At 39.2% G+C, this 72,089-nt stretch overlaps 1 protein-coding gene and 2 pseudogenes across 1 annotated transcript in view; all 3 read left to right on the forward strand.

Moving 5' to 3' along the window:
- Window positions 1–868, forward strand: part of Fpr3 (formyl peptide receptor 3) — a 9,066-nt gene extending 8,198 nt beyond the window's left edge. Inside the window, 1 exon segment of the mRNA NM_001408716.1 lies at window positions 1–868. This exon segment is cut by the window's left edge and continues 343 nt beyond it. Coding sequence (NP_001395645.1) covers window positions 1–724 — 724 coding nt within the window. The 3' untranslated portion in view covers window positions 725–868.
- Window positions 869–10,818: 9,950 nt separating this feature from the next.
- On the forward strand, window positions 10,819–57,520 carry LOC148007182 (formyl peptide receptor-related sequence 4-like; annotated as a pseudogene).
- Vom1r-ps4 (vomeronasal 1 receptor pseudogene 4) lies at window positions 48,378–49,236 on the forward strand (annotated as a pseudogene).
- Window positions 57,521–72,089: the final 14,569 nt, after the last annotated feature.

The raw sequence follows: 72,089 nt of genomic DNA on the forward strand, positions 1-72,089 counted from the left end.
AAGTATCTTCCTGATTACTTTAATTGCCTTGGACCGCTGTATTTGTGTCGTGCATCCAGTCTGGGCTCAGAACCACCGCACTGTGAGCCTGGCTAGGAAGGTGGTTATTGGACCCTGGATTTTTGGTCTGATTCTCAGTTTGCACATTTTTATTTTCATAAGTACATATAGAGTTTCTGGAGGGGATGTGTACTGTGTATACTACTTTCCATCCTGGGGTAACACTGATGAGGAAATGTTGAACACAGTTTTCATTTTTACAACTGCTCTAGGGATCATCAAGTTCATTATTATCTTCATAATACCCATGTCCATTGTTTCCATCTGCTATGGACTCATTGCTGTCAAGATCCAGAGAAGAGCCCTTGTTAATTCTAGCCGTGCTTCACGAGTCCTAAAGGCAGTTGTGGCTTCCTTCTTTATCTGTTGGTTTCCCTTTCAACTGGTTGCCCTTTTAAGCCTAGTGTGGTTTAAAGAGAGATTGTTAAATGATGAGTATAAAATTATTGACATGTTGATTATGCCAACCAACTCATTGGCCTTCTTCAATAGTTGCCTCAATCCAATACTCTATGTTTTCATGGGCCAGGACTTCCGAAAGAGACTGATTCATTCCCTGCCTTCCAGTTTGGAGAGAGCCCTAAGTGAGGACTCTGGTCAAACCAATAATACTGGCACCAATTCTGCTTTACCTTCTGCAAACATTGAGATGATGTCAACATGAAGATAGGGATGACAGATGCTTTTTTTCCCACCTCAGTTGCATTCCAATTTTGTCTTAGCTTATGTTGTGAAAATAGATTATTTTTAACCTGAAATATAATCTTCTTTGTCTTCTGAATCTGGGAAAAGAAATAAAGGACAATATTAATATTGTTGTTCTTTTGGGTGCTTTTTTTTTAAATCTTTATTAACTTGAGTATTTCTTATTTACATTTCCATTGTTATTCCCTTTCCAGGTTTCCTGGCCAATAACCCCCTAGCCCATCCCCTCTCCCCTTCTATATTGATATTCCCCTTCCCATCCTCCCCCCATTACCACCCTCCCCAACAACAATCCCATTCACTGGGGGTTCAGTCTTGGCAGGACCCAGGGCTTCCCCTTCCACTGGTGCTCTTACTAGGCTATTCATTGCTACCTATGAGGTTGGCATCCAGGATCAGTCCATGTATAGTCTTTGGGTAGTGGCTTAGTCCCTGGAAGCCCTGGTTGCTTGGCATTGTTGTTCATAAGGAGACTTGAGCCCCTACAAGCTCTTCCAGTATTTTCTCTGATTCCTTCAACGGGGGTCCCGTTCTCAGTTCAGTGGTTTGCTGCTGGCATTTGCCTATGTATTTGCTGTATTCTGGCTGTGTCTCTCAGGAGAGATCAACATCCGGTTCCTGTCAGCCTGCACTTATTTGCTTCATCCATCTTATCTAATTTGGTGGCTGTATAAGTATGGGCCACATGTGGGGCAGGCTCTGAATGGGTGTTCCTTCTGCCTCGTTTTAAACTTTGCCTCCCTATTCCCTGCCAAGTGTATTCATGTTGCCCTTTTAAAGAAGGAGTGAAGCATTCACATTTTGGCCATCCCTCTTGAGTTTCATGTGTTCATGCATATAGGGCAATTCAGGCATTTGGGCTAATAGCCACTTATCAATGAGTCCATACCATGTGTGTTTTTCTGTGATTGGGTTACCTCACACAGGATGATATTTTCCAGTTCCAACCATTGGCCTATGAATTTCATAAAGTCATTGTTTTTGATAGCTGAGTAATATTCCATTGTGTAGATGTACCACATTTCCTGTATCCATTCCTCTATTGAAGGGCAACTGGGTTCTTTCCAGCTTCTGGCTATTATAAATAAGGCTGCTATGAACATAGTGGAGCACGTGTCTTTTTTATATGTTGGGGCATCTTTTGGGTATACGCCCAAGAGAGGTATAGCTGGATCCTCAGGCAGTTCAATGTCCAATTTTCTGAGGAACCTCCAGATTGATTTCCAGAATGGTTGTACCAGTCTGCAACCCCACCAACAATGGAGGAGTGTTCCTCTTTCTCTGCATCCTCGCCAGCATTTGCTGTCACCTGAGTTTTTGATCTTAGCCATTCTCACTGGTGTGAGGTGAAATCTCAGGGTTGTTTTGATTTGCATTTCCCTTATGACTAAAGATGTTGAACATTTCTTTAGGTGTTTCTCAGCCATTCGGCATTCCTCAACTGTGAATTCTTTGTTTCGCTCTGAAACCCATTTTTTTTTTATTAACTTGAGTATTTCTTATATACATTTCAAGTGTTATTCCCTTTCCCAGTTTCTGGGCAAACATCCCCCTCCCCCCTCCCCTTCCTTCTGGGTGTGCCCCTCCCAACCTCCCCCCATTGTCGCCCTCCCCCCCACAGTCTAGTTCACTGGGGGTTCAGTCTTAGCAGGACCCAGGGCTTCCCCTTCCACTGGTGCTCTTACTAGGATATTCATTGCTACCTATGAGGTTAGAGTTCAGGGTCAGTCCATGTATAGTCTTCAGGTAGTGGCTTAGTCCCTGGAAGCTCTGGTTGCTTGGCATTGTTGTACATATGGGGTCTCGAGCCACTTCAAGCTCTTCCAGTTCTTTCTCTGATTCCTTCAACGGAGGTCCTATTCTCAGTTCAGTGGTTTGCTGCTGGCATTCACCTCTGTATTTGCTGTATTCTGGCTGTGTCTCTCAGGAGCGATCTACATCCGGCTCCTGTCGGTCTGCACTTCTTTGCTTCATCCATCTTGTCTAATTGGGTGGCTGTATATGTATGGGCCACATGTGGGGCAGGCTCTGAATGGGTGTTCCTTCTGCCTCTGTTTTAATCTTTGCCTCTCTCTTCCCTGCCAAGGGTATTCTTGTTCCCCTTTTAAAGAAGGAGTGAAACATTCACATTTTGGTCATCTGTGTTGAGTTTCATTTGTTCTAGGCATCTAGGGTAATTCAAGCATTTGGGCTAATAGCCACTTATCAATGAGTGCATACCATGTATGTCTTTCTGTGATTGGGTTAGCTCACTCAGGATGATATTTTTCCAGTTCCAACCATTGGCCTACGATTTTCATAAAGTCATTGTTTTTGATAGCTGAGTAATATTCCATTGTGTAGATGTACCACAATTTCTGTATCCATTCCTCTGTTGAAGGGCATCTGGGTTCTTTCCAGCTTCTGGCTATTATAAATAAGGCTGCGATGAACATAGTGGAGCACGTGTCTTTTTTATATGTTGGGGCATCTTTTGGGTATACGCCCAAGAGAGGTATAGCTGGATCCTCAGGCAGTTCAATGTCCAATTTTCTGAGGAACCTCCAGATTGATTTCCAGAATGGTTGTACCAGTCTGCAACCCCACCAACAATGGAGGAGTGTTCCTCTTTCTCTGCATCCTCGCCAGCATTTGCTGTCACCTGAGTTTTTGATCTTAGCCATTCTCACTGGTGTGAGGTGAAATCTCAGGGTTGTTTTGATTTGCATTTCCCTTATGACTAAAGATGTTGAACATTTCTTTAGGTGTTTCTCAGCCATTCGGCATTCCTCAGCTGTGAATTGTTTGTTTAGCTCTGAACCCCATTTTTTAATAGGGTTATTTGTCTCCCTGCGGTCTCACTTCTTGAGTTCTTTGTATATTTTGGATATAAGGTCTCTATCTGTTGTAGGACTGATAAAGATCTTTTCCCAATCTGTTGGTTGCTGTTTTGTCCTAACCACAGTGTCCTTTGCCTTACAGAAGCTTTGCAGTTTTATGAGATCCCATTTGTCAATTCTTGATCTTAGAGCATAAGCCATTGGTGTTTTGTTCAGGAAATTTTTTCCAGTGCTCATGTGTGAAACCCATTTTTTAATAGGGTTATTTGTCTCCCTGCAGTCTAACTTCTTGAATTCTTTGTATATTTTGGATATAAACCCTCTATCAGTTGGAGGATTGGTAAAGATCTTTTCCCAATCTGTTGGTTGTCATTTTGTCCTAACCACAGTGTCCTTTGCCTTACAGAAGTTTTCAGTTTTATGAGATCTCATTTGTCGATTCTTGATCTTAGAGCATAAGCCATTGGTGTTTTGTTCAGGAAATTTTCTCCAGTGCCCATTTGTTCGAGGTGCTTCCCCACTTTTTCTTTTATTAGTTTGAGTATATGTGGTTTGATGTGGAGATCCTTGATCCACTTGGACTTAAGCTTTACACAGGGTGATAAGAATGGATCGATCTGCATTCTTCTACATGTTGATCCCAAGTTGAACCAGCACCATTTGCTGAAAATGCTATCTTTTTTCCATTGGATGGTTTTGGCTCCTTTGTCAAAAATCAAGTGACCATAGGTGTGTGGGTTCATTTCTGGGTCTTCAATTCTATTCCACTTGTCTATCTGTCTGTCTCTGTACCAATACCATGCAGTTTTTATCTCTATTGCTCTGTAATACTGATCGAGTTCAGGGATAGTGATTCCCCCAAAAGTCCTTTTATTGTTGAGGATAGTTTTAGCTATCCTGGGTTTTTTGTTATTCCAGATGAATTTGCAAATTGTTTTGTCTACCTCTTTGAAGAATTGGATTGGCATTTTGATGGGGATTGCATTGAATCTGTAGATCGCTTTTGGCAAAATGGCCATTTTTACTATATAAATCCTGCCAATCCATGAGCATGGGAGATCTTTCCATCTTCTGAGGTCTTCTTAAATTTCTTTCTTCAGAGGCTTGAAGTTCTTATTGTACAGATCTTTTACTTGCTTGGTGAAAGTCACACCGAGGTACTTTATATTATTTGGGACTATTCTGAAGGGTGTTGTTTCCCTAATTTCTTTCTTGGCTTGTTTCTCTTTTTGTAGAGGAAGGCTACTGTTTTATTTGAGTTAATTTTATATCCAGACATTTTTCTGAAGTTGTTTAACAGTTTTAGTAGTTCTCTGGTGGAACTTTTGGGATCACTTAAATATACTATCGTATCATCTGCAAATAGTGATATTTTGACTTCTTCTTTTCCAATTTGTATCCCCTTGATCTCCTTTTGTTGTCTGATTGCTCTGGCTAGAACTTCAAGAACTATATTGAATAAGTAGGGAGAGAGTGGGCAGCCTTGCTAGTCCCTGATTTTAGTGGGATTGCTTCAAGTTTCTCTCCATTTAGTTTAATGTTAGTAACTGGTCTGCTGTATAGGGCTTTTACTATGTTTTGGTATGGGCCTTGAATTCCTATTCTTTCCGGGACTTTTATCATGAAGGGGTGTTGAATTTTGTCAAATGCTTTCTCAGCGTCTAATGAAATGATCATGTGGTTTTGTTCTTTCAGTTTCTTTATATAATGGATCAGGTTGATGGTTTTCTGTATATTAAAGCATCCCTGCATGTCTGGGATGAAGCCTACTTGATCATGGTGGATGATTGCTTTGATGTGCTCCTGGTTTCCCAAAAATTAATTGAGTATTTTCGCGTCGATATTCATAAGGGAATTTGGTCTGAAGTTCTCTTTCTTTGTTGGGTCTTTGTGTGGTTTAGGTATAAGAGTAATTGTGGCTTCATAGAAGGAATTTGGTCATACTCCATCTGTTTCAATTTTGTGGAATAGTTTGGATAGTATTGGTATGAGGTCTTCTATGAGGGTCTGAAAGAATTCTGCCCTGAACCCCTCCGGACCTGGGCTCTTTTTGGTTGGGAGACCTTTAATGACTGCTTCTATATTTTTAGGAGTTTTGGATTGTTTAAATGGTTTATCTGTTCCTGATTTAACTTTGGTACCAGGTATCTGTCCAGGAAATTGTCCATTTCCTGCAGATTTTCTAGTTTTGTTGAATATAGGCTTTTGTAGTAGGATCTGATGATTTTTTGCATTTCCTCTGTTTCTGTAGTTATGTCTGCCTTTTCGTTACTGATTTTGTTAATTTGTACACACTCTTTTTGTCCTCTCATTAGTTTGGCTAAGGATTCATCTATCTTGTTGATTTTCTCAAAGAACCAACTTTTGGTTCTGTTGATTTTTTTCTATGGTCCTTTTTGTTTCTACTTGGTTGATTTCAGCTCTGAGTTTGATTATTTCCTGCCTTCTACTCCTCCTGGGTGTATTTGCTTCTTTTTGTTCTAGAGATTTTAGGTGCGCTGCCAAGCTGGTGACATATACTCTCTCCTGTTTCTTTCTGCAGGCACTCAGAGCTATGAGTTTTCCTCTTAGCACAGCTTTCATTGTGTCCCATAAGTTTGGGTATGTTATACCTTCATTTTCATTAAATTCTAAGAAGTCTTTAATTTCTTTCTTTATTTCTTCCTTTACCAGGTCATCACTGAGTAGAGCATTATTCAACTTCCGGCATTCTTCCCTTATTGTTACTGAAGACCAGCTTTAGCCCGTCGTGGTCTGATAGGACGCATGGGATTATTTCTATCTTTCTGTATCTGTTAAGGCCTGTTTTATGACCAATTATATGGCCAATTTTGGAGAAAGGACCATGAAGTGGTGAGAAGAAGGTATATCCTTTTGCTTTAGGATAGAATGTTCTATAAATATCTGTTAAGTCCATTTTGTTCATGACTTCTTTTAGTCCATCTATGTCTCTGTTTAATATCTGTTTCCACGACCTGTCTATTGATGAGAGTGTGGTGTTGAAATATCCTACTATTATTGTGTGAGTTGCAAAGTGTGTTTTGAGCTTTAGTAAGGTTTCTTTTACGTATGTAGGTGCCCTTGTATTTTGAGCATAGTTATTTAGGATTGAGAGTACATCTTGGTGGATTTTTCCTTTGATGAATATGAAGTGTTCTTCCTTATCTTTTTTGATGACTTTTAGTTGAAAATTCATCTTCTTTCATATTAGAATGGCTACTCCAGCTTGCTTCCTGAGACCATTTGCTTGGAAAGTTGGTTTCTAGTCTTTCAATATGAGGTAGTGTCAGTCTTTGTCTTTGAGGTATGCTTCCTGTAGGCAGCAGAATGCAGGGTCCTCATTGCATATACAGTTTGTTAATCTTTGTCTTTTTATTGGGGAGTTGAGACCACTGATGTTGAGAGATATTAAGGAATAGTGATTATTGCTTCCTGTTATATACGTATTTGGATGTGAGTTTATGTTTGTGTGCTTTTCTTCTCTTTGTTTTGTTGCTAAGACGATTAGTTTCTGGCTTTTTCTAGGGTGTTGGTTGCCTCCTTATGTTGGGCTTTACCATTTATTATCCTTTATAGGGCTGGATTTCTAGAAAGATATTGTGTAAATTTTGTTTTGTCATGGAATATCTTGGTTTCTCCATCTATGTTAATTGAGAGTTTTGCAGGATTCAGTAACCTGGGATGGCATTTGAGTTTTCTTAGAGTCTGTATGAATCTTTCCAGGATCTTCTGATTTTCAAAGTCTCTTGTGAGAAGTCTTGTGTGATTCTGATAGGTCTGCCTTTATTTGTTACTTGACCCTTTTCCCTTACTTCTTTTAATATTCTTTCTTTGTTTTGTGCATTTGGTGTTTTGACTATTATGTGACGGGAGGAGTTCCTTTTCTGGTCCAATCTATTTGGAGTTCTGTAGGTTTCTTTTATGTTTATGACCATCTCTTTCCTGAGGTTAGGGAAGTTTTCTTCTACGATTTTGTTGAAGATTTTTACTGGTCTTTTGAGCTGGGGGTCTTCACTCTCTTCTATACCTATTATCCTTAGGTTTGATCTTATCATTGAGTCCTGGATTTCATGTTTGTTTTGGACCAGTAGCTTTTTCCATTTGACATTATGTTTGACAGTTGTTTTGATGATTTCTATGGAATAATCTGCTCCCTACGTTCTCTCCTCTATGTCTTGTATTCTGTTGGTGATGCTTGTATTTACGGCTCCTTGTCACTTCTTTTGGTTTTCTATATCCAGGGTTGTTTCCCTGTGTTTCTTCTTCATTGCTTCTATTTCCATTTTTAATTCCTTCAACTGTTTGATTGTGTTTTCCTGGATTTCTTTCAGGGATTTTTGTTGTTCCTCTCTATATGCTTCTACTTGTTTATTTATGTTTTCCTGCATTTCTCTAAGGGAGTTCTTCATGTCTTTCTTGAAGTCCTCCATCATCATGTTCAAATATGATTTTAAATCTAGATCTTGCTTTTCTGGTGTGTTTGGATATTCAGTGTTTGCTTTGGTGGGAGAATTGGGCACCGATGATACCATGTAGTCTTGATTTCTGTTGATTGGGTTCCTGGTCTTGCCTCTTGCCATCTGATTGTCTGTGGTGTTACTTTGTTCTGCTATTTCTGACAGCGGTTAGACTGTCCTATAGGCCTGTGTGTCAGGAGTGCTGTAGGCCTGTTTTCTTGTTTCTTTTGGCCAGTTATGGGAACATAGTGTTCCTCTTTTCGGCGTGTAGTCTTTCCTGTCTACTGGTTTTCAGCTGTTGCTGTGGGTCTGTGTTCTGAATCGACCAGGCAGGTCACTTGGAGCAGAAAAGTTGGTTTTACCTGTGGTCCCTGCTTTTTAATACGAAGACTATATAACCAGAGTAAAACTAATGTAGGTAAAACTTACGAAACAATGGTTTCATGAAAGGAAAAGAGTAATGCACATTTGTAGTATTTAAATAAGATAGTAAACATTAAAGTTAAAATTATTCTATTTCAGGGGTTGGAGATTTAGCTCAGTGTGCATAGCAAGCACAAGGCCCTGAGTTTGGTCCTCAGCTCCAAAAAAAAAAAAAAAAAAAAAAAAAAAAAAGACGATGATGTCCTACTCTGTATCTCTGGCTGGCCTCCAGCTACAGGCAGTTCTCTGGAAAATGGATGGAACTGGAAAATATCATCCTGAGTGAGGTAACCCACTCACAGAAGAACACACATGGTATGCACTCATTGATAAATGGCTATTAGCCCAAATGCTTGAATTACCCTAGATGCACAGAACACATGAAACTCAAGAAGAATGACCAAAATGCGAATGGTTCAATACTCCTTTAAAAGGGGAAAAAGAATACCCTTGGCAGGGAATAGGGAGGCAAGGTTTAGAAGGAACACCCATTCAGAGCCTGCCCGACATGTGGCCCATACATATATAGCCACCGAACTACATAAGATGGATGAAGCAAAGAAGTGCAGGCTGACAGGAACTGGATGTAGATCTCTCCTGAGAGACACACCCAGAACACAGCAAATACATAGGCGAATGCCAGCAGCAAACCACTGAACTGAGAATGGGATCTCTGTTGAAGGAATCAGAGAAAAGACTGGAAGAGCTTGAATGGGCTCAAGACCCCATATGAACAACAATCCCAAGCAACCAGAGCTTCCAGGGACTAAGCCAATACCCAAAGACTATACATGGACTGACCCTGGACTCTGACCTCATAGGTAGCAATGAATATCCTAGTAAGAGCACCAGTGGAAGGGGAAGCCCTTGGTCCTGCCAAGAGTTAACTCCCAGTGAATGTGATTGTTGGGGGGGAGAATGGTAATGGGGTGAGGATGGGGAGGGGAAGCTCATATAGAATGGGAGGGTAAGGGTTATGGGGCTGTTGGCTTGGAAACCGGAAAGTGGAATAACAATCGAAATGTAAATAAGAAATACTCAAGTTAATAATGATAAAAAACAATATGAATTAGAGATTTTTAATTGTTGAAATACAATATGGGAAAGTAGCTAGATCTATAAAAATAATTTTAAAAGCAATAGAAGATGAAACAGCAGCACAGAGATGAACAAATATAGAAACAGGGCTTTTCTCCCAACCTTGGCTGAAGGTGGTATCTAAGGAGCTTCTGCCCTGGGACAGCCAGGATCTAAGACCTTGGTGACTTTGGGGAGCCAGACTTGTAGAAGACATGCTGAGCTTGCGATGTACCTCTACAGAAGGAGAGAGGGAAGGCAGAGGGGAGGGGAAAGAGAAGAAGGGGAGAAGGGGAAAGGAGACTGGAGGGGAGGAGAGGGGAAGGGAGTAGAATGGAGGGGAAAGGGATAGTAACAAGAAGAGGGGGGGAAGGGAGAGGAAGGGAGGGGAAAGGAGAGGAAGGGAGTGGAGAGGGAGGGGAAGGAAGGACCCTTGTTCCATGCCTTCACATGTAGACTTAGCTAGAATCCAGGCCCTCAGAATCTGGAAAATGTAGCTCACAAGGAAATAGGTTAGGGGACAGAGAATAAACCATGACCACATGGGTGGAGAGAGCATTTACTTCACGTAGAAGGACACTGTGGTATTTAAAGACAAGATCTGAGAAAAGATCGCACAAGTTGAAGCACACCTGAAAATACTAATCATATGAATTTCCTGTTGTTGCTGTAAGAAATACAGCTTAACACAGCACAGATTTCCACAATAGTTTTGGAGGTTAGAAGTTTAAAATTCATATCACTAACCTAAAGTCAGGGTCTCCCAAGCTGACTCCTTCTATAAGCTTCAGAAGAGTGTGGTTGTTAATTTTGAAACCTTCAGCTTCTTGAGGTCACCTGCACTTTTGGTTATAACCCCTTCCACTAACCATTCCAGTGTCAGGCATCTATTGTTGGATCTCCTCCAGTTATGACCTTCTACCTCCTGATATAAGAACTCATCTTAATTACACTGATCACATTGAGATAAGTTATGCTAATCTCCACTTCAAGATAATGCATGCCATCCCAACTGGAAGGCACCCTTTGCCATGTAAGGTTGCATATTCTCAATGTTTCCACATTAGGACATGAGCATCTTTGGGATGTAATTATTCAGCGTGTCAACCCTTGGGGTGGAGTCCATTGTACAGGATGTTTGGAACTGGAGGCAAGCAACAATTTACAGTGTGTTCTGAGATCCAATTTGTAAGACAGGATGCTATACTTTACATGAGCATGGAAGGATTGAGAGTGTCCTGGATTCTTATTCTAAGAGGTAGGTATGCAGAGCAAGCATGTCCTGGAATCTGAGTTTGACTGGCTTTGTCCAAGCTCAGCAGCAGAATCCAGGTGAAGGCTACGGTGCTCCCACTTGCTGCATGTTTCGTGTCTCTTTATCAGTCACAGAGCTTCAACCACTTAGTCTGAAAAGATGCAAGAAGTAAGAATTCTACTGAATTCCATCCAAACTCCTAGAAATGGTTGGGTCTACCTGATGCAAACAATAAGAAATGAATCTAAAATTCAATTGGATGCAAAAGAAAGTTTAGCCTGGACAATAGTTTGAAAATTCCAGGTCGTCGGATGAAAGAATAATGTGTAACTATAAATCAGGAGCACCCATCTGATGGACATGGGTTTGGATTTCTTCATTGGCATGGATGCTATCAGGAAAAGCTTTCAGCATGATGCAGAAAGAATTCCTTTGGAAGTGACTCATCCCCCAGACCTGCATCCTGGCTCCAGCTCTCTGAATAATAAGCCATTTTAGGCTTCCTGAGATAAAGGTCCTGTTGTGGCCATTGTGAATTCAGAAACCTCAACCTGCCTAAAATATGAAGTAATTAAAAACCTGAATGTAGAGATTATGAAGTCTTGAAAGCACAACATTATGATTTATGTTAAGTGTAAGAACATGTAATAGATGCTTAAGACTAAAAATACTTACATCATAAAGAATTTCTTATATGAGAAAGTTAGCATTATGTTCAAGACATATATTTGGATTTGGGCTTGTCATTTAAAAAAGACATGAGGACAATGGACTTAGCTTATAATCAATGTGATACCTTTTTAAAGAACTTAACAAATTTTAATTCATTATATTTATAAAAGTCTTTAAATAGTTGAGGGGAAGTATTATTTCTTCTCGTTATAGCCTGCCTATTTGGCCTCTGAAGCTTAGGTAGATGCCTAGAGTGTTCAAAGTGAATAGGTAAAATACCAAAGTGTTTTGTCTACTTTATGTAACTTCCTGGATGGAAAAACAGTCTAATAAATTTTTAAATCAAACTACAAAAAATATTATTCTATTTCAGGATTGAGAAAATGATTCAAAGTTTAGTTAAAAGTTTCTGCATTCTTAGAGTATCTGGGTTTAGTCCAAACTATAGGCGTTACTCAAATTACAATCGCTAGTACGTCCATCTCTAGAGGACTCAATATCAACGGACTCAGTAAGTGTTTATACTCAAATGCACTTACTGCCCAACACAAAGAAATAACTATATATGAAATAAGACATTAAAATTATTTTATCATTGACGAGTAAGTTTTTGCTGAGCATGTCTATAATCTTAACATTTGGCAGTCAGAAGTTGGAGATCCTAATTCAAAATGAGTCCCCAAATCAAAGTGTTATTATTTTCAGGAAAACAAATGTAACTGGAGATAGTCACAACAAATTAATTGAATGAAGCACACCTATTAAATGTCATCATTAAATTACGCTCCTGAAATTTTATATAGAAACACAGAATCGTGTGTGTGTGTGTGTGTGTGTGTGTGTGTGTGTGTGTGTGTGTGTAGGTATTTAAGTAAGCATGTCTAGGGAGACAGAGGAGATTAAAGGAGTTAGATTAAGTGAGAAAGCAAGGCAAGTGTGCTTGAACTGGAAACAGGCAATCAATGTACACATGTACATTATTTCAAATCCAAAATAAATGAAATTATAGCATAGACAAGATAAAGGACTAAAGAAAACAAAGGTGGTAAAAAATATTTGACCGTGTTTCCAGATCTTTGGTTTAGCTAGCCACTGTGCACATCACTTAGAATCTTTTCACAGTCCTCTGAGATAAGCAGCTGCCACCTTGGAGAGTTTAGCATATCCATCTTACATAGGAGCATCCCAGCTGGGTTTGTTGGTGGTTCACAGACCTAATAGAGGAGCAGAGTAAGATACATGATTCTCATTTGAGTATTCAGTCTCTCCTACTGTGTAGCACCTCTTCACATGGCCTGAGGAATACTAGAATATACATAGGCTGAGAAAAACTGGAATATGGGCCTTATCTGTGGAGCAGTGGGTATTCTTCAGCCATACTGAGTGAGCCTATTTAAGTGAGATTGAGGAAAGAGCAATTGTAAGCCTGTATGGAACCCATCATCTGTTTCATGAAGAAGTTTAATTGTTTCTCCAAAGTGAGAGTCAAGCACTGGGTTTGTCTTTGGAGTCTGAAGTGTAGATCAAGAAATTGCTTATTTTGACCCGCCATGCCATAATTTTAGTAACAATGCTAAAACCAAGGCTGAAAGATGGGACTCTCCACTATTTCGTACTAGAATGAAATATTAAGTCAGCATAATGGAACTACTTAGTAAAGACTTCCAAAATTCAAAAAATAAGGAGATTTTAAGCATCTGTTTGATAGTGAGGAAGGTTCAATATGAATGAAAAATTAAGAATTTTTGTTTAAGCATTCATGTGTGAGTGTGTGTGTATGTGTGTGTGTGTTTCTGTGTATGTATGTGTGTGCCCACACATGTGTGTGTGCCCTTTACCCCCTCTATCTCTGCACATGTTTCTTCCCCACATTTTCTTCCCTTTTTTATTATTTTAAATTATAACATAGTCATATAATTTACTACTTTACTTTCCTCTGTTCAAACCATTCCATATACTCCTTGATCTTTTTCAAATCCATGGCCTCTTTTTAAAATTTATTGTTGAAATATATATATATATATATATATGCATATATATATATTTGAAATTTATTGTTGAAAATATATATTTCAATTACTTGCTACTGCAAATACAGCATGAATAAACATGTATGAGTGGGTATGTTTACTAGTCTATGGCATCATTTATTTACATGATCACAAGTGGAATACTTATATATAAGTATTTTAAAAAACATAGGTATGTTAAACATGAGTCCCTTTTCTTTCCTCTTGTTTGGATTCAGACTACTTTAATAAAGAGAATGCATTCATGTAGAAGAAGAAGTTCTCCAGACTTGAATTTAGTAAGATATGGAGGTATCAAACATACAAAACACAGCCTCTGCCATGGCTGGCTCCAGAGTCTTTTAATTTGTTTTGCAATACGGGTTACTATTTGGCCTCTTGTGGTTGTCCTGACACCAAGCAAGAAAATAAGTCAGTCTTGATGCTTAGGTCTATGACTTTATGGAGATATATTAGAAATATTTTTTTCAGCTCTTTCAGTCCTTTCTCTGATTCCTTCAACGGGGGTCCCGTTCTCAGTTCAGTGGTTTGCTGCGGGAATTCGCCTATGTTTTTGCTGTATTCTGGCTGTGTCCCTCAGGGCTTGAGACCCCATATGAACAACAATGCCAACCAACTAGAACTTTCAGGGACTAAGCCACTACCCAAAGATTATACATGGACTGACCCTGGGCTCCAACTGCATAGGTGGCAATGAATAGCCTAGTAAGGACACCAGTGGAAGAGGAAGTCCTTGGTCCTGCCAAGGCTGGACCCCCAGTGAACGGGATTCTTGGGGGGAGGGCAGTAATAGTGGGAGGAGGGGGAGGGGGAATACCGATAGAGAAGGGGAGGGGGAAGGGTTAGGGGATGTTGGCCTGGAAACCTGGAAAGGGAATAACATTTGAAATGTAAATAAGAAATACCCAATTTAATAAAGATGGAAAAAAATAAAAAAATAAATAAAACATTAAAATGGAAAAAAAGAATTTTTTTTCTTTAGTGTCCCCTGCTGAACTTCTAAATGCAGCAGTACAATAAAATGCGACTGATATGACCAGTAAACCCTTATCACTTCAGAAGGTAACATTTGGGGTTGGCTTATCATTTCAATCACCCAAAGATAAGCATCAGTCTTTTTAAAGACAGACTGCCCTGGGAACTCATCATCTTGACTTACTACTGGGCTCCTCCTATACACCAAGATCTACTGTTTCTTGAATATCTCCATATTCCACCAAAATTATTGTTTCTCAGTAATTGTGTCCCAAGCTAGGTCTGTCCAACAGCTCTAAGTTCCAAAACTTGATGGCAGAGAGTTGGTCTGCTAGGAGCACTCTTCTTCCAAATCCCATAGCCCCCAGGTAAGACCAACTTTCTCTCTATTGACTGTCCAAGGAGAGACACAGGAAGAGTGTACGGGCACTGGAGTCACAGGACAGCCTAGGACAGGACAATTCAATGCTGTATCTCTGCCCAGAGCTGGGGCTGGCCTCATAACTCTTGGACTCAAAACTTTCCCTCAGAGAGTTGTTCTCCCAGGAGCCTTCTCACTCCTAAGATCACAGATTCACAGGCCCAGAGGAGGGACAAGCTCCACTAAGAGACAGCAAGAACAACTAACATCAGAGATAAACAGATGGTGAGAGGGAAATGCAAGAACCTAAGCATCAGAAACCAAGACTACTTGGCATCTTCAGAACCCAGTTCTCCCACCATAGAAAATGCTGGCTATCCCAATGCACAATAAAAGCAAGATTAGGACTTTAAATCACATCTCATGATGATGATAGAGGACTTTAAAAAGGTCATAAATAACTTCCTTAAAGAAACACAAGATCCGCAGCTCCCTGATCCCAAACCCCATGGGAGAGAGAGCTCACTGCCCAGACAGATGGGCACTCCTGAGACTGCAGGGCAACAGAGACGCCAGTACTGCCCACCCTTGACCACATCCCTGGCCCAAGAGGAAACTGTACAGGGCCTCTGGATACAGGAAGATAAGGGCTCTCAACGCTGAGGTCCAGACACGGCTCGAATCTGAAGGCACCGGTCAAATAGCTCCCTGCACCCAAATCCCATGGGAGCGAGAGCTAGACCTTCAGAAGGGCAGACACACCTGGGAAGCCAGAGGAGACTGGTCTCTGCCCACATTTTTTTAATCTTTATTAACTTGAGTATTTCTTATTTACATTTCGATTGTTATTCCATTTCCTGCTTTCCGGGCCAACATCCCCCTAGCCCCTCCCCCTTCCCTTCTATATGAGTGTTCCCCTGCCGATCCTCCCCCCATTACCGGCCTCCCCACAACAATCACATTCACTGGGGGTTCAGTCTTGGCAGGACCAAGGGCTTCCCCTTCCACTGGTGATCTTACTAGGCTATTCATTGCTACCTATGAGTTTGGAGCCCAGGGTCAGTTCATGTATAGTCTTTGGGTACTGGCTTAGTCCCTGGAAGCTCTGGTTGCTTGGCATTGTTGTTCATATAGGGTCTCAAGCCCCTTCAAGCTCTTCCAGTTCTTTCTCTGATTCCTTCAATGGGGGTCCTGTTCTCAGTTCAGTGGTTTGCTGCTGGCATTTGTGTGGGGAGCGGGTGTAGCGTCAATCTCAAGATGGTGCCCGGGACTGCTGCTGAGAAAGTAAGCCATGCCCCATAGTGAGTGCTGCGCAGCCACACCATGACGATAGATCAGGTCATGTGACATGGACCTAAGAAGGAGGTTACGAAGTCTGGATGGAGGAGGCGGAGTTGAGGGAGGATATAAGGGAGTGTGCTGGGGGCTGGGAGAAGGAAGGGAAGAAAGAGAGATTGCTGCTTGCATGCAGAAAGAAAGGTTCCTGAATAACCTGCTTTGAGAAGAACGTCGTGGTGTTGCTCCTTTCTGTGGGACTGAGATGGAGGCACAAGTGGTGGCTCATACGGGGAAATTCGTTCAGAACTCATCGCAGTCACGGTGGCTAGCTGGTAAATTCCCAGGCAAGTGGGACAAGTTAAGTTCTTGGATTGAGACAGTAAGGTTCCCGGTTTTGGGGCAAGTTGCACCAAGCGCAAAAACAGTTAGAAGTGTTGTCAGCCACAGTAGATGATTGGGCTATTGTGAGGTGCAGTTTTCAAGGTAACATTGATAATCATTTTCCCAAGGATCCAATATTGCAATTGATTACAGCTCATCCTGTGATTTTTCCTCATATTACTTCTAAACATCCCTTAACGGACGATCTGCTCATTTTTACAGATGGTTCCAAGACGGGTTGTGGAGCATATGTAGTTGCAGGAGCAGCACCAGTTACTATACAATTTCCCTCTGCATCACCCCAAATTATTGAGTTACAAATTGTGATTAAGGTGTTTGCATTATTTCCAGGCCCTTTTAATTTGATCTCTGGTAGCCAATATGTTGTTAATATGTTACAATGTTTGGAGGTGGTGGGCAAAGTTAATTTAAAATCTACCATTGGAAAATTGGTTCTATCATTACAAGACTTAATTATGCATAGGTCTTCACCTTTTTTTGCACAACATATCCGTGCTCATACCAGGTTGCCTGGACCCCTAGCTGAGAGGAATGATATTGTAGATAAAGCCTCAAGGGCATGCATGGCCTTTTTCATTGCTTCACCTGTTGCATTGGCTCAAGATTTTCATTCATATTTTCATGTTAATTCAAAGACCCTGTCATCCCGCTTTAATATTTCTCGAGCTGAGATAAGGGATATTGTTAAAATGTGCCAAACATGTGCCCCATTATTGCCTCAGACTGGAGTGGGAGTCAATCCATGCGGGTTGTGCCCTTTACACCTATGGCAAATGGATGTTACCCACTTTCCAGAATTTGGAAAGTTAAAATATCTTCATGTTTCCATTGATACAGCTTCTGGAGTTGTTTTTGCCTCCCTACATACAGGAGAGAAGGCACATCACGTGATTGCACATTGCTTTGAAGCTTGGAGTGCCTGGGGGCAGCCTAAAGAATTGAAAACTGATAATGGGCCGGCTTATACTTCTGCCTCTTTTGTGTCCTTTTGTAAAATGATGGGTGTTCGATTGACCCATGGATTACCCTATAACCCTCAGGGTCAGAGCATTATTGAACGAGCCCATTGCACCCTAAAAGAATGTTTAATTAAACAAAAGGGATGAATTGCCTCCACTGGCTCCATCCCTAGGGAAAGATTAGCCATTGCTTTCTTTACCTTGAATTTTTTAAATGAAGATAAGCAGAGTCGGGTTGCAGCCAAGCGTCACGTCAACCCTGATGTTTCTCCTAAGGGCATGGTGATGTGGAAGGATGCTTTAACTGGTTGTTAGAAGGGCCTTGACCCAGTGTTGGTCTGGGCGAGAGGGTCTGTTTGTGTGTTTCCCCAGGATCATCGACAGCAGCTGTGGGCCCCGGAGAGGCTGACCAGAGTGGTCCAAGATGAACGAAAGGAGGATACTATGGATGTTCCTAGTGTTGCCGATGCTTCCTTTGGTGATGGCTGAAGACCTACACTGAGGACTTTTATCTGTATTTCTCAAACCCCTGCCATTGACACATTCGGCACAAGTGTTTCCCCAGTTTTTCTCTTCTAATGCTTCGTTACTGTTACCCTTTTTGCCATGGGATGGAGAAATAGTGCCTGTCAATGATTCATTGCAGCTTCAGCTGAAATGATAATCAATCAGCTGCATGGTTTGACATGCTTATCAATAGTTTTACCAAAGCTAATGACACATGGATTTGAGGGGTGTCGTCTGCCAGTATTTCCAAAGGCAATGATACCATGCCTTCCCAACCTAGATGGGCTCCCTTTTGCAAGGGTATCCATGAGTCACTTCTGCCATGGACTGGGTGTCAGGCTAGAAAGGCAACATGAGCTGTAAAGAAGTATTTTACCTTTTCTCCTTATATTAGCACAGCCCATAATGGCTCATTTTCAGGGTGTAATTGGACCTATCAGAATCCTGCTAAGGCAGTAGCTAGTAATCCTTTCAATGTGTGGTTGTTATGTGGAGTGAATGGTATTTACACAGATATCTCTCCTCTGAGCATGTTAGTGGGAGGGGGTTGGGGTAATGTAAGCTTTCATTGGAATGGATCTGTAGGGTTTGAAACCTCTGTTTCTCAACTTGCTTATGGGCTTAATGTTTCCTTTAAGGCTACGCCTGTCTGTATGTGGCCTCCTTTTGTGTTTATTGTACTGGTTCAGGAGCTTAGACAATCTATCGCCCATGTCAACTCCACACGTGTGGATGTATCTTTAGCTGGAGGACTGGCCAATTGGATCACCACAGCTGCCTCTCGGCTAAAAGAATGGGCAGGACTCGCTGGACTCGCCCTGTGCCTGATTCTTATGAGTGTCCTGGCCTTGTGGTACATTTGCCATATGTGGTTTCATCAACGCAGAACTCAAGCCTTAATGATTCAGGCTTTTGCAGCAGTGGAGACAGGACAGTCTCCTTGGTATGCTAGAGAAGTAGTCCCTGGGCGTGTAACCAACCTAAGGCAGGGATCAAACCCAAACTGTTTGTCTCCCGATGACGGGTAAGGGCCATTGCTGCAAGGGGCAACCTAAGACAGGCATTCTCTCTGCCAAAAGTATAAAGAAGGGGGAGATGTGGAGAGCAGATGTAGCGGCAATCGCAAGATGGTGCCTGGGATTGCTGCCGAGTCTTATGACTAGCACCTGAAAGTAAGCCACGCCCCATCATGAGAGCTGCGCAGGCACACCATGATGATAGATCAGGGCATGTGATGTGGACCTATGAACGGAGGTTACACAGTCTGGACGGAGGAGGCAGAGTTAAGGGAGGATATAAGGGAGTGTGCTCAGGGGCTGGGAAAAGGAAGGGAAGAAAAGAGAGATTGCTGCTTGCATGCAGAAAGAAAGGTTCCAGAATAAACTGCTTTGAGAAGAATGTCGTGGTGTTGCTCCTTTCTGTGGGACGGAGACGGAGACGACACATTCACCTATGTATTTGCTGTATTCTGGGTGTGTCTCTCAGGAGAGATCTACATCTGGTTCCTGTCGGCCTTCACTTCTTTGCTTCACCCATCTTATCTAATTGGGTGGCTGTATATGTATGTTAGCCCACATTTCTGACTCTAGAGGAAAATGCCTAGCACCATCTGGGTCCCCCAGTGCACAGGGTCCCGAGGAAAGCCGGGGTAGGCCCTTCTGGTTGCTGCTCTCACAAAAAGCTGAAACATGGCTCTGAGAAATGACTCCAGGCCTGAGACCAGAGATAAGACCAACTTTTCTGCTTCAAGTGACCTGCCTGGTGGACCCAGGACACACACCCTGAGGAACAACTGAAGACCAGTAGACAGGAACCACTACACTCCTGAAAGCAGAACACTCTGTTCTCAAAACTGGCTGAAAGAGAACAGGAAAACAGGTCTATAGCACTGCTGGCACACAGGCCTATTGGACAGTCTAAGCACTGCCAGAAATAGCAGAATAAACACCAGAGACAACGTGATGGCAAGAGGCAAGCACAGGAACGCAAGCAACAGAAACCAAGATTACATGGCATCATTGGAGCTCAAATCTCCCACCAAAGCAAACACTGACTATCCAAACACACCAGAAAAACAAGATCTAGACTTAAAATCACATGTGATCATGATGATGGAGGACTTCAAGAAAGACATAAAGAACTCCCTTAGAGAAACGCAGGTAAACGCAAATAAACAAGCAGAAATCTATAGAGAGGAAATGCAAAAATCCCTGAAAGAATTACAAGATAACACAATCAAAAAGGGAAGGAATTAAAAATGGAAATAGAAGCAATAAACAAAGAACAAAGGGAGACAATCCTGGAAATAGAAAACCAAAGGAAGAGACAAGGAGCCATAGATACAAGCATCACCAACAGAATGCAAGAGATAGAAGAGAGAAACTCAGGAGTAGAAGATTTCATAGAAATCATCGAAACAACTGTCAAAGATAATGTCAAATGGAAAAAGCTACTGGTCCAAAACATACAGGAAATCCAGGACTCAATGAGAAGATCAAAGCTAAGGATAATAGGTATAGAAGAGACTGAAGATTCCAACTCAAAAAAACCTGTAAATATCTTCAACAAAATCATAAAAGAAAACTTCCCTAACGTAAAGAAAGAGATACACATAAAGATACAAGAAGTCTACAGAACTCCAAATAGATTGGACCAGAAAAGAAACTCCTCCCATCACATAATAGTCAAAACACCAAATGCACAAAACAAAGAAAGAATATTAAAAGCAGTAGGGGAAAAAGGTCAAGTAACATATAGAAGCAGACATATCAGATTTGCATCAGACTTCTCACCAGAGACTATGAAAGCCAGAAACACCTGGAAAGATGTCATACAGACCCTAAGAGAACACAGATGCCAGCCCAGGTAATGTATGCAGCAAAACTCTCAATTAACATATATGGAGAAACCAAGATATTCCATGACAAAACCAAATTTACACAATATCTTTCTACAAATACAGCCCTACAAAGGCTAATAAATGGTAAAGCCCACCACAAGTAGGCAAGGTTCACCCTAGACAATGCAAGAAATTAATTGTTTTGCAACAGAAAAGAAGACAAGCACAAACATAATCTCACGTCCAAACACGAATATAACAGGAAGCAACAATCACTATTCCTTAATACCTCTCAACATCAATGGACTCAATTCCCCTATAAAAAGACACAGATTAACAAACTGGATATGCAATGAGGACCCAACAGTTTGCTGCCTACAGGAAACATACCTCAGAGACAAAGACAGACACTACCTCAGAGTAAAAGGCTGGAAAACAACGTTCCAAGCAAATTGTCAGAAGAAGCAAGCTGGAGTAGACATTCTAATATGGAATAAAATCGATTTTCAACCAAAAGTCATCCAAAAAGATAAGGAGGGACACTTCATATTCACAATGGAAAAATCCACCAAAATTAACTCTCAGTCCTAAATATCTGTGCTCCAAATACAAGAGCACCTGCATACATAAAAGAAACCTTACTAGAGGTCATAGCACACATTGTAGCTCACACAATAATAGTAGGAGATTTCAACACCCTACGCTCATCAATGGACAGATCATGGAAACAGAAATTAAAGAGACATAGACAGACTAAGAGAAGTCATGAACCAAATGTATTTAACAGATATTTATATAACATTCTATCGTAAAACAAAAGGATATACCTTCTTCTCACCACATTGTACTTTCTCCAAAATTGGCCGTATAATCGGACATAGAACAGGCCTCAACAGATACAGAAAGATAGAAATAATCCTCTGTGTCCTATCAGACAACCACGGGCTAAAGCTGGTTTTCAATAACAATAAGGAAAGAATGCCCACATATAAATGGAAGTTGAATAATGCTCTACTCAATGAAAATCTGGTCAAGGAAGAAATAAAGAAAGAAACTAAAGACTTCTTAGAATCTAATGAAAATGAAGGTACAACATACCCAAACTTATGGGACACAATGAAAGCTGGGCTAAGAGGAATACTCATAGCTCTGTGTTCCTGCAGAAAGAAACAAGAGAGAGCATATGTCAGCAGCTTGACAGCACACCTAAAAGCTCTAGAAAAAAAGGAAGCAAATACACACAGGAGGAGTAGAAGGCAGGAAATAAACTCAGAGCTGAAATTAACCAAGTAGAAACAAAAAGGACCATAGAATGAACAGAACCAAAAGTTGGTTCTTTGAGATAATCAACAAGATAGATAAACCCTTAACCAGATTAACCAGAGGACACAGAGAGTGTGACCAAATTAACAAAATCAGAAATGAAAAGGGAGACATAACTACCAAATCAGTGGAAATTCAAAAAAATCAACAGATTTTACTATAAAAGCCTATATTCAACAAAACTTGAAAATCTGGAGGAAATGGACAATTTCTTAGACAGATACCAGTAACAGAAGTTAAATTAGGATTAAATAAACCATTTAACAACCCCATAACTCCTAAAGGAATAGAAGCACTCAATAAAAGTCTCCCAACTAAAAAAGAGACCAGGTCTGGCAGGGTTCAGTGCAGAATTCTATCAGACCTCCATAGAAGACGTCATACCAATACTATTCAAGCTATTTCATGAAATGGAAACAGATGGAGTGCTACCGAATTCCTTCTATGAAGCCACAATTACACTTCTACCTAAACCACACAAAGACCCAACTAAGAAAGAGAACTTCAGAACAATTTCCCTTACGCAAAGATACTCAATAAATTCTGCAAACCGAATCCAAGAGCATATCAAAACAATCATCCATTGTGATCATGTAGGCTTCATTCAAGGGATGCAGGGATGGTTTACTAAATGGAAAACCATCAATGTAATCCACTATATAAACAAACTGAAAGATAAAACCCACATGATCATTTCATTAGATGCTGAGAAAGCTTTTGACAAAATTCAACACCCCTTCATGATAAAAGTTCTGGAAAGAACAGGAGTTGAAGGCCCAAACATAAACGTAGTATAAGCCATAAGCAGCAAACCTATAGTTAATATTAAACTAAGTGGAGAGAAACTTGAAGCAATCCCACTAAAATCAGGGATTAGAAAAGGCTGCCCACTCTCTTCCTACTTATTCAACATAGTTCTTGAGGTCCTAGCCAGAGCAATCAGACAACGAAAGGAGATCAAAAGGATACAGATTGGAAAAGAAGAAGTAAAACATCACTATTTGCAGAAGATATGATTGTATACTTACGTGATCCCAAAAGTTCCACCAGAAAACTACTAAACCTGATAAACACCTTCAGAAAGTGGCTGCGTATAAAATTAACTCAAATAAATCAGTAGCCTTCTTCTACGCAAAAGAGAAACATTCCGAGAAAGAAATTAGGGAAATGACAACCTTCATAATAGTCCCAAATGATATAAAATACCTTGATGTGACTTTAACAAAGCAAATGAAAGATCTGTATGATAAGAACTTCAAGTCTATGAAGAAAGAAATTGAAGAAGATTTCAGAAGATGGAAAGATCCCCAATGCTCATGGATTGGCAGGATTAATATAGTAAAAATGGCCATTTTACCAAAAGTGATCTTCAGATTCAATGCAATATCTGTCAAAATTACAATCCAATTCTTCAGAGAGTTAGACAGAACAATTTACAAATTCATCTGGAATAACAAAAATTCCAGGATAGCTAAAACTATCCTCAACAATAAAAGGTCTTCTGGGGGGAATCACTATCCCTGAACTCAAGCAGTATTACAGAGCAATAGTGATAAAAACTGCATGGTAGGGGCTGGGGATTTAGCTCAGTGGTAGAGCGCTTGCCTAGGAAGCGCAAGGCCCTGGGTTCGGTCCCCAGCTCCGAAAAAAAAAAAAAAGAACCAAAAAAAAAAAAAACTGCATGGTATTGGTACAGAGACAGATAGATAGACAAGTGGAATAGAATTGAAGACCCAGAAATGAACCCACACACCTATGGTCACTTGATTTTTGACAAAGGAGCCAAAACCATCCAATGGAAAAAAGATAGCATTTTCAGCAAATGGTGCTTTTTCAACTGGAAGACAGCATGTAGAAGAATGCAGATCAATCCATTCTTATCTCCTGTACAAAGCTTAAGTCCAAGTGGATCAAGGCCCTCCATATCAAACCAGATACACTGAAACTAATAGAAGATAAAGTGGGGAAGAATCTCGAACACACGGCAGTGGAGAAAATTTCCTGAGCAAAACACCAATATCTTATGCTCTAAGATCAATAATTAACAAAAAGGAGTCTCATTAAACTACAAATCTTCTGTAAGGCAAATGACACTGTTGTTAAGGCATAATGGCAACCAATAGAGTGGGAAAAGATCTTTACCAATCCTACAACTGATAGAGGACTTATATCCAAAATATACAGAGAAGTGAAGAAGTTAGACTGCAGCGAGACAAATAGCACTATTAAAAAAAGGGGCTCAGAGATCAACAAAGAATTCACAGCTGAAGAATGCCAAATGACTGAGAAACACCTAAAGAAGTGCTTAACTTATTTAGTCATAAGGGAAATGCAAATCAAAACAACCTTGAGATTTCACCTCAAACCAGTCAGAATGGCTAAGATCAAAAAGTCAGGTGACAGTAGATGTTGTTGAGGATGCAGAGAAAGAGGAACACTTCACCATTTTGGTGGGATTGCAGACTGGTACAATCATTCTGGAAATCAGTCTGGAAGTTCCTCAGTTAATTGGACACTGAATCACCTTAGGACCCATCTATACCTCTCTTGGGCATATACCCAAAAGATGCCCCAACATATAACACAGACGTATGTTCCACTATGTTCATAGCAGCCTTATTTATAATAGCCAGAAACTGGAAAGAACCCAGATGCACTTAAACAGAGGAATGGATACAGAAAATGTGGTACATCTTCACAAGGGAATATTACTCAACTATCAAAAACAATGACTTTATGAAATTCATAGGCAAATGGATGGAACTGGAAAATATCATCCTGAGTGAGGTAACCAATCACAGGAAAACACACATGGTATGCACTCATTGATAATTAGATATTAGCCCAGTTACTCAAATTACCCCAGATGCACAGAACACATGAAACTCAAGAGGGATGACCAAAATGCGAATGTTTACTCCTTTTTTAAAAGGGGAACAAGAATACCCTTGGGAGGGAATAGAGAGGTAAAGTTTAGAACAGAGGCAGAAGGAACACCCATTCAGAGCCTGCCCCACATGTGGCCGATACATGTAAAGCCACCAAATTAGATAAGATGGATGAAGCAAAGAATTGCAGGCCGACAGGAACTGGATGTAGATCTCTCCTGAGAAACACAGCCAGAATACAGCAAATACATAGCTGAATGCCAGCAGCAAACCACTGATCTGGGAATGGGATCCCCGTTGAAGGACTGAGAGAAAGGACTGAAAGATCTTGAAGGGGCTTGAGACTGCATAAGATGAACAATGCCAACCAACTAGAACTTCCAGCGACTAAGCCACTACCCAAAGATTATACATGGACTTACCCTGGGAGCCAACCGCGTAGGTCAGAATGAATAGCCTAGTAAGATCACCAGTGTAAGAGGAAGGCCTTGGTCCTGCCAAGACTGAACCCCCAGTAAACCTGATTGTTTGGGGGAGGGCGGTAATGGGGTGAGGATGGGGAGGTGAACAACCATATAGAAGGGGAACAGGAGGGGTCAGTGGGATGTTGGCCTGGAAAGAGGGAAAGGGAGTAACAGTTGAAATGTAAATAAGAATACCGAAGTTAATAAAGATGGAGAAAAAATAGAAAAAAATATAAGAGAACACAGGTAAACAAATAGAAGTCCTTAAAATGGAAATACACAAAATCCCTTAAAATATTACAAGAAAACACAACCAAACAGGTGAAGGAATTGAATAAAGCCATCCAGGATCTAAGAATGGAAATGGAAACACTAAAGAAAAAGCACAAAGAGAGACAACCCTGAGGATAGAAAACCTAGGAAAGAGATCAGGAGTCATATATGCAAACATCCCCAACAGAATACCAGAGATAAAAGCAGAATCTCAGGGGCAGAAGATAGCATAGATATCATTGAAACCATCATCAAAGATAATGTAAAACACAAAAACCGCCTAATCCAAAACATCCAGGAATTCCAGGACACAGTGAGAAGATCAAACCTAAGGATAATAGGTGAAGAAGAGAGCAAAGATCCCCAACTTTAAAGACCAGTAAATATCTTCAACAAAATTACAGAAGAAAATTTCCCTAACCTAAAGAAAGTGATGTTCATAAATATACCAGAAGCCTACAGAACTCCAAATAGATTGGACCAGAAAAGAAATTCCTCTCATCACATAATGGTCAAAACATCAAATGCACAAATCAAAGAAAGAATATTAAAAGGTGTAGGGAAAAATGTCTAGTAACATATAAAAGCAAATATATGAGAATTACACCTGACTTCTCACCAGAGACAATGAAAGCCTGGGCAGATGTCATACAGACCCTAAGTGAACACAAATGCCAGTCCAGGCAGCTCTGTTCAGCAAAATTCTCAATTAACATCGACAGAGAAATTAAGATAGTCCATGACAAAACCAAATTTACATAATATCTTTCCACAAATCCAGCCCTACAAAGGATAATAGGTGGAAATCTCCAACACAAGAGGGAAACTACACCATAGAAAAGGCAAGAAAGTAACCTTCTTGCCACAAACCCCAAACAAGCTAGTCAAAGAAACATAATCCCACCTTTAACAAGAAAAATAAAATGAAACAATCACATTCCTTAATATGTCTTAAAACCAATGGAACCAATTTCCCCCCAAAATGACATACATTAACAGATTAGATACATAAACAGGACCCAGAATTTTCCTGCACACAGGATACATACCTTAATGACAAAGACAGACAGTACCAAAGAGTAAAGATCTGGAAAAAAATTCCAAGCAAATGACTTCAGGAAGCAAACTGGAGTAGCCATTCTAATATCAAATGAAATCAACTTTCAATCAAAAGTTATCAAGTAAGATAAGGAAGGACACTTTATATTCATCATAGGAAAAAAATCTACCAAGTGGAACCCTCAATTGTGAATATCTATCCTCCAAATGCAAGGACACTCACATTTATAAAGGAAACTTTACTAAAGCTCAAAGAGTACACTGCACGACACGCAATAATAGTAGGAGATTTCAACATACCACTCTCATCAATGAACAGATCAGGGTAACAGAAACTGAATGGTGACACAGTGAAACTAACAGAAATTATTAACCAAATGCACTTAATAGACATCTATACAACATTTCATCCTAAAAAAAAAAAAAGAATATACCTTCTTCTCAGCACCTAATGGCACCTTCTTCAAAATTGACCAAATAATTGGTTACAAAACTGGTCTCAATAGATACAAGGAGATTTGCATAATCCCATGCATCCTATCAGATCACCATCGACAAAGACTGGTCTTCAATAACAACAAAACAATCAGAAAACCCACATACACATGGAAGCTGAACAATGCTTTACTGAATGATAACTTGGTCAAGGAAGAACTAAGGAAAAAAATGAAAGACTTTTTAGAATTTAATGAAAATGACAGCATAATATGCCCAAACTTATGGAACACAATGAAAGCAGTGCTAAGATGAAAAGCCATAGCTCTGAGTGCTTCCAAAAAGAAATTGGAAAGGAAATACACTAGCATCTTGACAGTACACCTCAAAGCTCTAGAACAAAAAGGAGCATATTCACTTAAGAAGAGTAGAGGGTAAGAAATAATCAAACTCCGAGCTGAAATCAACCAAGTAGAAACAAAAAGGACTATTCAAAGAATCAACAAAACCAGGAGCTGGTTCTTTGAGAAAAATCAACAAGATACATAAACCCTTTGCCATCCTAACCAGAGTGTAGAGCAGAGAGACTGTATCCAAATCAACAAAATTAGAAATGAATAGGGGATCGCTTCTCGGCCTTTTGGCTAAGATCAAGTGTAGAAATGAATAGGGAGACATAACAACAGAAACTGAGGAAATTAAAAAATTATCAGATCCAATTACAAAAGCCTATACTCAAAAAAAAAAAAACCGGGAAAATTTAGGCGAAATGGATAATTTTCTAGACAGATCCAGGTACCACAGTTAAATCAGGATCAGATAAACCATCTAAGAAGTCCCATAACCCCCAAAATTCTCCTAACAACAACAACAACAACAACAACAACAACAACAACAACAACAAGAGCAAAAGACTAGGACCAGGTGGGTTTAGTGCAGAATTCTTTCTGAGCTTCAAAAAAGACCTAATACCAGTACTCTTTAAACAATTCCACAAAATGGAAATGGAAGGAATACTATCTAACTGGTTTTCTGAAACCATAATTATGTTTATACCTAAACCACACAAAAATCCTATAAAGAAAGAGAACTTCAGATCAATTTCCCTCATGAATATTGATGCAAAAATACTCAATAAAATTCTCACGAACCAAATCAAAGAACACATAAAAATGATCATTCACGATGATCAAGTAGGCTTCATCCCAGAGATGCAAGGATGTTCAACAAGGAACTCAAACAACCCAATCCACTATATAAACAAACTCAAGAAAATAAACCGCATGATCATTTCATTAGATGCTGAGAAAGCATTTGACAAAATTCAACACCTGTTGATGATAACAGTCTTGGAAAGATCAGGAATTCAAGGCCCATACCTAAACTTAGTAAAAGCAATATATAGTAAACCAGTAACCAAAATCAACGTAAATGGAGAGAAACTTGAAGCAATCCCACTAAAATCAGGGACTAGACAAGACTGCCCACTCTCTTCTTATCTATTCAGTACAGTACTTGAAGATTTAGCCAGAGAAATTAGAAAACAAAGAGAGGTCAAAGGGATATAAATTGGAAAGGAAGAAGTCAAAATAACACTATTTGCAGATGATATGATAGTATACTTAAGTTGCCCCCAAAATTCCACCAGAGAACTCCTATAGCTGTTAAACAACTTCAGTAAAGTGGCTGGATCTAAAATTAACTGAAACAAATCATTAGTCTTCTACTTCTGTATCCATTCCTCTGTTGAAGAAGATCTAGTTTCTTTCCAGTTTTTGGCTATTATAAGTAAGGCTGCTATGAACATAGTGGAGCATATTTGCATGTTATATGTTGGTGCATCTTTTGGGTATATGCCCAGGAGAGGTATGGCTGTGTCCTCAGGTAGTTCTATGTCCAATTTTCTGAGGAACCTCCAGACTGAATTCCAGAGTGCTTGTACCAGCTAACAACAATGGAGGAGTGTTCCTCTTTCTCCACATCCTTGCCTGCATCTGTTGTCACCTGAGCTTTTGATCTTAGCCATTCTGACTGGTGTGAGGTGGAATCTCAGGGTTCTTTTTTTTTCCATTTCCATGATGACTAAGATGTTTAACATTTCTTTAGGTACTTCTCAGCCATTCAATATTCTTCAGCTGAGAATTCTTTGTTTAGCACTGTAGCACATTTTTAATTGGGTGATTTGATTCTCTGGAGTCTAACTTCTTTTATTTTTTGTATATATTGGAAATTAGCCCTCTATCAGATGTAGGGTTGGTAAAAATCTTTTCCCAATCTGTTGGTTGAAGCTGTGTCCTATTGACAGTGTTCTTTGCCTTATAGAAGCTTTCAAATTTTATGACTTCCCATTTTTCTATTTGATCTTAGAGCATACGCCACTGGCGTTATGTTCAGGAAAATTTCTCCAGTGCTCATGTATTCGAGGCTCTTCCCCATTTTTTCTATTAGTTTGAGTACATCTGGTTTTATTTGGAGGTCCTTGATCCATTTGGACTTGAGCTTTGTACGGGGCAATAAGAATGGATTGCTTTGCATTCTGCTGCATGCTGACCTCTAGTTGAACCAACACTATTTGTTGAAAATGCTCTATTTTTTTCCAGTGGATGGTATTAGCTCCTTTGTCAAAGATCATGTGACTATAGGTGTTTGGGTTCATTTCTGGGTCTTCAATTGTGTTTCATTGATCTACCTGCTTGTCTCTGTACCAATACCATACAGTTTGTATCACTATTGTTCTGTAATACAGTTTGACGTCAGAGATGGTGATTCCCTCAGAAATTCTTTTATTGTTGAGGTTAGTTTTTGCTATCCTGTTTATTTTTGTTATTCCAAATGAATTTGCAAATTGCTCTTTTTAAGTCTGTGAAGAATTGTGTTGAAATTTTATGTGTATTTCATTGAATCTGTAGATTGATATTGGCAAAATGGCCATTTTTACTATATTAATCTTGAAAATCCATGAGCCTGGGAGATCTTTCTATCTTCTGAGATCTTCTTCAACTTCTTTCTTCAGAGACTTGAAATTCTTATTAAACAGATTTTTCACTTGCTTGGTTAAAGTCACCCCAAGTTATGTTATATTATTTGTGACTGTTGTAAAGGGTGTTGCTTTCCTAATTTCTTTCTCAGCCTCTTTATCCTTTGAGTAGAGGAAGGCTACTCATTTGTTTGAGTTAATTTTATCTTTTTAATTTTTATTTATATATATAATATATCATGTATAACTGTCAATACATTCTATAGCATACCTTCACTTTTTCATTCTTTTCTGAATAACAAGGATTAAAAATGATCAGTTACTGTAATACTCATAAATTATGTAGGTGTGGCATGGTGGGATATTAAGTAATACAAACTTCTTTATACACCTCTTTCAGAACATCTTTTCAGAGCATGTTTTATTCATTTTAGTTGATGCTTTCAAATGATTATGGCTTTCTTTACTCCTAGCGCTTCTCACAGGGAAATTCTATAGGTATGTACATATTATTATTTTAGAGCCTTTTGGTAATTTATGACTATTTGGTAACCATTATACCCTCTTCCTTATGAATGAATACATATAAGATATAGAGAGTGTGCCCTAGAGTTTCGGTACTAATGTGTTTCTTTCACCTATTACTCAGAATAACTCCTTATACGGCTTGGAGAATATACAAAATTAGACACATTGACTAAAGTATGTTTGGGATAGAGAGGGATAATTTCAATCAAAGGACTTGGTTCATTTGACTGAAAGCTAGTTGATTTTGTTCTTTTGTTTGCTTTTAAGACTATCCGTCTCATATCCTCCTGATAACCCTGTGAACTAACTAATTTGTCCAAACTCCTCCTGGAAATGATTCTTAGTTCCATCACCATTTGTAGCTCCCTCTGTCCAATAAACCGAAAGATAGCCTGTAAGGAATCTCTCTCTCTCTCTCTCTCTCTCTCTCTCTCTCTCTCTCTCTCTCTCTCTCTCTCTCTCTCCCTCCCCCCCTCTTTGCAGAATTAGAGAATGAAAAAGGGCTCTGAAACCTATATGTGTGCAAACCACTAGATTCAAACTAATTAAAGATAAACCATTTAGAGTTTGGCTTCTGTCTCCCATGTGATAACATAGTTTCTGTTGCCTTTTTTTTTTTTTTTTGTACATACTGACCTGGTACCGAGAACTGGGTGTAGATCTGTGGGGTTTAAGAAAAAACACACAGAATCTGATCATTCATGTTAAGAAAAGAGAATGCCAAATCTTTTACTTGATTCACCTAATAAATACCCCAAGTTCACTGAGTGGAAAATTCCAGGATGCACAGTGGGAAAAGCAGCTTATGCCCTCAGGATCAAAGACCAAACAAATGCCCCAAGTTCACTCGGGAGAATTCCAGTAAGCACTTTGGGACAACTGGTTAACACCCATAGGAACAAAGAAAGAGGTACAAAAGACAGGAAACGATTATCAGCCAGGAGTACCCAGGCCTGTTGCTTCAGGGCTAGGGCATAGCTTTGTTAAGAACAAAAGGCTTCTTTTTTCCTCCATCTTTACTAAATTGGGTATTTCTTATTTACATTTCAATTTCCTGGTTTCCATTTCCCGGTTTCCAGTCCAACAGCCCCCTAACCCCTTACCCTCCCCATCTATAGGGGTGTTCCCCTCCCTATCCTCCCCACATTACCACCCTCCACCAACAATCACATTCACTGGGGGTTCAGTCATGGTAGAACCAAGGGCTTCCCTTTCCACTGGTGTTCTTACTAGGCTATTCATTGCTACCTATGCAGTTGGAACCCAGGGTCAGTCCATGTGTAGTCTTTGGGTAGTGCTTAGTCTCTGGAAGCTCTGGTTGGTTGGTACTGTTGTTCATATGGGGTCTCAAGCACCTTCAAGCTCTTTCAGTCCTTTTTCTGAATCGTTCAACGGGGGTCCCATTCTCAGTTCCATGGTTTGCTGCAGACATTCACCTATGTATTTGCCGAATTCTTGTTGTGTCTCTCAGGAGACATCTACATCTGGTTCCTGTCAGCCTGTACTTCTTTGCTTATTCCGACTGGTGTGAAGTAGACTCTCAGGGTTGTTTTGATTTGCATTTCACTTATGACTAAAGATGTAGAACATTTCTTTAGGTGCTTCTCAGCCATTCGGCATTCCTCAGCTGTGAATTCCTTGTTTATCTCTGAACCCCATTTAATAATAGGGCTATTTGTCTCCATGTAGTCTAACTTCGTGAGTTCTGTGTATATTTTGGATATAAACCCTCTATCAGTTGTAGGATTGGTAAAGATCTTTTCCCAATCTGTTGGTTGTCATTTTGTCCTAGCAACAGTGTCCTTTGCTTTACAGAAGCTTTTTAGTTTTGTGAGATCCCATTTGTCGATTCTTGATCTTAGAGCATAAGCCATTGGTGTTTTGCTCAGGAAATTTGCTCCACTGTCCATGTGTTCAAGATTCTTCCCCACTTTTTATTCTATTAGTTTGAGGGTATCTGGTTTGATGTGGAGGTCCTTGATCCACTTGGACTTAAGCTTTGTACAGGGTGATAAGCATGGATCAATCTGCATTCTTCTACATGTTGACCTCCAGTTGAACCAGCACCATTTGCTGAAAATGTTATCTTTTTTCCATTGGATGGTTTTGGCTCCTTTGTCAAAAATCAAGTGACCATAGGTGTGTGGGTTCATTTCTGGGTCTTCAATTCTATTCCACTGGTCTATCTGCCTCTCTTGTACCAATAGCATACAGTTTTTATCACGATTGTTTTGTAATACTGCTTGAGTACAGGGATACTGATTCCTTTTATTGTTGACGATATCTTTAGCTATCCTGGGATTTTTGTTATTCCAGATGAACTTGCAAATTGTTCTTTATAACTCTATGAAGAATTGGATTGGAATTTTGATGGGGGTTGCATTAAATCTGTACATCGTTTTTTATTACATTAATCCTGTGAATCTATGAGCACAGGAGATCTTTCCATTTTCTGAGTTCTTCAATTTCTTTCTTCAGACGCTTGAAGTACTTATCATACAGATCTTTAACTTGCTTGGTTAAAGTCACACCAAGGTATTTTATATTATTAGGGACTATTATGAAGGGTGTTGTTTCCCTAATTTCTTTCTCAGCTTGTTTCTCTTTTGTGTAGAGGAAGGCTATTGATTTATTTGAGTTAATTTTATACCCAGCCACTTTGCTGAAGGTGTTTATCAGATTTAGTAGTTCTCTGGTGGAACTTTTGGGATCAATTAAATATACTATCATATCATCTGCAAATGGTGATATTTTGACTTCTTTTTTTTTTCAATCTGTATCCCTTTGATCTCCTTTTGATGTCTGATTACTCTGGCTAGGACTTCAAGAACTATATTGAATAAGTAGGGAGAGAGTGGGCAGCCTTGTCTAGTCCTTGATTTAAGTGGAATTGCTTCAAGTTTCTCTCCATTTAGTTTAATGTTAGCTACTGGTTTGCTGTATATGATTTTTACTATTTTTAAGTATGGGTGCTGAATTCCTGTTCTTTCCAGGACTTTTATCATGAAGGGCTGTTGAATTTTGTCAAATGCTTTCTAAGCATCTAATGAAATGATCATGTGGTTTTTATCTTTCAGTTTGTTTATATAGGGGATTACTTTTATGGTTTTCTATATATCAAACTATCCCTGCATACCTGGGATGAAACCTTCTTGATGTTGAAAGGTAAAAGTTTTAAAGTAGCCCCCCCCCCCAGACACAAAGTTTAGAGCAGAAGAAAAAAAATGGTTAGGACCTGGGATTGTATGTTCCAGGAAGCTTCTCCTAGGACCATAGAATGGGTAATTACATTGACAGGTTTGACAACTCTCTCCCAGCAACTAGCTGACCATAAAGTTAGATTAAAATCTTAGAGAACAATCTTGAGAAACAGGAAGCTCCTCCTTGTGATTTTTCACTGGTATTCTCGACATTTTCTAATGATGCCCTTCCTATGCACTGGGGTTGTGGTTTCTTCCTTTAAATTCCCCTTCTCTTAGCTACTTGTGGTTGAACTCCACTGTCCCTGCATGGGATATGAGTCTCGACCCCAGTGCACTGGTTCCTATCAATAAACCTCATGTGATTACAGCAAGGACGTTCTTGTGTGAGTTCTTGGGAGGGTCTTGTCATCCTGAGACTTGAGTGAGGGTCTGCCCGCTCCGGGGGTCTTTCATTTGGAGGCTTGTCCAGGATTGGCGACCACCCTCATCTCCAAAGACCCACTTGGAGGTGAGATAACATCTGTGACTTTGTCTGCGTCCTTGTGTTTTGTGCCGGCTAAACTTTGGGTCTGTATTTGGTACTCTGGGTCTGTATTTGCTCTTGAATTCTGGAGTTCTAGTTTTGCAGTCACTCCCATCTCAGTCTGAGAAGGGAGGCTCATGTCTCAGGAGAGACACGAGTGTGAGCAGTAGACGTGCCAGGGCCTCACTGATATTGCTGCCCTCGGAGACATCCCAGGAGGTCTGGGGGAACCCCAGGGATGCCTGGGAGATTCTCATCTGGGTGCCAGTGAGTATTCGGTGATTCTCCTGGATTGGAGAAGAGACCCGTCCTCCCAGCCATCTGTATTTCTAGAGTGGTCTTTGTGTGTCTTAGGTCTTTGTTTTGTGTTACTTGTGACTTTGATGATGGGATGCCTCTGAGTTTGACTTTAGACCACTGGACTGCTAGAGCACACAATTTGTACCGTGGCAGAGTTTTTGCTCCTTGGAATGGCCAGCATTTGATGTTGGCTGGCCTCCAGAGGGCACCTTTGACTTAACCATTTTTTTTTAAATACATGTTTTTTTTATCTTTATTAACTTGAGTATTTCATTTCGATTGTTATTCCCCTTCCCGGTTTCTGGGCCAATATCCCCCTAGCCCCTCCCCTTCCCCTTCTATATGGCCTTCCCCTCCCCATCCTCCCCCCATTACCACCATCTCCCCAATAATCACATTCACTGGGGGATCGGTCTTGGCAGGGCTTCCCCTTCCTCTGGTGTTCTTACTAGGCTATTCATTGCTACCTATGAGGTTGGAGCCCAGGATCAGTCCATGTATAGTCTTTGGGTAGTGGCTTAGTCCCTGGAAGCTCTGGTTTGTTTGTGTTGTTGTTCATATGGGGTCTCGAGCTCCTTCAAGCTCTTCCAGTATTTTCTCTGATTCCTTCAACAGAGGTCCTGTTCTCAGTTCAGTGGTTTGCTGCTGGCATTCGCCTATGTATTTGCTGTATTCTGGGTGTGTCTCTCAGGAGAGATCAACATCCGGTTCCTGTCAGCCTGCACTTATTTGCTTCATCCATCTTATCTAATTTGGTGGCTGTATATGTATGGGCCACATGTGGGGCAGGCTCTGGATGGGTGTTCCTTCTGCCTCTGTTCTAAACTTTGCCTCCCTATTCCCTGCCAAGGGTATTCTTGTTCCCCTTTTAAAGAATTAACCATTATTTTTGATCTGCTCTCCTTCATCTGTCTTTGGTGTCCCCTTGGGAAGGAGGAGTGAAGTGGAATCCACTCCACTTCATGTGTCTGTGGTTGTGAAGGAAGAGTGATGTGGAATCTGCTCTCCTTCATCTGGTGTTGGTGAGCTCACGGAAGCTCCCTTCTAAATTAGTTCAGTTTTGTAGTGATCTTGCGGCGGCCTCTTGTTTTTTGTTTTTGTGCGCACTTCTGTTTTTTTGTTTTTTTCTGTTTTTTTTTTCTGTTAATCTTTTGATTGCATTTCTTTGTGACTGGATGCTTTTGTCCTTTTTGGCGGACCTCTGTTTTCTGGACTCTCTTCTTGTTTTCTCACCATCCTACTTCAGATGCTTGTTAGTAGCTGTTACAGGAAATACAGAATCCTACTAGAGGCCAGAAAAAAGTTCCAGACATGGATAGAAGGCCCTCACTTCTGCCTGTTGACTTCAATACACCTGAAGGTAGGGAGTGCCAGGTCTACCGTCAGATGCCAATGGTGGGTCTCTGAGGGGCTGAAAAAACGCCCCACCAATTTGGCTAAAGTAAGGAAAAGATATGAAGAAAAAGTTGCAGAAACTTGAAGGGTTAAGCTAAGTCGCTGAGAGAGCCGGTGTACGTTACAGAGAAAATAAGGTTGATGTGTGGTTCAGGATCTGTGCACAAAAGTGGACAGCACCTAGAAACTGTAGAAGAAGATAGAGACAGAGAGACTGAAAAAAAAGGAAAGAAGACAAAAATAACAGAAAGCTAGAGAAGAAAGGAGACAGAAAGAAGAGAAAGCTAGAGAGCTAAAGAGAGATAAAAGGCAGGGGAGGAACTTACACTGGCCACAGTAGTTAGAGAGACTAGGAAGACAGTGCCTGGCAACAGAAGAGAATTCCTGGCTACAGATCAGAGTGCCTATTGTAAGAAAAAGGACACTGGGTCAGGGACTGCCCCAAGATAGAGGGGAATCCCAATCAGTGTTTTGTGGATACAGGGACCCAACGCTCTGTGCTCCTACGCCACAGTGGGCCAGTGTCCATCAAAAGACCTTGGGTACAGGGGGCTACCGGCAACAAGCAATACTTATGGACTACTCGAAGAACAGTGGACCTTGGCGTGAGCTGGGTAACCCACTAGTTCATGGTCATCCCTGACTGCACCTATCCCTTGCTCATGAGAAATTTGCTCTACAAAATGGCCTGCATGGGCTGAAATGGCTGGGTGAGGCCATGTGCATGTATATACTGCAGACTGCTTAAGACCTGTCTCAGTGCACCAGTACTTAATGCTGGGAGATGTGTGACTTAGTGCTGTTCTGCCTGGAACACACTGCTCCTGCCAGCCAATTATCACCCAATCCAGAACTTAAACTGTGGTAGAGTAGCTGATGTTTTGCCTTTGAATGGAATGTCCCAGAGGATAGGACCACTGGTCAGCTGCCATGGATTAGATTCTCCACCGGTTGGGGATAATCTGGTCACCTTGCTGCCCAATTCTGACCTGGAGCCACCAGAGCACGAGTGTCAAGTACTGGCAGAAGCCCATGGGTGGAGGGAAGACCTCTGCGACTGACTGATCGACCCCTGCTGAAAGCCGAGGCTACCTTGTCTACAGACGGGAACAGTTCTCTTCATGAAGGTCAGAGATAAGTGGCTGCTGCCATGATGCACAACACAATGTCATCTGGGATGGCTGAACCTCAACCCCCCCAGCACGTCAGCACTACAGATGCCTTTGCCATCTCTTGGATGCCCTGATGAAGCCAGAAACTGTGAGTATTATTCATTGCCCAGGACATTAGGAGGGAAGAGATTCAGTGACATGGGGCAATAACAAAGCAGATCAAGTGGCTCTAGAAATGGCTATGCAGGATCCTATCCTGGTTGCAGGTCTGCAAGAGACAGCCACTGGGAACTGGGATCATACTAAGGGATGGCCTCACTTAGAATGTACAACAGAAGAGAAGGCCCAAATTGCTTAAAAAAAGACAATGGCACATTTGAGGGAAAACTATATTCCCCAGAGAACAAACAAAAGACTCACTTTGCCAAATACAGAAATGGACTCATTTAGGAGATAAGAAGTTTTTCCAAGTAGTTAAGGTATATGTAATAGACTTCAAGATTTTAGCCAAGAGAGGCAGTAAAAAAGTATAAAGCATGTCAGTAAGTGAATGCTTAGCAAGCAAACAGGACAAAGAGATCTAGAGAGTTTAGTGGAAAGTTGAAGTGAACTTCACTGAGATAAAACCAGGAAAATATGGTCATAAATATCTCCTAGTGCTTGTAGATACCTTTTCAGGAATAGATAGAAGCTTTCTCCACCAAGCAAAAGACGACCTCTGTAGTCATCAAGAAGATACCGGAAGAAATCTTTCCCCGGTCTGGAGCGCCCAAGGTAATTGGGTCAGAGCTTTTGTTGGTCTACTTTTGTTGCCAAGGTAAGCCGGGGTGTGGCCAAGTATTTAGAAGTCAATTGGAAATTACATTGTATCTACAGACCTCAAAAGTTCAGGCCAGGTACAGTAAATAAATAAAACTCTAAAAGAGAGGAAATGCAAAAATCCCTGAAAGAATTACAAGAAAACACAATCAAATAGGTGAAGGAATTAAAAATGGAAATAGAAGCAATAAAGAAAGAACAAAGGGAGACAATCCTGGATATAGAAAACCAAAGGAAGAGACAAGGAGCCATAGATACAAGCATCACCAACAGAATACAAGAGATAGAAGAGAGAATCTCATGAGCAGAATATTCCATAGAAATCATCAACACAGCGGTCAAAGATAATGTCAAATGGAAAAAGCTACTGGTCCAAAACATACAGGAAATCCAGGACTCAATGAGAAGATCAAAGCTAAGGATAATAGGTATAGAAGAGAGTGAAGACTCCCAGCTCAAAAGACCAGTAAATATCTTCAACAAAATCATAGAAGAAAACTTGCCTAACCTCAGGAAAGAGATGTTCATAAACATACAAGAAGCCTACAGAACTCCACATAGATTGGACCAGAAAAGAAACTCCTCCTGTCACATAATAGTCAAAACACCAAATGTACAAAAACAAAGAAAGAATATGAAAAGCAGTATGGTAAAAAGGTCAAGTAATATATAAAGGCAGACTTATCAGAATTACACCAGACTTCTTACTAGAGACTATGAAAGCCAGAGGATCCTGGACAGATGTCACACAGACCCTAAGAGAACACAAATGCCAACCCAGATTACTGTATCCAGCAAAGCTCTCAATTAACATAGATGGAGAAATCAAGATATTCCATTACAAAACCAAATTTACAAAATATCTTTCTACAAATCCAACCTTACAATGGTAAAACTGAAAACAAGGAAGCAAGCTACACCCTAGAAAAGCAAGACACTAATCTTTTTGCAAGAAAACAAAGAGAAGAGAAGCACACAAACATAATCTCACCTTCAAGTAAGAAGATAACAGGAAGCAACAATCACTATTCCTTAATATCTCTCAACATCAATGGACTCAATTCCCTAATAAAAAGACAGAGATTAACAAACTGGATATGCAATGAGGACTCAACATTTTCCTGCCTACAGGAAATACACCTCAGAGACAAAAACAGACACTACCTCAGAGTGAAAGGCTGGAAAAACAACTTTCCAAGCCAATGGTCTGAAGAAGCAAGGTTGGGTAGTAATTCTACTATTGAATAAAATCGATTTTCAACCAAAAGTCATCAAAAAAGATAAGGAAGGACACTTCATATTCATCAAAGGAAAAATCCACCAAGATGAACTCTCAATCCTAAATATCTATGCTCCAAATACAAGGGCACCTACATACATAAAAGTAACCTTACTAAAGCTCAAAACACACATTGCACCTCACACAATAATATTAGGAGTGTTATACACTCCAATCTCATCAGTGGACAGATCATGGAAACAGAAATTAAACAGAGACATAGACAGACTAAAAGAAATCAAATGGACTTAACAGATATTTATAGAAAATTCTATCCTAAAACAAAAGGATGTACCTTCTTCTCACCACCTAATGGTACTTTCTCCAAATTTGACCATATAATGTGTCATAAAACAGGCCTCAAGAGATACAGAAAATAGAAATAATCCCATGCGTCCTATCAGACCACCATGGGCTAAAGCTGTTCTTCAATAATAGTAAGGAAATAATGCCCACATATACATGGAAGTTGAATAATGCTCTACTCAATGATAACCTGGTCAAGGAAGAAATAAAGAAAGAAATTAAAGACTTCTTAGAATTTAATGAAAATGAAGGTACAACATACCCAAAATTATGGGACACAAGGAAAGCTGTGCTAAGAGGAAAACTCATAGTTCTGAGTGCCTGCAGAAAGAAACAGGAGAGAGCATATATCAGCAGCTTGACAGCACGCCTAAAAGCTCTAGAACAAAAAGAAGCAAATACACCCAGGAGGAGTAGAAGGCATAATCAAACTCAGAGCTGAAATCAACCAAGTAGAAACAAAAAGAACTATACAAAGAATCAACAAAATCAAAAGCTGGTTCTTTGAGAAAATCAACAAGATAGATAAACCCTTAGCTAGACTAATGAGAGGACAGAGAAAGTGTGTACAAATTAACAAAATCAGAAATGAAAAGTGAGACATAACAATAGAGCCAGAGAAAATAAAAAAAAATCATCACATCCTATTACAAAAGCCTTTATTCATCAAAACCTGAAAATCTGGACGAAATGGACATTTTTCCTAGGCAGATACCAGGCACTGAAGTTAAATCAGGAGCAAATAAACTCTTTAGACAAGGCCATAACTCCTAAGGAAATAGAAGCAGTCATTAAAATCTCCCAACCAAAAAGAGCCCAGGTCCAGAGGGGTTCAGTGTAGAATTCTATCAGACTTTCATAGAAGACCTCATACCAATACTATCCAAACTATTCCACAAAATTGAAACAGATGGAGGGCTGCTGAATTCCTTGTATGAAACCACAATTACTCTTATACTTAAACCACACAAAGACCCTACGAAGAAAGAGAACTTCAGACCAATTATCCTTATGAATATCAACGCAAAGATACTCAATAAATTTTTTGCAAACCGAATCCAAGAGCACATGAAAACAATCATCCATCATGATCAAATAGGCTTCATCCCAGATATGCAGGGATGGTTTAATATATGGAAAACCATCAATGTAATCCCCTGTATAAACAAACTGAAAGATAAACACCACATGATCATTTCATTAGATGCTGAGAAAGCATTTGACAAAATTCAACACCCCTTCATGATAAAACTCCTGGAAAAAATAGGTCTTCAAGCCTATAACTAAACATAGTATAAGCCATATACAGCAAAACAGTAGCTAACATTAAACTAAATGGAGAGAAACTTGAAACAATCCCATTAAAATCAGGGACTAGACAAGGCTGCCCATTCTCTCTCTACTTATTCAATATAGTTCTCCAAGTCCTAGCCAGAGGAATCAGACAACAAAAGGAGATCAAAAGGATACAGATTGGAAAGGAAGAAGTCAAAATATCACTATTTGGACAGGATATGATTGTATACTTAAGTGATCCTAAAAGTTCCACCAGAGAACTACTAAACCTGATAAACACCTTCAGCAAAGTGCCTAGGTATAAAATTATCTCAAATAAATCAGTAGCCTTCCTCTACAGAAAAGGGAAACAAGCCGAGAAAGAAATTAGGGAAATGACACCTTTCATAATAGTCCCAAATAATATAAAATATCTCGGTGTGACTTTAACCAAGCAAGTAAGAGATGTGTATGGTATGAACTTCAAGCATCTGAAGAAAGAAATTGAAGAAGACCTCAGAAGATGGAAAGATCTCCCATGCTCATGGATTGGCAGGATTTATATAGTAAAAATCGCCATTTTACTAAAAAGAATCTACAGATTCAATGAAATCCCCATCAAAGTACCAATCCAATTCTTCAGAGAGTTAGACAGAACAAATTACAAATTCATCTGGAATAACAAAAAACCCAGGATAGCTAAAACTACCCTCAACAAGAAAAGGACTTCTGGGCGAATAACTATCCCTGAACTCAAGCAGTATTACAGAGCAGTAGTGATGAAAACTGCATGGTATTGGTACAGAGACAGACAGATAGACCAGTGGAATAGAATTGAAGACCCAGAAATGAACCCACACACCTATGGTCACCTGATTTTTGACAAAGGAGCCAAAACCGTCCAATGGAAAAAAGAGAGCATTTTCAGCAAATGGTGCTAGTTCAACTGGAGGTCAGCATGTAGAAGAATGCAGATTGATCCATGTTTATCACCCTGTACAAAGCTTAAGTCCAAGTGGATCAAGGACCTTCACATTAAACCAGATACACTCAAACTAATAGAAGAAAAAGTGGGGAAGCATCTCGAACTCATGCTCACTAGAGAAAATTTCCTGAACAAAACACCAAGGGCTCACTCTCTAAGATCAAGAATCGACAAATGGCATCTCATAAAACTGCAAAGCTTCTGTAAGGCAAAGGACACCGTGGTTAGGACAAAACGACAACCAACAGATTGGGAAAAGATCTTTACCAATCCTCGAACTGATAGAGGGTTTATATCGAAAATATACGAAGAATTCAAGAAGTTAGACTCCAGGGAGACAAATAACCCTATTAAAAAATGGGTTTCAGAGCGAGACAAAGAATTCACAGCTGAGGAATGCCGAATGGCTGAGGAACACCTAAAGAAATGTTCAACATCTTTAGTCATAAGGTAAGTGCAAATCAAAATAACCCTGAGATCTCACCTCACACCACTGAGAATTGCTAAGATCAAAAACTCAGTTGACAGCAGATGCTGGCAAGGATGTCGAGAAAGAGGAACACTCCTCCATTGTTGGTGGGATTGCTGATTGGCACAACCATTCTGGAAGTCAGTCTGGAGGTTCCACAAAGAATTGGACATTGTACTACCTGAGGACAATACCTTTCTTGGGCATATATCCAAATGATGCCCCAACATGTAACAAAGAAACATGCTCCACTATGTTCATAGCAGCCTTATTTATAATAGACAGAAGCTGGAAAGAACCTTGATGCACTTCAACAGAGGAATGGATACAGAAAATGTGATACATCTACACAATGGAATATTACTCAGCTATCAAAAACAACGACTTTATGAAATTCATAGGCAAATGGATGGATCTGGAAAATATCATCCTGAGTGAGGTAACCCAATCACAGAAAAACACACATGGTATGCACTCATTGACAAGTGGCTATTAGCCCAAATGCTTGAATTACCGTAGATGCACAGAACACATGAAACTGAAGAAAGATGACCAAAATGTGAATGCTTCACTCCTTCTTTAGAAGGGGAACAAGAATACCCTTGGCAGGGAATAGGGAGGCAAAGTTTAGAACAGAGGCACAAGGAACACCCATTCAGAACTTGCCCCACATGTGGCACATACATATTCAGCCACCTAATTAGATAAGATGGATGAAGCAAAGAAGTGCAGGACGACAGGAACCGGATGTAGATCTCTCCTGAGAGACACAGCCACAATACAGCAAATACATAGGTGTATACCAGCAGCAAACCTCTGAACTGAGAGTTGGACCCCTGTTGAAGGAATCAGGGAAAGGACTGGAAGAGCTTTAAGGGGCTTGAGACACCATATGAACAACAATGCCAACCAACTAGAGCTTCCAGGGACTAAGCCACTACCCAAAGAGTATACATGGAGTGACCCTAGGCTCCAACTGCATGGGTAGGAATGAATAGCCTAGTAAGGGCTTCAATGGAAGGGTCCTGCTATTCTGAACCCCCACTGAATGGGATTTTTGATTGGAGGCTGGTAATGGGGGGAGGATCGGGAGGGGAACACCCATGTAGAAGTGGTGGCAGAGGGGTTAGGAGGATGTTGCCTGGAAACTGGGAAAGGGAATAACAATCAAAATGTAAATAAGAAATACCCAAGTTAATAAAGATGGAGAAAAAAGGGAAGAAGTTCAAAGTGCAGATGCTTCAGTCCTTCTTAGAAGGGGGAACAAAAATAGTCACAGGAGGAATTAGGGAGACAGAGTTTGTAGCGGGAGACTGAAAGGGCATTCAGAGACTGATCCACATGGGGATGTGTCCCATATACAATCACCAAACCCAGATGATATTGTGGATGGCAAGAAGTGCATGCTGACCGGAGCCTGATATAGCTGTTTGCTGAAAGGCTCTGACAGAATCTTACAAATACTGAGGAGTATACTTGCAGCCAACTATTGAACTGAGAACAGGGTCTCCAGTGGAGGGTTAGAAAAAGGAATAAAGTAGCTGAAGGGGTTTGCAACCTTATGAGAAGAACAAAATATAAACAACCAGATTTCACAGATCTCCCAGGGACTAAACTACCATCCCAAGGGAATTCTTTGGTCATGGCTTCCAACCTGAATTTCAGAACACTGAGAGATACATATACTTATTCTTGTGGAAGGATTCTTATGTGGGATTTGAGGTTGTGAATTCAGGTCCTCATGCTTCTATTGCAACAGCACTTCCTACTGATCCTTTGCCTCAGTCAAAATTGTTCTGGTTCTGAATTAAAACTATTCAAATAAGAAACTAAGTAAGAAGAGTGAAATGGATTCAGAAGTAGAATAGGAAGTCCTTTTGTCCTCCTTGATGACTTGGATCCATGATGTTCCAAAATTTCAAATTTGAGAAGGCAAGTGGGATAGGCTTTCCAAAGATCGCCAGATATTGTGAGGTTAGCATATGTCTAAGTCTTGCTAGTATTCATACATCTCTTTTCATAGTCGCCTTTAGACCCATTTTTGAAGCAAAAGCACACATCTGTCATGTCTACGATGGTGAGGAAACCATGCCAATGGTATAACTGACCCACTTATTAACTCTTTTCTGTATTTGAAAAGAAGCATTTGCTATGGACCCAGGGAAGTTTACATAAATGCTAATTATGTAACAATCCCCAGGACCTGCTGACTTGTTCTGGAACTAGATTTACAGCTTGTTCACAGGTGCATCATGGTCCCTTTGCACAAGGTGCCAGTGCTCAGCAGGTGACAAGGTAATTGCAGCTCCAGATGGAGAGTTGAATTCAGGGATCCTCAGGATCTATAACTGCTTTGGCTGGAGATTACCTGAGTTTACAGAGGGCCACAATCCTGACCCTGTTTCAGCAGCAGAGCTCCACCCTGGTGAGTGATTCCTTTTAATTCAATTTCCAGTCAGGTATGAGGATGACTATGAGGGAGATCATGAAAGGGGTTGGATAGAACAGCAGATATCTCAAAAACTTCAGGATAGCTTCACCTGTGTAATTTACTGATTCTCTGTTGATAGAAAGATGAAAGTGTGAAATACAGCAGGCAAGATGATCCAGAGAAATCAGGATATCTTGCCAGCACACTTATCCTGGGCATGAGGCTTTCAGTATTCTAGATTCACTATTCTCTTAATATAGCAGCTGGAGAATAGATTCACAAGATAGTTTAGGGTGCATGTTAAGAGTGTAGAATTATGGGGCTGGGGATTTAGCTCAGTGGTAGAGCGCTTGCCTGGGAAGCGCAAGGCCCTGGGTTCGGTCCCCAGCTCCGGAAAAAAAAAAAAAAGAACCAAAAAAAAAAAGAGTGTAGAATTATGGTACCTGCTCTACACAGACACAAAGAAAAACACATAAACACACACAGAGGCACATACACATATATATCTAGGTTTACTTTCACCTAGTACTTGTGAGTAAACATGGGGTAACAGAATCTACTCACACTCATCTCCGTACAGAAACATACAAATTTTAAGTAACATTGAATAAAGCCCCAGCTTCTGGAGCCAAGACAAAAGTTTTGAAAATTTTGAATTGGGTTCTCTGAACAGTGGGATGAAGAGGCTCTCAATAATGTATCTGTCATGTATTCTAAACACATAAAACAAAAGGTACAAAATCATCTAACCCTCGCATGTAAACAGTGACATTGTTAGCACATAGCTAGTTTCTTCCAAAATGTAATATTGAATTTCCATAGCTGACTCCAGCACACTTCAGAGAACATGTAGTCCACTTCAGATTCCACCTCGTAACCAACCTGATCCTATTTTGTAGATTCTGTCTTAGAAATCCACACATTTTTTTACTGTAAAAGCCACAGAGAAGCAAAAAGAATAGTAACTTAAACCGTACTCTTGCATATGAAAAGGGGGACTTAACTTGTTAGAGGAAAGGTAAACAGGAGAAAGCAACAGGTGTCAGGTGATATCACATCATACCTTGTAAACTAGTAGCTGTAGATTCTAAAAACTTTTCACTTCAACTTGGATTTGCATATTCTCTTTGTCATATAGCTGTGTTGAAATGTTAGTAATCACACACAATTTACTTGAGTTTAAAGTAGATAATTTTAGTGTGCTGCAAATATTCATACACACATATTTTACAGTTGAGATTATGAGTATATCCAGAGTATCTTCCAATATTCTTACTGCTCTGTAATATAGTTTCTTACCATCACCCAGTCACAGGGAAACTAGTGAGTGCTTTTTTGTTGCTATCGAGTTCACATCCACAATCAAAATAAATATAAAAATAGAAAATATGATATGCTTATTATTTGTCCTGAACATTCGGTCTGAAACATCTTGAGAGTTCTGAACTCATGCAAAACCCAACATGACAGAAATAAAATTTCAATCATTTATTGCTTTACTGACATAGCTCTAAGCTATTTTTACTGGGCAAATAGGTCACAAATGTGTTAGGGATTGTGAGATGATGTATGTTTGTTTTGCATTTAAGTTGGTATCAGGCAATCTAGACTGACCTCAATCTAACAGTGTACAGTCCAATCACTCTGAACTTTGATTATCCTATATCTTTCTCCTAAGTATTGAGGTTACAAACATGTTTCACCACAGCTAATTCATGCAGAGCTGTGAATTCAACCAAGGCATTCACATATGCCATGTAAAATTTTAAGCATTCTACCATCTGAGCCACATTCAGAGATCCAGAAAATCTACTTTCTATGTATAGTATTTTGATGAGACTCACATTTATATTTAACTTCTGCCTTTCTGTTCTATCTGTTCTCTGTTTTTTCCCTGCTTTCTAAGTAACAACTCACTTAACACTTAATGGTTACAACGTTCTGTTTGCTAGTTTTGTCCTACTTATCTCTTACTTAGATTGCTTTGTTTTCTACAGAAAAAAATATGGAAAACTAGCTGAGAGAGATTAAACCCATCTAATAGCATGGATGACAGAAACCTTTCCTCTATGTCAAACCAAGTGAAACAGACACATTACAACCTGGAGTGCTAAGTTAAATGCCCTTTCAATTACCACATAAATAAATAAATAAATAAATTGAGTCATGCCATAAATTAAAGAAAGAAATATTAAAGAAATGGTGAGTTCCATGATATGGGTGTTAAGCACAGAACCAGTGTCCTCTACAAGAAAAGCAAACTCTTAAACACGGAACCATGCAGCCTCTGCTTGTTTATCTGTTCTTACCTCTTTCCTCTGGGTCCAGTCATCCCCAAAGTGTCTAACTATGTAACCTTGGCTGGCCTGTAACTAGCCATGTAGACCAGGGTGACCTTGAATTCTCAAAAAACCACTGGATCTTCTTCCCAAGTGCTTGCAGAAAAGGTGTGCTACCATGCTCAAAATATCTTGTTTTCTTAATTTATTTTTGCAGCATAATATCTTGATCCGTGAGCTGTGAACTAAAGCTTAATTTTAACTGTCAAAAATTATAAGAGACTAATTTAAATGTAAATACTTCATTTCATTTGGTTTTACAACATCTGTTTTATGACGATATGACCAAAATTTTAAAGATTTAAATAAGCGAAAGTTTGCTTCAGAAAAGGGGGATAATCGCAAAGAGAAGAAAAGAACAGATTAATTCCTTTTGCTGTATATCTATAGTAATTTCACTATGCATGAAATTTATGGAATTACTAATAATTTGAAAAAATATTAAGTCAGTTATAATTTGTTCATATTATTGTATCATCTCTATGTATGGATCACTAAACATTTATTTCTTTAATTTATGACTCCATGACTCCATTTATTTGTTTGTTTGTTTGTTTATGTATTTATTTATTTATTTAATTATTTATTTATATTGTTTTGTTTGAGACAGGGTTTTCCCTTGAAATGCTGGTTACTGGCCTGAAATGAACTCTACAAAATTTGGAACAACCTCAAAGAAATCTGTCAGTGCCTGCTTCTAGAGTACTGGGATCAGACACTTGTGCTGCCAGTTCAAGTATTTTAAATTTCTTTATTTGCATAGTTTGTGCTGCCTACACAAGGCTCTGAAGCCTTAAAAAGTGACCCAGGTATATTAATTTGAGTAAGTCTGTTCTGTCATACAATGATACCTGCAAACCTTCCTTAATGTGAATCATACTTTTCTTTGAGGATGATGTTCTGGATATGCAATGAAGAATATGGAAAACAGAATTTTGAGTCACCTCATTTGATTGAATGAGCATATGTGCACACATTGTCTCATCTGCATATATGTCAATTTTGAGCTCATTGGTGTAGAATACTCTTTAATACAGTCACTGTCTTTAGAAAGGGAAGTTCATGAAGGAACTGAATTTTCTATCAGAACCAAGACAATTTTGAAAAATCTAAACTAAGGTATACATCCATAATTTTCCAGCCATTCTACAACCATTTTCTTTGTTCCTGGGATAATGGGTTTTGGAGATTTTATTCTTAGATTATTACTTTTCTTAGTACAGACTGGGGTTAGGGTGTTGGGGAATGCCTTTGTTCTTGTAGTCTATGAGTTCATGTACTTTATTATCCAAGCACCATGGCTCATCCACCTCATACTTACCAACATAGCTGTAGGAAATGCCTTGATTCTTCTACTCAAGGTGATTTCCTATATTATATATCTCTGTGGAATAACACACATTCTGGGAAGCCATGGGTATAATGTTGCCTTATATATGCACAGAGTGGGTCAACATCTTTCTCTACATGCCACTTGCCTCTTGAGTAATTTTCAGGCAATAGTCATCAGTCTGAGAGTGTCTAGATGGATGGGGATCAAAAGCCAAGCTTGGAAGATCAGTCTCTCCTGCTTTTTATATTGGATATCCAGCTTGCTGATGAACATCTTAGGGCCAATACATATTGAAGACTTTCACCATATGCAGAATTCTACCAAGATGCAGGATTATGGGCTCTGCTCTTCTCAAGTGTCAAGTACATCTGACGGCAGATGAAAAATTATGAAGACTCAAATTTTATATTGATAGAACTCATGGTGGATGCCAGTGTCTAAATAGTTCTTCTTTTCTAAAGACACCATCAGAGGGTGAGGCATTCCCACATATTCAGTATCTTCTAGAATCCTCTGAGACTATAGCCATTCAGTCTCTTCTGCTCCTCACAGGCAGTTTCATTTTGTTTTATTTTTAGAAAATCTACTCTTTCACTTAGCATTGCAATTTTTGAGTCTCATTACTTGATGCAAAATGTCAATACATTTCTGACAACATGTTATTGCACTCTCAGTCCTTTGGTCTGAGAGTCTGTCTTTGAGTCTGTCTAAATCTGATGTTCCAAAATAGCTACATACCAATTTTCTGTTCATGGTTTGAAGTAAAGACTTCTGATATCACTACTGAACCCATTCTCAGTGGTCATCACCTGATATGTGTATGTCTAAAACATGTAAGATATACCACATATGTACAGCATAGCAATTACAAAATGATTTGTGTGATATTTATTGAGTGTTATGGGGGATTTCAGTCTCATGTTGAAGGCCTATATATATCTATATATATCTATATGCATATAAATTTGTCCTCTTTATTAGCATTATTCATCTGTTTTCCTGTTTGATTTTTTTACCTTTGGAGAAGTTTACAGAACCATAGAGGTCAGGTTGGGCACAAAACATTTTTGGAAACTATAAATTATTATTCGCCTGTAGCAGAACGTAAATACACAGCCCAGGCTGCCCTCAAACTCTCACTAAACCTTTCTTATCATTCTAAGAGGAGACAATATATAGCATAACCATGTATGGTTCATCATGCCAGACCTATTGGAGAGGCAATACTTCAGTGGATCAAAATCAGGCATTTGCTCATTTTAGAGCTCTCACATGAAAGTATAACTCCAGTGCTATATTGTTTCCATTTTTAAGTATGGGGGTTTGATTATATAGATGATATAGACCTTTAACATACCATGTAGTTAAAAATGACAATGAACTCATCCTCCTTCTTCTCAGTCACTGAAACACCTGCATATTAGAGTTTGAATTTATAGGCCTCAACATTTACAGGCAGCTGTATTCAGTAGGACTTTTGTGTGTTCTTGTGAATTCATGTGGATTGGTATGTATTTGATTACATATGTAATGTGGATTGCAGGGATCAGAATGCAGAGCACATGTGAGTTTACAACCATTGAGACAGTATATAAAAGACCTGCACAGGCTCAAGGCAGACAAAATCCCAGCACAGGACAGAAGATGTGGGTACAAAGATCCAGCTCTATCTGAATAGTTCTTGTCAGTTGGTGACTGTTGTGAGGGAAAAAAATAATTTTGCTTTAATGCTGTACCACCTGGTCATGGCAGTTCACATGCAGAAGTGTAGTTGGTTAGCATACACAATACTGAAAGACAGAGAGAGAGAGAGAGAGAGAGAGAGAGAGAGAGAGAGAGAGAGAGGAGAGAGAGGGAGAGAGAGAGAGAGAGAGAGAGAGAGAGAGGAGAGAGGGAGAGACAAAGAAAGACATAGAGACAGAGACAGGGACAGACAGAGAGACAGAGATAGGGACAGAGACACAGAGAGAGACAGAGACAGAGACAGTGGGAAAGAGCTCCCAAAGTATCAAATTATTCACTATAGTGTTTATATATGCCACGTTCTCCAGTTTCTATTCTGGAGATTTCCTTTTGCACATATTCTGTTCACTAGACATGTAGCATGTACTAAACAATGATAGTAATTTTACAATGTTTATTGTGCACATAAAGAAGCCGACATTGAACATTCAAATTAACTGCTAGATTTAGGGATAAAATGAAATTACAACAAATGTCTCTTTCTCATCTGCTCTACCATCCAATTTCTGCTTGTGAGAAATTTCACAAAGGAGCTAGTATAAATTGAGTAGACAAAGTATACAAATACATATGAAATTTCAAAGTCATAATGTTAATAAATTAATGTGGTGTATCTCATTAATAATCTTGTTTCCACTACATGACAAGAATGATAATTTGGCTATATAAAGCTAGACAAATATTTAACAAAATAAGATATTAAAGTTATTTGACATTTTGTTACAGGATTCCACTATATAATGTAGTCCTGGTTTGTCTAGATATATATCTATCTGTATAGTCGAAGCCAGTCTTGTAACAGATCTTCTACATGTGCTTCCCAAGTACAAGGAAGTAACTTGCCAGATTTCTTTTCTCCTCTTCCTCCTCCTCCATATCTTCTTTCCCCCTACACTTTTTATTGTTCTTTTTTGTTTGTTTTATGTTTTTAATTCTGAAAATGTCACATGTAGAAAGAGGTGGCTTCAATATTACCAAGGACACTACTGAAATTTTGACATTCTTTCCTCTGCTTTCCTAGCTCTGAGATTATAGTCCTGTAACAAATACCATGCGTGATTTATGCAGTGTTGAGTATCAAATATAGGTTATAGCTTGTGTAAGTAAATTGCTCTTTAAACAGAATTATTTTTATAGTCCTGTGATTAGTTATTTCTTTAAATTATCTACTCTAGTGAATAATAAAATTGACAAATATGTTTCATGTTACAATTAAACTTTCTATTCTCCCCAATTCCACAAAAAACAGAGGTAGGCTGAGGCCTGTTTCTTCTCAAGAATTTCTGAAGTAACTACTGTGTTTACTGATTGAATGAGAGTCTAGAGCTGGCAAGATAATCATATAATAGCAGAAGTCTGAGATAGGGCTCTACAGTAGGTTATAGGGAGAAAGAATATGATTTCACAAGAAAAGCAATGAAGTTGGCCAGAGTTTATAGATCCCATTTAACTTGCTAAACACTGAAACACATTCTCTCAATCTTCAGATTCTAGTTAATATCAAATTGACTAGTTTTCAACAACATTGTGATGGCAGAAGAAACTCAGGATTTGAGAGTGGAAAGCAGGAAGGACTAGTGATTTGGAGGAAGCATAGGGGAGTCCTGGACAGACAATGTGAAATAGTGTGGGCCTGTGTTCTCAGAGTCTTAATATTTTACTTCTCTTATCTTTTCATGAGACTTAGAAGAAAAAAGTATTCTTGAATTTTACTTAAAACTTTTGAGTCTCTGCTTCAACCTGGTCATATACAGCCTCGATTTTTTTCCATGCAACCCATCCATCTTCCTAATGGTCAGGTTATCAGGTGCCACCACACTTCTTTGGGCTATGCTGAGCAATCTCTGCAATATTGAGACACGCCCTGTAGCTAGTAAGTGAGCTACAACTATAGACTTCTGCAGCTTATGTCAGTCTTTCTGTCTCCTGTCTCCTGAGTAAAATCAGGCAAAATTCTGCCACCTCCAGGATGAAGCTTTAACTTGTGCTTTTGAAATCTCTAGACCCTCTTATGGATAGCTATAAGTATATTCTCCTCGAATAAGTGGTCTGATTCTACCAGTTTCAGGAAAATATGCCTCCAAAAGGAGAAATAGGAGACAGAACTGAAACCAGGAAACAGAAAATGAAAGATCATATTATTTACAATGGTGTCAAAACTAAACCATTACCACCTGTCTTAAAAAGTGTGGGGAGCAGGAAGGAGTATTTCTAGTAACTAAAGATCCTAAACACTTTTCTTGTTCTGTGGTAAGAGCCAAAGATACAACTCTATAGATATCAGTGATAATGAGATCTGGTTGTAAGGCAGGGTGGGACTATTTGGAAGCAGAGTGTAGGTGGTATCCTTCTGCAAATAAAGAAAAACTCCAGCTATTTATATTCACAAGGAAGACTGTGTGTGGATAGATGAAGATGATAACCACATATATGTCAGTTAAAAAGTCCTCAGAGAAGATAACATCTTCATCTTGGGCTTTCAATACACAGAACTGACACAATAATCCCTATGACATAAGATAACAGTGCATTGTGTTTTCTTATGCCAAGCTTAGAAAACAAATCTACTTAGCTTTACTTCAGTGATTTCTACCTTCCTGAGGACCATAAATTAGATAAAATATCAGAGAGTCTTGAAGATTATGCAATGAGTATGTGGTTCAGCTAGTGTTCTTTCACATTTTAACTAAGCATGTATAACACAAATATTCCTTAGTCACACAGAGAAAACCAATAAGAGACAAAATTAATGATCATATAGAAGTCTGCATTGCTAAACCAATGAGTTGGGTGGGGTTACGTTCAGGAGGATGAATGATACGTCTCCTTTACTAATAGAGATTAGTCAAAGTCAGTTCATCACTAAAAACGCAACCCAACCTGTGTGATAATTAATGATAGCTGCATCTTTGCATGACTTATACAAGGGCAATTTGGCAGATCAGATAGATTCCTCTAGGACTTATGTATCATGTTTCCTAGTTTTTTTTTTTTTTTTACAAACCTTGCAGGGATCCTCGGCATGTTTTCACATTCACGGCCACTTGAGACTTATGTGCTACTTATTATAAGACCCATAATGTTCCCTTTTCTTTCCAGGAGGTAATATTTTTAAATTAATTATGCCTTTATGTGTTTGTATGCATATGGCCCATATAAACTCATGCACTGAAACAAAAAAGTAATTAAGTAATAAATTTAAAACATAAGTACCTGTGGATGCTGTACCACCCACACTTGGTATTAAGCATATTTCAGGATTACTTAATGTAGGATATTGGATACAGATATGCATCAAATGAAATGGATGCATTAGTTTTAGATCTAGTACCTTTAGAACCTGTAACTTGCACAGTCAAGCACTCCATTAACAACAGAACAATCTATTTCTCATTCATTCATTCATTAATTAATTCATTCATTCATTCTACATACTGATCACAGCTCCCCTGTCTCCGCTTCTTCAGTACCACCCTCACATATCCCTCTCCCTCTACTCCTTCCTGATCTCCTCAGAAAAGGGAAGCCTCCCTGGTGTACCACCCAACCCTGGGACATCATTTTGCAGCTGGACTAAGCACATCTTCTGCTAACACCTAACCTGGCTGTAGAGCTAGGGGAAGAAGACGGAATGACAGGCAGAATTAGAGATAGATACCTGCTCCAATTGTTAGGGGACTTACATATAGTTCAAGCTGCATATCCAGTACAAATGTATATTGGAGCTAGGTCCGGTTCTTGCATGTTCTTTGGTTAATGGTTCAGTCTCTGTGTGCCCCCATGGGCCCAGGAAAGTTGACTCTGTAGGTTTTCTTTTGATGTCCCTAACACTTCAGGGTCACTCAATCATATACCAGCTCTTCCACAGATGCCTACCTCTGTTTCAATCTGCTGGTGGATGGAGCCTCTCTGGTGAGACTTATGCTAGGCCCCTGTCTGCAAGTATAGCAATATATTGTCAAAAGTATCAGGGGTTTGCTCTTTCTTGTGGGATTAGTCTCTTGTTGGACAAGTTGTTGATTGGCCTTTACCTTAATGTCTGCTACATTTTTATCCCTGCTCATCTTGTAGGCAGGACAAATTTTGAGTCAAAAGTTATGTAGGTTGGTTGATGTTCACCTCCCTTCATCCGAAGTCTACTGGAGATTTCCGCTTAAGTTTCCATTATCTCCAGCTGCTAGGAGTTTCTGCCAAGATTACCGGCATAGCCTCCTAGAAGTCTCTCCATTTCCTAGTCTTAGAAGAGTTCAAGAGCTGCTCTCCAATGATTTCCATTTTTCTCTCCCAGCACTCTCTAGCTTTTCCTAGAAAAAACTGGATTGCTTGACACAGAAGATTAATTATACTGCTATTGTAGGTGGGGCATTTAAGGTGTGGTATTAATCTGTCACATTTGGTGTGGTAAAGTACTCAGATATAAAAACAAGTTGATTTAAAACAAAATTCAAATAGCCTCCTCTAGGTTTTACAATTACTCAAAAACACCAATTTACTCATATAAAAATTGGAAGTAATAAAATCTTTTGGAGTAAAATAACCAGCAATATCATATATAGTTCTTACAAAATGAATGCAGTTTAAGGAGAGGCCCCTGATTTCTCCCAAAACTCATTAGGTCTCACACTCCATCCTGCATAATACTAAGTATGCAGACATGGTGACACTTAGTTTACTAATCATTTAGAGTTTCATCTCAAGAAAGAACCTTGGAAGAGATTAGCTTGAAGGTAGAGATGGGATTCCCTGATTTCTTGCCCTTGCAAAACTACAGGGAAGCACACATTATCAAAAATTTCAAACAGTTGTAGTAACTGCTCACAATTTCTGTGAAGTCTAGATTCAAACCAATGCCTTACATTAAGAGAAATATTATCTATAAAATATGCGGAAGCTGATAGAAGATGTATGAACCTAGGTCAGAAAGGTGAATATCATTATAAGTGCTTTTGTCATGGGCAGAATTAGATTTAAATCTGATATGAGCTTAGCAAGAAGTTGGATATTAGCTTATTTGTCACTTTGTCTTGGTAGTTGTTTCTTGAATTCCCCTTTGTTTTAACCTCCTTTGAAGCCACAGTTGAACTCTTCACATAATTATCTAAAATGCTAAAAAAAAATCTTGTTGCTACACGGACACACTAGTGTAAGGTCTGAATTTTGGCTTCATTATAATCTTATTTTTACTCCTACCCTGTGAAATCATCAGGAACTATGATGGTAAGACATACTGTACAAAGGAAGTCTCAGGCTCTGGGCCAAGCTCCCTTGAGAAAAGGCTTGCCTTACAGAAATAAAAACCTGAAAAATAGAGATAGAGCAGCTCTTGTAGAAACATTTTGGGGAGGCAGATATAAAGAAATATCTGCTGTGCCTTGTCCCATCAGATAGCTTACTCAGTTAAGTTCCAAGTCAGTTACAGAAGTCTGTCCTAAAATCCAAAATGTTTGGCACCTGAATAATGCCAGTTGAGGTTTTACACTGACATTTAAAACATTGTGCCCAAACATGAATATATATTTACATCCACAGACACTGACACACATGCAGGTACACATAAAGGAAGTATGGTATATTATGATTTGGGTTAAGTAAAACAAACTTTAGCTTGTGAATGGAGCAGATTCCTCATAATCTTTATAAAAATTCTCTTTGAAACTCACAATATAGTATCAGAATTATTGGATCAATCAAAACTTTAAGGAATTTATGGTCTTCACTAAGCACTTTCTTCTTTTAACAGAGTTTACCTAGAAGGAAAAACAGTCCAACAGACAAAGACAAATCCCACAGCAATGATAACAATATTACATCTAGATTTAAAAAGACGTCATCTATAATCATTTGTAAACATACTCCAATACCCCTATGTACTCCTTAATGGTTTGTTTGCAAATAAACCCATTTAAAGTGTTTGCATCTTTCCACTGAATTGTCTTCTTTGAGAAAGAAAATAACTGATACCTTGGCCAGGGAAGAATCTAATCAGTCTACTGCTCTGTTCCCCATGGTAAACTCATGTCTGCCCACATTCTGCTTCCTGTCCTCCCATAGCTCAACATCAGTGGTGAGACATGGGTGCTTATGATACTTTTTATAATTAGTTTGAGAAGAGCTCTTTCTCTTTCATAATCTATAGACATAAGCTTTCCATAATAAACATTCAGTAAAGGACCAGGTTTACTCTATTACCTTTATAATGTAGAAGTTGATGCAGGATCTGAGAGACAGTGCTATAAATTACACCCACATCTGAGAAACTCTCCTTGTTGAACTGTTTCAGGTGCTGACAAGATGGAATGGATCAGAAGTGTTGTTCTATGAATCTACCAGCTCCACAGTTCTATGGATCATCCTAGTCATAGTCCTCTCCATAACCTTTATCCTTGGTGTGCTAGGTAATGGGCTTGTGATTTGGGTGGCTGGGTTCAGGATGACCCACACTGTGAAAAGCATCTCTTATATGAACTTGGCTCTGAGTGACTTCTCTTTCATGGCTACACTACCACTCCACATCATCTCAATGATCATGAGAGGAAAATGGCTTTTTGGTTGGTTCCTCTGCAAATTTGCTCACAGCATTGTACACATAAATCTTTTTGTAAGTGTGTTCTTGATCACTCTTATTGCTACAGATCGGTGTATTTGTGTCCTGCATCCAGTATGGTCTCAGAATCACTGAACTGTGAGTCTGGCCAGGAAAGTGGTTGTTGGAGCTTGGATATTTGCTCTGCTCCTTACCTTGCCACATTTTCTCTTCTTGACTACAGTAAGAGATGCAAGAGGGAACATGTATTGTACATGTAATTTTGAATCCTGGGTTGCAAACCATGAAGAGCAATTAAAAGTGTTCTTTACTGTGAACACAGCTGCAGGAATTGTCAGTTTTATTATTGGTTTCAGCCTGCTAATGTCCTTAATTGCCATCTGCTATGGACTCATGGCTGCCAAGATCTGTAGAAGCAGCTTTGTGAATTACACCCGTCCTTTACGTGGCCTCACCTCTGTAGCAGCTTCCTTTTTTTTGTCTGTTGGTTCCCTTTTCAATTGATTATGCTTTTAGGCAACATCTGGAAAAAGGAAACACCAGAAAGCATTCACATACTGGTGAATCCAGCAAGCACCTTGGCCACCTTCAATAGCTGCCTCAATCCAATACTCTATGTTTTCCAGGGTCAAGAATTCAGAGAGAGATTGGTCCATTCCTTGTCTGCCAGTCTAGAGAGGGCTCTGAGGGAAGACTAGGCCCTGAGGGAAGACTCATCTCTGTACAACTGTTGCAGTGTCATCTTTTGTTATCAATAGTAATGCTAAGTGAAGGCCTTCAACACCTGGTTGTCCTGGAGATGAGAGTGTCCACACATAAGACACTAAGTGACCATACCCCCAAGTTATTTCTGTTGGTAAATAAAGATACCAACAGGCAATAGCTGGGTATAAGTGTCAAAGGTGGGGTTTAGAATTCCTAGACTTGGAGCTGGAAGAGAGCCAGGAGGGGAAGAAGAGTTCAGCAGGAGGAAAAAAAAAGCCACCATGGGTTAGGAGTCAAGGGAATGTGGCCTTGTTGTCTGGCCAATTGGAGTTAAGAGCAGCCTAGATAAAAAAGTAGTACCTCAGGGCTATCAATAGAAAAGTAGTATCTGTACAGAATTTTTCTTGCTTAAGGCTTATTTTAAATATAAACATTGTGTGTTTTTCTTCCAGGAGCATAAATAACAAAGGCAGGGTAGAAGCATCAGGCTAGGATTGAAGAAATTTCTACAAGCTATGACTAAGGAAATGGCAGTTTATTTAGAGGTCATCATCATGCTCTCTATGCTACCCTAGTCTCACTTTCCTTCTCAGGATACCCTGAATGCCATTTTTTTGTACTATAAATCTAGTAAAAATCTCCTTTGTCCTCTAGTTTGGCAGAAAGAAACATAAATGAAAATTAATATCACTGTTCTTTTGAGAGTTTTTCAGCTTAGCCTGTAGTGTGGACCAAAATTATGGTGAGAAAACAATGTAAGAGACAAAATATAGATATTTGAAAAGATTATACAATATAGTATATATTAATAATAAAATTTCATATTTATTAAGAAATTAATCTTTGGTGGCCATGTGGTACAGGCCTCTAATCCTAGTACTTAAGACATCTGTAAAATATTATTATACCAAGGTCAGCTTATATAGAGAATTTCAGAATTTAAGTCAACTTGGGCCATATGACACCAAAACTAATATTAACAAAGTGCTCTGCCACAAAGAAGAAAAATATTATATCATTGCTAGAAAATGGGTAAAAATGCTTATTAAGATAGTGTGAACAATGCCATTATCAGAAGGAAATAAATTGCATGTTTTTATCTAACTTGTCAATCACTAGATTTTATATTGATTCGGAAAATTTTGTATTTTTCTATGAGTATATATGTGTATACCTGGGTATGAAATGTGAAAGTACATTTAAACTGTCTAAGTGAGCAAAGAGGCTTGAGGGGAACAGGAAAAATGCAAGAATTGAGAGAGTATGTGTAACGAGTAATTTTGATTGTCAACTAGACACCATCTAAAATTATCTAGAAGAAAAGTCTTTAGATGACAATTTCTAGATTTACTTGGTTCTTTGGGGGCTTTTATATGGGATTGTCTCATTGACATCAATTGAGGTTGAAAAACTTCCATATTGCGTGTCCCACCAATCCTCAGGCATGGGCTGAATCATGAATTATGTAAGATTCCATCTCTTTTTTCTCTTAAGTTACTTTCATCAGAGTATTTTTGTTATAGGAGCAGGAAATGAATTTTGAATATAAACTCTAATGTCCTTGTTTGACAAATCTGTTACTATGGTGGTAAATACAACTTTTATGTATTTATATTTTTAAATTACTTTTCTGTTTTTTACACTCCAGCCATTATCTCCCTTCTGGTGTGCCCTCCACCAGTTCCTCATCCCATTCCTCCTCCCTCTGTCTCCAAGAGGATATCCCCAAGCCACACCAGGCCTCTTTACTCCCTGAGGCCTCAAGTCTCTTGATGGTTAGATGCATTTCCACTCACCGAGGCCAGAACAGGGAGTCCTCTGCTGTATATGTGTCAGGGGCTTCTTAGCAGCTTGTGTATGCTGCCTGGTTGGTAACTCAGTGTCTGAGAGATCTCATGTCCAGATTTGTTGAGACTGCTGGTATTCATGTGGTGTCGCCCTCCTCAACTTCTAGCCTTTTCTTAATTCAACTACAGGGGTCCCTGACACTGGTCCATTGGTTACATGTAAGCATCTGCATCTGTCTCAGTCTGCTGCTTCTTGGGCCTCATAGAGAACAACCGTGCTAGACTCCTGTCTGTAAGCACACCATGGCATCAGTAATAGTGTCAGGCCTTGGAACCTCCCCTGGGGATGGATCCCAAATTGGGCCAGGCACTGGGCCTCTTTTTCCTCAGTCTCTTCTTTATTTTTGTCTCTTCAGTTCTTTTAGATAGTAAGAATTCTGAGTTTTCCACTGTGGGATGACAACCCTATCCCTCCATTTGATACCCTGTCTTTCTTCTGGATTCCATACCCCCACTGTTGGGGATTTCATATAAAGTTTCTCCTTTTGAATGCTGAGAGTCTCTCAACTCTCAGGTCCCTGGTACATTCTAGTGCCCCCACATCTCCCACCCCCAGAGGTTGCATATTTCCATTCAACCATCCCTTTCCCCTCTCACACCCACATCCCTCCCTCTTTCTGTGTCAATGTGATTGCTTTCTTCTTCCTCCCAAGTGGGACTGAAGCACCCACACTTGGGTCCTTCAGTTTATTAACGTTCTTGAGTTCTGTGAAATCTATCTTCTGTAATCTGCACCTTTTGGGCTAATATCCACTTATTAGTGAGCATCTGCCTTGCATGTCCTTTTGGGTAAGAGCTTACTCAGAATGATAATTTCTACTTGCATCCATTTACCTGCAAAACTCATGATGTCCTCCTTAATATCTGAGTAGTATTCCATTGTGAAAATGAACCATATTTTCTGAATCCATTCTTCACTTGAGGGAAATCTGGGTTGTTTCCTGTTTCTGGATATTACAAATAAGGCTGCTATGAAGTAGAGCATATGTCTTTGTGGTATGGTCGAGCATCTTTCAGTATATGCCACAAAGTGGGTCTTCAGGAAAGTCTATTTTCACTTTTTCTGAGGAACATCCAGATTGATATGCAGAGTGGTTGTACCAGTTTTCAATCCCACCAGCAATGGAGAAGTGTTCCCCTTTCTCCACATCCTTGCCATCATGTGCTGTTATGTAAGTTTATGATCTTAACTATTCTGATGGGTGTAAGGTGGAATCTCAGGTTTTTGATTTGCATTTCTCTGATGACTAAGGATTTGAAGATTTCTTTAAGTGCTTCTGGTTGATTTAAAATTCCTCTGTTGTGAATTCTGCTTAGCCCTGTACCCCATGCTTTAATTGGGTTGTTTGTTTCTCTGAGATTAAACTTCTTGGGTTCTTTATATATTTTGGATATTAGCCCTCTTTTTAAAATTAATCATTCCATTCATTTACATCTCAAATGATATCCTACATCTTTATTACCCCCACGAACCCCTTATCTTACATATGCCCTCCCCTTTGCACATATAATGGTGCCCCCCGCCACTCACCCTTTGCCACCCCACTCCAGCATCCCCCTATGCTGGGCTATCAAACTTCCACATGAACAAAGGCCTCCCCTTCCATTGTTGGCAGGCAAGACCATCCTCTGTTGCATATGTATCTGGAATGATGAACCCCTCCAGGTACAATCCTTGGATGGTAGTCCAGTCTCTGGGAGAACTGTGTGGTCAGCCCAGCTTATGCTGCTCTTCCAACGGTGTTGCAATCCTCCTCTGCTCCTCCAGTCCTTCCTTCATCTCTGCCACCAGGTTCCCTGAGCTCAGTCTAATGGTTGGCTCTAAGCATCCACATCTGCATTGGTCAGTTGCTGGCTGGACCTCCCGAAGAACCACTACTCTTGTTTCCTGTCAGTGAGCACCTCCTGACCACAGCATCAACGTCAGATTTCGTGTCTGCAGATGTGATGCATCCCTATGTAGGGCAGTCCCCAGATTACCCTTGCTTCCATTTTCATCCCTGATCTTCCTTTGGACAGGGACATTTCTGGGTTAAAAACTTTGAGATGGGTGGGTAGCCCTGATTCCTCAACCAGGGTCTATGCTTATCTACTGGAAATGGTCTCTATAAGTTCTATCTTCCCCTCTTCTGCACATTTTGACTAAAGAGCATGCCAGTTGGTTCCTGGGAGTCTCACATTTCCTGGGTGTCTGGGATACTCCAGTGGCTATCCCCAGTTTCTCATCCTTCTTGTTAAATATTTTTGTTCAATTTCCTGACTCCCTGTACCTCTCTCACTTTACCTCCAGTTCCTCTTACTGACTCCCTTATTGCTTCCTTTTCCTCTTTCCCTACCAGTCCCCCTGTCCCTCTACCTGCCATGATCATCCTGTTCCCCTCTCAATGCAGGACTGAATCATCCACCCCCTGGTCTTCCTTCCTTTTACATTCCATATGGTATGTGGGTGGTATAATGGGCATTGTGAGCTTTTGGGCTAATATTCACTTATCAATGAGTACATATCATGTGTGTTGTTTTGTGTCTGGGTTATCTCACTCAGGATGATATATTCTAGTTCCATCCATTTGCCTACAAATTTTATGAAGTCATTGTTTTTAAAAGCTGAGTAGTACTCCATTATGTAAATGTACCACAATTTCTGTATCCATTCTTTTGGTTTGTTGAGGGACAACTGGGTTGTTTCCAGCTTCTGGGTATTATAAATAATGCTGCTAGGAACATAGTGTCTTGTTATATGTTGGACTACTTTTTTTGGTATATGCCCAGTAGTAGTGTAGATGAGTACTCAGGTAGAACTATTTCAAATTATCTCAGGAACCACCATACTGATTACCAAAGTGCAGCTTGCAGTTCCACCAGTAATGGAGAAGTGTTCCTCTTTCTCCACTTTCTTGCCAAAATCTGCTGTCACCTGCATTTTTTTCTTAGCCATTCTGATTGGTGTGAGGTGGAATCTCAGAGCCATTTTGATTTGCATTTTCCTTATGACTAAGGATGTTTAACCTTTCTTTAAATGCTTCTCAGCCATTTGATATTCCTTGGTTGAGAATTCTCTATTTAGCTCTGTACTTTACTTTTTAATAGGTTATTTGATTCTCTGAGTGAACCTCCCTGAATTTTTTTTTATATTTTGGATATTAGCAACCTATAAGATGTAAGGTTGGTCAATATCTTTTTCCAATATGTGTGTTGCATTTTTGTCCTACTGACAGTGTCCTTTTACTTACACAAGCTTTTTATGGGGTCCCATTTGTCAATTACTGATCTTAAAGCATAAGCCATTGGTGTTCTGTTCTGGAAAATTTCCTCTGTGTCCAAGTATTCGAGGCTCTTCCTCATGTTCTTTTCTATTAGATTCAGCTTATCTGGATTTATGTGGAGGTCCTTGATCCACTTGGACTTGAGTTTGGCAAAAGGAGATAAGCATGGATCAATTAGAATTCTTCTGCATGTAGACTGTGAGTTGAACCTGCACCACTTGTTCAAAATGCTGTCTTTTTTTCCACATTATGGTTTTAGCTTCTTCATCAAATATCGAGTGACCATGTGTGTGTGTGTGTGTGTGTGTGTGTGTGTGTGTGTGTGTGTGTGTGTGTGTGTGTTTCATTTCTGGGGTTTCAATTCTATTCCACTGATCCACTTGCCTGTCACTTTACCAATACCATGCAGTTTTTTTTATCACTATTGTTCTATAGTATAGCTTGAGGTCAGGGATGGTAATTCCACCAGAAGTTCTTTTATTATTGAGAATATTTTTCACTATCCTAGGTTTTTTGTTATTCCAAATGAATTTGAGAATTTCTCTTTCTAACTCTATGAAGAGTTGAGTTGCAATTTTGATGGGGATTGCATTTAATCTGTAGATAGTTTTTTGTAAGATGGCCATTTTTACTATATTAATCTTGCAAATCCATGAGCATGGGAGATCTTTCCATCTTGAGAGGTCTTCGATTTCTTTCTTCAGGGATTTCAAGTTCTTTTCATACAGATTTTTCACTTGCTGGGTTAGAGTCAACTTATTTATATTATTTGTGACAATTGTGAAAGGTATACCCCTAATTTCTTTCTCAGTGCTTTGATCTTTTGAGTAGAGGAGGGCTACTACTGATTAATTAGAGTTAATTTTCTATCAAGCCACCTTGCTGAAGTTATTTATCAGCTGTAGGAGCTCTCTGGTAGAATTTTTGGGGTCGCTTATGTATACTGTCATATCATCTGCAAATAGTGATATTTTGGTATCTTCCTTCCCAATTCGTATCAATTTGAACTCTTGTTGTTTTCAAATTATTCTGGCTATAACTTCAACTACTATATTGATTATGTAGGTAGAGATTGGGCAGTCTTGTCCCTGATATTAATGGGACTGCTTTGGAGGTCTCTCCGTTTAATTTGATGTTGGCTATTGGCTTGCTGTATATTGCTTTTATTGTATTTAGGTATGGACCTTGAATTCCTATTCTCTCTAATATTTTTAGCATGAAGGGATTTTGTATTTTGTCAAAGGCTTTTTCATCATCTAATGAGATGATCATGTGGTTTTTTTCTTTGAGTTTGTTTATATAGTGGATTACATTGATGAATTTCCAGACATTGGACCATTCCTGCTTTCCTGGAATGAATCCTATATGATCATGGTGGATGACCAGTTTGATGGTTTGTTTTTTTTTTTTTTTTTTTTTTTTTTGATTCAGCTTGTGAGAATTTTATTGAGTGTTTTTGCCTCCATATTTATAAAGGAAATTTGTCCGTAGCTATCTTTCTTTGTTGGGTCTTTTGGTGGCTTATGTATCAGTGTAACTGTAGCGTCATGGAAAGAATTGGGTAGTTTTCCTTCTGTTTCTATTTTATGTATTAGTTTGAGAAGTATTGATATTAGGTTGTCTTTGAAGATCTTAGAAAATTCTTCAGTAAAACCACCTGGCCCTGGGCTTTTTTTGTTTGGGAGACTTCTAATGAATGCCTCTGTTTCCTTGGAGGTTAAGGCACTGTTTAGATGGTTTATCTGATCCTGCTTTAGCTTTGGTATCTTGTGCCTGTCTAGAAAATCAACCATTTTGTTCAGTTTTTCCAGTTTTTCTGCGTATAGACTTTTGTGGTAGAATCAGATTATTTTTTAAATTTCCTCCTGTTCTATTGTTACATCTCTTTTCACTCCTGACTTTTTAAATTTGTATACTGTCTCTGTGCTGTTTGGTTAATCTGGCTAAGGGTTTATATATCATGTTGATTTTCTCAATGAACCATTTCCTAGCTTTGTTTATTCTGTGTATAGTTCTCTTTGTTTCTACGTGGGTGATTTCAGCTCTGAGTTTGATTATTTCCTTCTGTCTACTCTGCTTTGGTATATTTGCTTATTTTTGTCTAATAAGCTGTTCAGTTGCTAATGTATGATTTCTCCAATTTCTTTATGAAGCCACGTGTTTTTCTATTAGCACTGCTTTCATTGTGTCTCATAAATTTGGATGTGTTGTGTCGTCATTTTCATTACTCTAAAATGTCTTTAATTTTGTTATTTCTTCCTTGACCAAGTTATCATTAAGTGATAGGTGTTCAGCTCCATGTGTATGTGCACTTTCTGTTGTTTCTGTTGCCACTGAAGACCAGCCTTACTCTGTGGAAGTCCAGTAGAATATGTGGGAGTAAATTAATGTTGTTGAATCTGTTGACATTTGTTTTGTGTCCGATTATATAGCCAATTTTTGAGAAGGTACTATGAGGTTCTGCAAAGAAATTATATTCTTTTGTTTTAGGGTAAAATGTTCTGTACATATCAGTTAAATCTATTCATTCATAACTTGTTTTACTTTCACTGTGTCTCTGTTTCTGTGATCTGTCTACTGTTCAGAAGTCTGTATTCAAATCTCCTACTAATTTTTTTGGGGGGTTTCAATGAGTGCCTGGAGCTTTGGCAATGTCATTTTTATATATGTTGGTAACCTTTCATTTGGGGCATAGATATTCAGAATTGAGAGTTCATCTTGTTGGATTTTCCTTTAATGAGTATGCACTATCCTTCCCCATCTTTTTTGATAACTTTGGTTAAAAGTCTATTTTGTTGGATATTAGAATAGCTGTCCCAGCTTGTTTCTTGAGACAATTTGCTTGGAAAGTTGTTTTGCAATCTTTCATTCTTTGGTAGTATCTGTCTTTGTAACTGCGGTGTATTTATGCAGAAAATTTCTGGATCCTGTTCAGGTGTCCTGTCTTTTAATCTATCATTTTTATTGAGGAATTGAGTCCATAGATGTTGAGATATATTATGGACCAATGAGTGTTGCTTCCTGTTATTTTTGTTGACACAGGTGGAATTATGTTTTTATGTTTCTCTTCTTTTGGGTTTGTTGTAAAAAAGAGTAATTTCTTGTTTTTCCTTGGCTGTAGTTTCTCTTCTTACATTGCACTTTTTCTTCTATTATCCTCTGTAGGACTGAACTAATGGAAAGATATTGTTTAAATTTGGTTTTGTCTTAGAATACCTTGGTTTCTCCATTTATGGTAATCTCATGTTTTTCTGGGTATAATAGCTTGAGCTACAATTTTGTTCTTTTACTGCCTGTATGTCATCTGCCTAGGATGTTTCCAGTGAGTAATTTGGTGTAATTCTGATAGGTCTTTATTTATATGTTACTTGACATTTTCCCTTATTGCTTTTTATATACTTTCTTTGTGCTGTGCACTTGGTGTTTTTATTATTATTTGAAGGGAAGAATTTCTTTTCTGGTCCCATCTGATTTGTGTTCTGTACGCTTCTTGTATATTTATGGGCATCACTTTCTTTAGGTCAGGGAAATTTTCTTCTATAATTTTGTTGAGGATTTTGCTGGGCCTTTGAGTTGGGAATCTTCACTCTGTTTCTCTTTTATACCTGTTATTCTTAGGTTTTGTCTTTTCATTTTGTCCTGGATTTGTCGAATGTTTTGAGATTGGAACTTTTTGCTGTTCTTTTTTTTTTTTTTTTGGACTGTTGTGTTGATGTCTTCTATCATTTAAATTCTCTCTTCTATCTCTTGTATTGTGTTGGAGATGCTTTGCATCTGTGATTCTTATTTTCTTTCCTAGGTTTTCTATCTCCAGGGCTGTCTCCCTTTGTGTTTTCTTTAATGTTTTTATTTCCGTTTTTACATCCTGGATGGTTTGGTTCAAATCCTTCACCTGTTTGAGTTCTCCTGAATTTAAGAGATCTATGTGTTTCCTCTTGAAGTGTGTCTATTTGTTTACTTTTTTTGCCTCTTTAAAAATATACTTTTTTTGCCTCTTTCTTAAAGTCCTCTATCATTTTCTTGAAATGAGAATTTAGATATGCATCTTGCTTTATAAGTATGTTGAGTTATCCATGACTTGCTGTGGTTGAAGAACTTGATTCTGATTTTGTCAAGTTAAGTTGTTTTCTGTTGCTTGTGGTCTTATGCTTGCCTCTCTTAATCTGGTTATCTGGCCTCTCTCTTTCTCACTGGAGCTTGTCTGTCCTTTGATCCTGTGATCTTGTGATCCTGTATGTGTCAGAACCTGTGGCAGGTTGAGCTGCAACTGGGGTGTGGCTGAACTGTTGGAGATCCAGAGCAGAGGCTGTGTTCCAGGCACAGGTGTGAAGCAGAAGGCATACAAGTCTCTGGCTGGGTAGGGTATCTGTGTCCTTTGGATGCTGAAATCCCAGTTAAGCTGGATATTGGAGGGCGGTTTATGGTCTCACCTGTGATCATGGATGTTTCAGAATACCTAGAGTGTTGAGCTGCAAATGGGTTGTGGGCTGTGCGTGTTTGGATCCAGAGCTGAGGCTCTGCTCCAGACACAGGTCACTAGCCCTCTATAGGACGTAGGATTAGTGAAGACACCCTGCCCCCCATCTTTAGGTTGCTGATTTGTCCTATTGATTTTTGTCCTAAACCTTACAGGAGCTTTTTAGTTTCATGAGGTCGCATTTGTCAATTGTTGATCATAGAGCCTGAGCCATTGGTTTTCTTTTCAGGAAATTTTCTCCTGTGCTGATGTGTTCAAAGCTCTTTCCCACTTTCTCTTTTGTTAGATTCAGCATATCTGGTTTTATATGGAAGCTTTTGATCCACTTGGACTTGAGCTTTGTACGAGGTGATAAAAGTGGATCGATATGCCATATTATATATGCAGACTGCTAGTTTGACCAGCACCATAAGTTGAAAATTCTTTGTTTGCTTCTACTGTATGTTTTTGACTTCTGTATCAAAGGTCAAGTGATTGTAGGTGTGTGGGTTTATTTCTGAGTCTTCAATTCTAATCCCTTGATCTACTTACCTGTTTCTGTACCAATATCATGAGAATTTTATCACTACTGCTTTGGGATATAGCTTGAGGTCAGGGATGGAGATTCCTCCCAGAAGTTCTTTTATTGTTGAGAAATGTTTTCACTATCCCAGTTTGTTTGTTTGTTTGTTTTTTGTTGTTATTACAGATGAATTTGAGAATTGCTCTTTCTATCATTGTGATGAATATAGTTGGAATTTTGATGGATATTGCATTGAATTTGAGGATTGCTTTTGGTATGAGGGCCATTTTTACTATGTTAATCCTGCAGACATTTGAGTTATTCTTTGAAATAAACGTTTCCTCACGTTTCTTCAGAGTCATGAAGTTCTTGTCATACAGACAAAAACTTGCTTCTTTAGAGTTACACCAAGATATTTTATATTATTTGTGACTATTTTGAAGGATGTTATTTCCCTAATTTTGTTCACAGCCCATTTATCCTTTGTGTAGAGGAAGGTTACAGATTCATTTGAGTTAGTTTTATATCCAGCCACTCTGCTGAAGTTGTTTATCAGGTATAGGAGTTCTCTACCAGAATTTTTGGGCATGTTATTTATACTATCATATCATCCCAAAATAGTGATATCTTGATTTCTTCTTTTCCAATTTCTTTCTCCTTTACATCCTTTTGTTGTCTAATTTCTCTAGCTAGAACCTGAATACTGTATTGAATAAATAGGGAGAGAGTATGCAGCCTTGACTTCAGCCCTGAGTTTCATTATTTCCCAACATGGCCAAAGTGTGAGGTGACCATATGTTTAAAACTTATTATTCACACATCAATTCTCAATACAGCTTCAACATTCCCATTATGAGTAGAGTTTTTATTAGTGTCAGGGTAAGTTCTGTTATGAAAATGATAGCTATTTTGTCAGGCTATGGGAATTCTAGAATCACTTATCACTTTTCTTTCTTTGAGGGGCAGCTTATTATAAGGCACTCAGGGAAATTTTCATGTATTCTAATTAACTCAGCACTTAATAATCCCCAGGATCCTGTAACTTTTCCAAGAACCAAGTTACAACTTTTTCAGAGCCACATCATTGTTCCTTTACACAATGTGTCAGAGCTCAGCAGGTGATAAGGTAATTGTAACTCAGGTGCCAATGTAAATTGAGGCATCTTCTGGACATATAACTGCACTGACTGCAAATGCACTACGTTTACTGAAGGCCACAGTCTCCTGACATTGTTACAGTAGCAGAGCTCAGCTCTCGTAAGTGTTTTCTTTTGGTTAAATTAAAATTTGGTATGAGTGTGATTATCAGGGGAGGGCAGAAGAGAATTTGAAAGGACAAAGCTATTTTCACATGCCTCAGGACAACTTTACCTGTGACATTCACTACTTTTCTGTTAATAGAAAAAATGCAGGAATATGAAATTTAGCAGCGAGTAGGTCTAGGTACATCAAAATATTTTGGCTGATTATGTAGGCTGGGTTTGAGAGCTTCTAAATTCTAGCTACTCTTTCCTTTTAATACAGGAACTGTTCAGTTTCCAGAGAATGGACAACAGAGTCACAAATTTGATTTTAGGGTGCATGTTGAGACTGTAGAACTATGGAATCTGCTCGGTATACTCATACACAGACACATAGAAAAACACACATACATATATGATTGCATGCAGGTCTCTGGATTTACTTGCACATTGCAGGTGTAAGTGTACATAGGGTAACAAAAGAGATCTCAAGTCATTTCAGTACTGAAAGACACAATTTATAACCCAGACAGAATACAACTTCAGCTTCTGGTTTCAAGAAAATGTTTTTTTTTTTTTAATTTTCTACTTGCTTCCTATAAACTCAAGGCAAAGAAGCTCTTAATATTATGTCTGTCATGGACTCTAAATCCTTGAGACAAAAATTATAAAATCATCTAACCCTAGCAAATAAATAGGGGCCTTGCCAACTTACAGCTTGTCTCTTGCAAATGGTCATGTGCCATTTTCTTTCCTGTTTCTAGAGTCAGTACTTTGATGCTAAGATAACACATAGTCCACTGCAGCTTTTATACAACTGCTTAACTATCCTGAAGTCCTTTCTGTTTCAGGAGCTCCTGTCTTAGTGATATACATATTCACCTCTGTAAGAGACATAGAGATGTGAACAAAGGAGAAATATAAAGTATACTATTCTGTACAAAAAGAGATGGCTTACACCAGGAATTATAAGCACAAGAAAATCACAGCTGACAGGTCATATCATATGAGACCTCGTGTGCTAATTGCTGTAGCTGTGTTCATCCCAGATTGTGACAACTTGCTTTACCTACTTTTATTCCCATACATAATCCCTTAACATTGTGGCTGTATTAAAGTATAAGCAAGCAGTCATTACTTATTTAAATTTAAAGTACATAATTTTATATCTTGAAAATATTCACAAATTCATGTTATCATAGAAAAGATATGATCATTAATCAGATATTCATACATTCTGTTAATTTTCTTACTTTTATTTAATACTCCTAGATTCTCTGCCCCAGTCAGCCACTAGAAAGCTAGTAAGCTCCTTATTATATAATTATTATATAAGCTACAATATATATATAATTATGTGATATTTTACATATATCACATAACACAATCATATATACAATAAAATAAATATAACAATTGAAATTATGATATTTATTATTTAATCTGAAGATTCAATGTGAACCAGTATGAGAGTTCTGAAATCAGATTCAGAACCATAGAAGAATTAAAACTTTTAGTCAACTTCTGTTTCACTGAAATGACTCTAAGTCATTTTATTTGAAAAATACGTCAGAAATATAGATGAAAGAAATTGGGAAGTGTTGTTTATTGTGTTTTTTTTTATTATTATTAACTTGAGTATTTCTTATATACATTTCGAGTGTTATTCCCTTTCCCAGTTTCCGGGCAAACATCCCCCTCCCCCCTCCCCTTTCTTATCGGTGTTCCCCTCCCCTCCCTCCCCATATTGTCCCCCTCCCCCCAACAGTCTAGTTCACTGGGGGTTCAGTCTTAGCAAGACCCAGGGCTTCCCCTTCCACTGGTGCTCTTACTAGGATATTCATTGCTACCTATGAGGTCAGAGTCCAGGGTCAGTCCATGTATAGTCTTTAGGTAGTGGCTTAGTCCCTGGAAGCTCTGGTTGCTTGGCATTGTTGTACATATGGGGTCTCGAGCCCCTTCAAGCTCTTCCAGTTCTTTCTCTGATTCCTTCAATAGGGGTCCTATTCTCAGTTCAGTGGTTTGCTGCTGGTATTCGCCTCTGTATTTGCTGTATTCTGGCTGTGTCTCTCAGGAGCGATCTACATCCGGCTCCTGTCGGTCTGCACTTCCTTGCTTCATCCATCTTGTCTAATTGGATGGCTGTATATGCATGGGCCACATGTGGGGCAGACTCTGAATGGGTGTTCCTTCAGTCTCTGTTTTAATCTTTGCCTCTCTCTCCCCTGCCAAGGGTATTCTTGTTCCCCTTTTAAAGAAGGAGTGAACCATTCACATTTTGATCATCTGTCTTGAGTTTCATTTGTTCTAGGCATTTAGGGTAATTCAAGCATTTGGGCTAATAGCCACTTATCAGTGAGTGCATACCATGTATGTCTTTCTGTGTTTGGGTTAGCTCACTCAGGATGATATTTTCCAGTTCCAGCCATTTGCCTACGAATTTCATAAACTCGTTGTTTTTGATAGCTGAGTAATATTCCATTGTGTAGATGTACCACATTTTCTGTATCCATTCCTCTGTTGAAGGGCATCTGGGTTCTTTCCATTTTCTGGCTATTATAAATAAGGCTGCAATGAACATAGTGGAGCACGTGTCTTTTTTATATGCTGGGGCATCTTTTGGGTATATGCCCAAGAGAGGTATAGCTGGATCCTCAGGCAGTTCAATGTCCAATTTTCTGAGGATCCTCCAGACTGATTTCCAGAATGGTTGTACCAGTCTGCAATCCAACCAACAATGGAGGAGTGTTCCTCTTTCTCCATATCCTCACCAGCATCTGTTGTCCCCTGAGTTTTTGATCTTAGCCATTCTCACTGGTGTGAGGTGAAATCTCAGGGTTGTTTTGATTAGCATTTCCCTTATGACTAAAGATGTTGAACATTTCTTAAGGTGTTTCTCCGCCATTCGGCATTCCTCAGCTGTGAATTCTTTGTTTAGCTCTGAGCCCCATTTTTTAATAGGGTTATTTGTTTCCCTGTGGTCTAACTTCTTGAGTTCTTTGTATATTTTGGATATAAGGCCTCTATCTGTTGTAGGATTGGTAAAGATCTTTTCCCAATCTGTTGGTTGCCGTTTTGTCCTAACCACAGTGTCCTTTGCCTTACAGAAGCTTTGCAGTTTTATGAGATCCCATTTGTCAATTCTTGATCTTAGAGCGTAAGCCATCGGTGTTTTGTTCAGGAAATTTTTTCCAGTGCCCATGTGTTCCAGATGCTTCCCTAGTTTTTCTTC

The sequence above is a fragment of the Rattus norvegicus genome, chromosome 1 (genome assembly GCF_021556685.1).
Source record: "Rattus norvegicus strain SHRSP/BbbUtx chromosome 1, alternate assembly SHRSP_T2T, whole genome shotgun sequence".
Classification (NCBI taxonomy): Eukaryota; Metazoa; Chordata; class Mammalia; order Rodentia; family Muridae; genus Rattus; species Rattus norvegicus.